Genomic DNA, 72089 nt, shown 5'->3' with positions numbered 1-72089 from the left:
TTAGCCTACCAATTATATTTAGTCATCCTTCCAAGTTTTATAATGACAATTTGAAGTAGCCTTTTTGATATACATGTCAAACAATTTCGTCAAGGCGGTATCATACATGCTTTAGAATTTAGATACTTCGTTTATGGTTGTTTATGACCGAAAAGGTAATCACACTATCAATAATCCTGGAGTCGTATGTTTATATCTTTGTCTAGTAATCACACGTATCTTATTTCTTGATTTTGTTTGATTATAAATTGTTAGTATTGATTGTACTTTGTATTTATATGTGTAAATTTTATAATTTGTGAATTATATATGATAGATTTATATATATACATGATTAGTGTATGGTATAATATGATTCTAATTGCCGTATTATTTTTGTGGTATTGATTGATTTTGTTATTTTTCTAGGGTTTTTAATGTTGTTTCTATAGGGAGTATTGTTTTGAGGTTTAGGGTTACTAGTGCGGAGTGTTATTTTTTTGTTGAGATTTGATTAAATTTGGGAACTAGTTTTATTTCCCTAAGAGTTAAGATGTTTTTGAATTGAATTATTATATTATTTGGGAACTCGTGCCATTGTGGAGTTATTGTTATTAATTTGTGAATGGTTATTTGATCGATGTATAAGATCAAAAGGTTGAAAATTATTATTTTGTTCTTGGTTTGAGGCTCAGCGTTATAGACCTAGTCCTTGGTATGTTGGTAATGAGATAATGATCATGAGTTAAGAATGAGGTACAATCTTTATTTATATTTATTTTTCTATGGTCCCATACAGTGGGAATTGACCAGTATGTGGTCTGGTTTAAGGTGTTTTCTGGTTATTGAGAGTATTCAAGTTTTTATACTTGTTGGTTTTATTCGAATTACCCATGTCCAAGGCTAGGTTTAGAACAACGAGCATGACACACTTATGGGTTACATGAGTTGATTGATCGAGTAGAGTTCGATCTATTATTCGAGGTTGAGTTGTTAAAGGTTATTTTCAGAGTACAATGTGTAATGTAGTTTTGAACTACATTGTTTAATTGATCTAGTAATGTTAATTATTATATTATACTCTATATTCTGATATGTGGTGATTACTCAGCTTTTGCTGACGTGTGTGTTATTTTGTTGTGCTACTTGTGTTTGTGGCCATGTCTTTTTCTTATAGTGGCCCTGCGACGATCTATTTTGGAATTTGTCCTTAATGGTGAACAATCAAGTTTGTCTAAACAGGTATGAAGTGAACGTAGCTAAAGGATCTCAAGTGTTTCGATTAGTCTGTTATAACAAGTTTGTAAAGTTGTATAAATAGCTCACCTAGTTTATTGGGTTGTAATTATTGGGATTTTTGTAAACCTTAACGCTCGACATGTTGTTGAGTGTGGCGGTAATACCTCCGATTTAGGAGTATGCTTCCGCAATTTTATTTAAAGGTTGTTTATTTTTCCTTTAATTCTTATTTATTTTCAGTTAGTAAATCGGGGGTGTTACAAATACTCGAAGAAGTTTCAGATAACACAGCAGCATTTGAGTTTACTCTAATCAAGTTAGCAGCATGAGCCTTCCACACCGATCTGGACACAACAACAGGGGGTAGACATTGACAACCTTGACATAGCACTTATAGTCCTTTACTAAGCAAAGAAAACCCAACACACCAACATCCCTACACTGCCACGAATTCTCAAACACCACAGAATTTCGGTATGACCATGTAACCCAGATTTTTAGATAATTCTCAGATTTTTAGTCCACAAATTCAAATATTAAACCTAGATAACTTAGATAACTCTAGATTTCTAGTCCAAAAATTCAAATTTTAAAACTAATAATTCGTAAATCCGTAATACATGATCAATTTCAAGTCGAGTCAATTTTACCCGGTCTCTCAGAGCAACTCCAACAGTGTAAAATTAGGACTAGCTTGCAATTTATGAAACTAATAAATAATTAGCTTACCCGTTGGGATTGCATTATGAAATTAGCTGGGCAAAGCTATTCGCTTAGCAAATTGTGCCAAACAGAACAAACAACAAAAAGTTGCATCATGTATCTCACGCTAACAAGAAATAATGGCGCGTGAATGTCAGATGCCAAATGGCTTTTCTCAAGTTGCATTTATATATATATTTCCTCCGTTTTTAAATACTTGCTATATTTCTCCATGCGCGGAGTTTTAGGAGAAATTGGATAAAGTAATTAAATATGAAGGTAGTGGGGTTGGTGGAAGAATAAAAAATTGTACGGAGTAAAAAGAAAAAGTAGTTGAGAGAATTAGAGGAGAAAGAACATAAATTAATAAAATATGATTAATGGTGGGTCCATTAGGTAAGATAAACTAATTAAATAGTGTAAAAACTTTCTAAATAAGGAAATAGAGCAAGTATATTTAAAAACGACCGAAAAAGGAAAGTGGAGCAAGTATTTAAAAACGGAGGGAGTATATATATATATATATATATATATATTACATTTTTACAATTAAAATTGAATATATATATGATTAGGGGATTTTGCTCCCACCAATCGGAATGCGCCACGTGGGCCAATCAGGTCCTGCCAAGTGTCCCCCAGTTGGACCTCTCAGGGCTTGCCACGTGGCACACGCTTATTCGTCCACCCTGGACCTATTATGTCATGACACGTGGCATACTCCATGCCTAATGGAGAAGTCGGCCACCTAGGCCCAACTTCCGAGGGAAGCCCAATCAGCCCAAGGTTAACCTAAACCTAGATTGGCGCGTTTCCCGAGGTTATAAATACCTCCCTTAATCCTCATTAAGAGAAAAAAACGCAGATTACACACATTAAACACTCTCACCTAGAGAGACCCAATCACTTTAATTTCCGCATTAATTACTCCTTAATCAAGTACTAACTTGACCGTCGGAGGCGAATCTCCAATCATCCGGAGCATCCGTTTGTTTTGCAGGTACAGGCGGCCGGTTCCAGTCTCGGAATTGTAACTTTCCCGCAGGACATCAAAAAAACCCCGAAACATCTTGGCGCCGTCTGTGGGGAGAGTACTTCTGAGATGGCATCCACGTTTGTACCGGCTCCCGAAGAGAGACGTCCCCTGGACGACCCTCTAGTTCAGTCGGACCACGATACTGAGAATGAATTTGAAGTTGAAGCTCACACAGCTTCAGACGGGACCCTAAGGGCCCGACGTACCCGTCATACCGAAAGGAGGGAACGAGAACATCTTCAAACTGGAAGTGAGCCAGCAGGCGCACCGCCTGTTCGGCAGCAGCCGACTGATGAGTCTGCTCCCATCACAAGGAACGAACTCATGACCTTCATGAGGGACTTCAAGGGAGAAATTCAAGAGTTAATCAACAAGAAGCCGCCTGCTCTGGACAAGGAGCAGTCGGCTAAGAAACCCTCCACTTCACGGAAGAGGAAGCCAGTTCAAGGGCGAGAGGCGACCCCTCATCCTAAATCTAGGAAGTGGGAGCCGCCTGCCCTTGATTTCACAAAATACCGTTTTCCTACTCCAGGAAATAGGAAACCTGTTCGTCATATTCAGGCGAACGGGTCGAGGAAAACATACACAGACGCTCGGCTACTGCTAGAGCAGAAGAAGAGTGACCGATTGTCAGAGTCGGCCTCTACTTCAAACTTCCAAGACAGTCTGCGCAATACCTCGATGAAGCATACTCAATCGTATCATGAGAGTCAGTCAGGCGGCACCTCCCGTCAGTCCGGCTTTCATAGCGACCAGGCGGTACCAAACTTACCGTTTGTACCGCAACAACAGTATTTTTTGCAGCCACCTCCGTTTGGTGGGCATGCAGCAAAAAATGTCCAACCTATGGACTGGCAGCTACGGTTGCTTAGACTTGGCGAACAGCCGTCGGCCTTCTCCAAGGAAATTACTGAAGCCGCTCAGCCGGCCAAAGTGAAAAATGTATTAGTAGGCGCCTATGACGGCACTACTAACCCAGAAGACCATCTGATGGCATTCACCAACCTGATGTACCTTCAAGGGTTGGATGATCCCACTTGGTGCAAGTGTTTCCCAGCGACTCTCAAAGGAATCGCACAATAATGGTTCGGCAACCTGCCGACTGGTTGTGTAAATAACTTCAGGACGCTTGCTTACTTATTCACCTCCAACTTCGCCATGAACATCCCTGCGAAGAAGACGACCCTTGATTTAGGAACGATTCAGCAGGGCGAGAAGGAGGGGCTTCGTTCTTACATCAGGCGGTTTAACCTGATGAGAATACAGATTCAAGGGTTACCGGATGAAGTAGCCTATACTGACTTTTTCAGAGGTCTCAAAGACGGGTCGACCTTCAAATTTGATTTGGTCCGAAAGAGGGTGGCGACTCTTCAAGAGGCCTTGATTGAAGCGGAAGCCTATATACAGGCGACTGATCTTTGTAGTACGGTAAAACAGTCAGACGGGAAAAGGTCCGACAAAAGAGAAGGACGACAGAAACAGTCGTCAAACAAAGATGAGAAGAGAAAAGAGGTCTGGGCGGCTGATTCCTCTAAACAGCCGGCCCAGAAGAAGAAAAAAGAATTCAAACCATACTCCCCTAAGTATGCGTTTAACAAGGATAGCCAATTTATCCTAAAGGAAATCAAGGGACGGATCTCAATTGAGAAGCCGGTCCCCATGAAGGGTTCTGCAAACAACCGGAACCAAGAAAAATTCTGTGATTATCATGAAGATGTTGGTCATCACACCAATGAATGCATCAGTCTCATGCGGTATCTAGATCGCCTGGCTGAGCAAGGTGATCTTGACACTTATGTCAAGAAATCTACGGGGAACAATTCCTCGAAGAAGCAGTCGGCCAAAAAGAATCAACAGGCCGACAGCTCCGATACAGATGATGCAGTCGTCTACACCATTGCAGGCGGCTTCTCAGGAGGCGGCCCCACTATTAGGGGCAACAAAGACAATATCAGACGGCTAGATGTAAATTCCGTTCACCAAGAACGGCCCTCCAAATATTCATTTCCTGAGATTGTCATCACTGAAGAAGATCTAGGAGGGGTAAGAGGGCCGCATGACGACCCTATCGTTATTGAATGTAAAGTGGCCAACCAGAGAGTTGGCCGAACCCTCATAGATACCGGAAGCTCCTCAGATCTCATCAGTAGCAAATGTCTGTCGAAACTAAAATATCAAACTGATTGCATACATCCGGCATCCCACCCTTTAGTAGGGTTTGGAGGAGGAGTCGTACACCCAGTGGGACGAGTGGATTTACCCATCCGCCTGGGCGAAAAAGGGGAAGGACGACACATGGTAGTCCGGTTCCTGGTAGTAGAAGAACTCTCAGCCTACAACATGATTCTGGGACGACCAACCCTGAATAATTCCAAGGTTGTTATAATCCCATCTCTTATGTTGCTCAAGTTTGAGAGGGATAATGGAACAGTCGGGTCCCTAAGGGGAGATCAGAGGATGGCCCGAGAGTGCTATCTCTCGGATGTCAAGCCCACCGTTATGGCCACTGGGTCGAGTGGTGGAAAAATAGACCTTGACAATGTCAAGGAGAGTGCGCCTGTTCAAGAAGCAGGCGGCAAGAAGAGAAAGGCATCACAGACAGGGGCCGCAAGAAAAGACAGAAAATAGCAATCATTGGCTGAAGAGCGGTCGGATGAATTCCGCCCTCAGCCAACTGGTGAGCATACGGACCTGATCTTAGATGACTCGCGTCCTGACAGAACAGTCAAAGTTGGGACGACTGCTCTAAGGGTCCTGGGTGACGACTTTCACAAACTATTGAAAGAATACAAGGACATCTTTGCATTCGAAGTCCATGAAATTCCAGGCATTAGTCCTGATCCGGCGGTACATAAACTGGCCGTGGATCCGAAAAAGAAGCCGGTACGGCAGAAGAAGCGGAACCATGGCGAAGAAAGAAGTCAGGCGGCAGCCGCCGAAGTTAAAAAATTACTTGATGCAGGGTTCATTCGGCAATGTTACTTCCCAGACTGGGTTGCAAATGTGGTGCTTGTTAAAAAGCCGAATGGCACCTGGCGAATGTGTGTAGACTACACAGACTTAAACAAGGCGTGCCCCAAAGACAGTTACCCTCTGCCTAAAATTGATAACCTGGTCGGCTCAACAGCCGGCCATGCTTTGATGAGCTTTATGGACGCTTACTCTAGTTTCCATCAAATTCCTTTATGGAAGAAAGATCAGGAGAAGACGGCCTTCGTCACTGATCAGGGGTTATACTATTACACGGTCATGCCGTTTGGTCTTAAGAATGCCCCGGCCACTTTCCAGCGAATGATAAACACTGTGTTCTTTGATCAGATTGGGAGAAATGTCGAGGCATATATTGATGATATGATTGTCAAGTCTAAACTTCAGAAAGATCATCTGTCGGACCTCCGAGAAACTTTCGCCACACTCAGGCGGCACCATGTCATGCTCAATCCCAAGAAATGTGTCTTTGGAGTTGAGTCTGGGAAATTTCTCGGATTCCTTATCAATCAGAGAGGAATAGAGGCGAACCCTGAGAAGGTGCAGGCAGTCATCGACATGCAGTCGCCTCGTACCATCCGAGAGGTTCAGAAGTTAGCAGGTTGTCTGGCGGCCTTGGGAAGATTTCTAAGCCGATCAGGCGACAAATGCCTATACTTCTTCCAAGCCATTAAGAAGAAGGCAAGGTTTGAATGGGGGTCGGATGCTGAGGCGGCCTTCCAGAAATTGAAAGTTCACTTGCATTCCTTGCCGAGGCTAGTCAGCCCTTTGCCCAAAGAAGTACTCTACATGTACCTGGCCGTCTCTGATCATGCGTTAAGCGCTGTTCTCCTTGCTGAAAGAGACGGCTGTCAGCTCCCGGTCTACTTTGTCAGTCATGTACTGAAAAATGCCGAGTTGAGGTATCCCTTAGTGGAGAAATTTGGTCTTGCACTCTTCATGGCTGTTAAAAAATTGAAGCCCTACTTTTTGGCACATGCAGTCGTCGTGTATACAGACCAACCTATCAAGCGGCCACTGACCATCATGGAGTCGTCAGGCCGAATGATCAAATGGGCCATAGAAATACAGAGTCTCGAAGTTACTTTCGAGCCTAGAAAAGCAGTGAAGGGGCAAGCCTTTGCTGACTTTATTGTTGAGATGACTCGTCCCCCTGATTCTCAAGATCCAGACCAAGTCTGGAAGGTATATGTGGATGGAAGCTCTACATCAAATGGTTGTGGAGCAGGCGTCATATGTCAGTCGCCAGAGGGCGATAGGTACGAGTATGCTCTACGCTTCAGTTTTCAGGCCTCAAACAATGAGGCAGAATATGAAGCTTTACTAGCCGGAATCCGCACGTGCAAGGCGGCAGGGGCAAGAAAAATAGACGCCTGTTCCGATTCACAATTGATAGTGAGTCAGTACAATGGCGAATACGAAGCAACCCATCCGGCCATGATCAAGTATTTACAGGCGGTCCGACAGGCAGTCGGCTCCCTTGAGGATTTCCATCTGACCCAAGTGCCGAGATCAGAAAACAACCAGGCGGATGCACTTTCAAAATTAGCATCATCCGCCTCCTGTGATACTCCTCGAACTGTTTTTTGGGAAGTAATGGAGAGGAGAAGCATTGAGGAAGAACCTATTGGAATCTTAGACAGAAGCTCAACTTGGATGGATCCAATCAGGGCATATCTGACAAATGGTACCCTGCCGGATGATCATCAACAGGCGGCAGCACTGAAAAAACGAGCAACCAGTTTTGAAATAATAAAGGGAGAACTTCACAAAAGGGGGTACCTTCAACCCTTCTTAAAGTGTGTCACTCCAGAAAAGGGGCGAGAGATACTGGACGATCTTCACTCTGGTTACTGTGCTTCCCATATAGGCGGTAGGACGCTTGCTCAGCGGGCAAGGCGGCAGGGCTAATTTTGGCCTACTTTAGAAGCAGATGCAATGGAGATGGTGAAAAAATGTGACAAGTGCCAAAGGTTTGGCAAGCTAATTCACCGTCCGGCTACTAACCTCACTACCATTCATAGCCCACTACCGTTTGCTAAGTGGGGCATGGATATTCTGGGTCCATATACGCCTGCTACAGGCGGAAGGAGGTACATACTTGTTGCAGTCGACTACTTCACTAAATGGGTAGAGGCGGAGGCTGTAAAGGGAATCAAGACGAAGGATGTAATTTCATTCATTTGGAAAAATGTCATCACTCGGTTCGGGGTTCCCATGTCTATGGTTTTTGATAATGGTCCCCAATTTGAGACGCCTGTTCTCAAAAGCTGGTTGGGTGACCAAGGAATTGCACACTACTTTGCATCTGTCGGCCGTCCACAAGCAAACGGCCAGGTAGAAGCCTTTAATAAAATCATCTCAGACGGTCTCAAGAAAAAGATTGAACGATCAGGCGGCCTATGGGCGGATGAATTACCACATGTTCTCTGGGCCATTAGGACGACTGAAAAAGGGGCGACTGGAGAAACTCCATTCCTCCTAACTTATGGTGCGGAAGCTGTTCTTCCAATAGAACACTACGAGCCGACTCTTCGAGTAATGCTATATGACGAAGAGGCAAACTGGGAAGCCATGCGCCTGGCATTAGACTCACTTCCTGAAAAGAGGGGCAATGCTGTCTTGCGCCATGAAATTTACCGCCTGAGAATGACTAGATCATACAACAAAAAAGTACACAGGCGTCCACTCAAAGTGGGGGACTTTGTACTTAGAAAAATGGAAGCAGTTGGTAGGGCTAATGAGTCTGGCAAACTAACTCCCAACTGGGAAGGACCCTACCGAATCTGTGAAGAGGTCAGGGACGGTACCTACCGTCTGGGAACACCAGACGGACAACCATTGCCTCGAACTTGGAATGTAGATAATCTTAAGAAATATTTCTTTTGAATGATGTAAATAGTCAAGGGCTACTTAATTAAAGTTTGATGTTTCATTCAATTTTGTACTAAGAGGGGCACGCCTACTAACAAACAGTCGGCTACTCTCCATACTCAGTTTTCATTTTTACTTAAGAGGGGCATGCCTACTGACAAACAGTCGGCTACTCTCCATGTTTAATTTTTATTCTTACTTAAGAGGGGCATGCCGCTGTACCTCTACAGTCGGCTACTCTCCATTGATTATTTTACTCTATCACCAGAGGGGCATGCCGTCTGGACATATAGTTGGCTACTCTCCATAAGAAAGGGTCGACTGGTTCCAAAACAGACAGCTACTCCACTATACTCAGTTCACCAAGAACTATCAAAGGCTCATGGCTGAAATGATCAGACCAGGCGCCAAGCCAACTGATCCAAATATAAGTTTAATTTGACCTGTCCCAACATTATAGCAGGCGTCCGACGGCATCCATTCGGATGAAATTCGTCGCAGAGAGCAGCTCCCTTTTGGGTGGAACATTGTTCTATAAAATCATTACACGGCACCTATACGACTGTCCCCAAGGGCAACCACGTAGCCGTTTTTGAGACAAGGATAACTCTATCACTAACCAAACCGGTGGTAGCAGTTGACATCTGAGTCGGATGACCCCCTGTATTACTTGGGATAAATTCAGGGGGTACCTCTTGAGTTAATAGCCAACAAACATTGGCGAATCAAAAGGTTCAGCCGGCCTCCGCCGCCTGGTACCTTTACTACTCAAGCAGGAGTGACGGCGACTGAGTAACACCAAAGTTAACTCATAGTCACTCTCTCAAACTTAGTATGGAGCCTAAAAAGTATGAGTCGTCCGCCTGTTTTTAGCAAACAGGGGCTCTCAACCACTACTCCTGCTAGGTTAACAACCTTTGAGTTAATAGCCAAGAAAAACTTGGCGAATCAAGGGGACTATCCGGCCCCCGCCGCCTGGTTTCCCTAACACTCAAACAAAATAGGCAGTGATTGACTAACCGCAAGGTTAACCAGTCGCCCTCCTTAGTACGGAACCTAGAAGGTATGAGGAGTCCGCCTGTTTTTTGGTAAACAGAGGTACTCGACCACTATTCTTACTAGGTTGGCTATACTTAAAGCTGCCGTCTGTAACCCAGCAGGCATAGCTACTTTGGTTGAACGTCCTGTCTAACGCCTGCTTCTATGCAGCCACCAAAGCAGACGACCAGCCATCCCCCAACGAAATAAACTAAGTACCAAACTTAGTGTATTGAATCAAAAGAGGCCAATGCCGAATAATGCTAAACGCTTACCCCTTATGCAATAGTTGACAGTCCACCTGATCAGGGGCTATCTGCATAGTGGGGCAAAGAATCGGCATCTTAACTGACTAATCACGTCAAGCAAGTGTTCGCAGTAACCATCCGGGTCAACCGACCGACTGAACTACTTGGGATAAGAACAGTTGGTATTTTATGAGTTAATAGCCAACAAACATTGGCGAATAAAGGGGAACAACCGGTACCCACCGCTTGATACCTCTAATACTCAGTTACTTGGCGACTAGGTAACAATCATGTTTACTTGGTCACTCCTTAAAAATTTAGTATGAAACTAAAAAGGTGTTCATACAGCACCTGTTCACACTAGATTAAATATGGCGGGGAACAGTCGGCCTAGACGGCCTAAAGTCTCTAGCCTAAAAACATGACAAGTAGGAAACCACTTTCCTACTTGGTTAATTTTACAAATGACAGGACCGCCTGCCTAAAGGGGATCCAGTCTTTAAAATGGTTCGAATACCGATTGGATAAATGGCCGACTGATCGTCTAGCCTGGAAATAGACAACCAGTCGTCCAGGGGCATAGGCGGCGTGACTAACTATCCGTACCTGTCTGCAACTATCGGCCATGTAAAACAGTCGGTATAGTGTACAATTGGATATCAGAATATTCAATACTTAAACAAATTTGAAGCAAAATAAAAATATTCATTAAAAGGAAGCCGGTCATTAAAGACCGGCAAAATATTCAGAGCCCCGGCCCCCTGGCCGGGTAAATACAAACAAACGGCACGCAGGCCGTGGAAAGAAGACATAAAGCTTAAGAAGGGGGCAGATCTTCAATATTAGCAGCTGCCGCCTGGTCAGCACTCTTCTTGCTGGACTCGGCTTCAGCTGCATCCTTCTTTGATGCATTACCCCCAAGCGGCACAAGCGCCACTACCGGCTGCTCCTCCTCCTCCAACGCCTCTTCCTCAGCAGCCGCCAGGATCTCTTGATTATATCTATCAGAACACTGGCGGTACGTTTTTTCCCATGAGGCAAAGTCGGCATTGGGGAAGAGGCGGCCCCAAGTCATGCGCTGGATTTGAGCAGAGTCTTCCATCATCTCCCGGACCAGCTCTTTCTTTTCTTGCTCGGCCTTTTCCGAGAGCTCCTGAGTAAGACTCTTCTCCTGGGTCACCAGGCGTTCCTTTACGCTCGCCAAGGATTTCTCCAAGGTTTCGTATGAGGAAATCTTTTGGCGAAGAGGTCTCAGCTCGGCCTTGAGGTTGTTGATGGTCGCCTCCAGCTCGCTATTCCTCTTCTGGGCCGCCTCTAACTGAGCCCGGATAGCGGCGGTAGCCTGCGCCTGATAATAAAGAATATCAATGGTCAGAACTTCATTTTGGGCAATTTGAAACATTGCCTTATCACAGTCAGAGGCGGCCATAGCTTTTGCAGCCTTTACCTCTTTGTTCTTCCGGTCAAGCGGCTTGCGAAGGCCGTTCACTCGGAGCAGGGCCTAAGTAAAAAGGGGAACAGACGTCAGTTTCCAAACAAAAAAGAAAACAGGCGTCCTGGAATTCAAATACTCAAAAATATGCTAAGTATACCTCAACAAGGACCCCTGCAATCCCGTCTAGGTCAAGGGTGCCGACACCCCTGACCGCCTCCCTTTCAGCTGGAGGAACGACCTTGATTATAGACTTGGCCACCTCGACCAAGTCAGGCTCCTGAGGGCCGGCTGCATCAAGCATAAACAAACGGATTAGACCTAGTAAAGAAGGGAGCAAGTCTAAAATTTACAAGGATAATTTCATACTTCTAGGCGGCCCAGCTGGAGTTTTAGAAGAAGTGGCCGGCTGTTTCTCAGCCGCCGCATGTTTCCTGGCAGAACCAGGAGAGCTCGCAACAGTCGTCCTCCGGGCCTTGGGGTCCGGCTGTTGGGAAGAAGAAGCTCTTGGAGCGCCCGTCTAAAAAAGAAGAAAAGAGTCAGTATATGCATAAACACAACTCCAAAAAGAGGGTGAAAGGTTCGAAGCCCACCAAGGGTGCCCCCTTGTTGGGGGAGTCGGTTGAAGACTGTTGCATGATGGAGGCCCGCAACATGGCCGCCGCAGTCTTGGAGGCGGTAATTTTGCTCATGGCGTCCGCTGCAAAAACAAATAGCAAAGTTAATAAAAGTCATAACAAGAAATGCACGGAACAACAGAGTATTCGACAGGCCGGCTACCTCTTGAGCACCGACTGCTGAGGCCACAGGCGGCCAAAAAGTACTCGTCGTAGAGCCATTTGAAGCTCGGGACGCAGTGCAGGGGTACTTGCTCTCGTACCCCTGAAGTAGAGTTCACCTTCGACTCTACTTTGAAGAGTCCTTTATCTAGGATCTCTTTCTTAGCCTTGGGGGGAACAGGCGGCATGCTGCGGCCGCCTGCAAGAAGGGGCGAATTCCTGTTCCACCTGTTGAAGCGCTTGTTCAGCTCTGTGTCTGAACTCTCAATGATAAGGAAGGTGCTCCGCCAGTCCTTCCACTTGTTTGCTTTACCTCTTGTCATGAGGTAGCCCTTGTGGCTCGTCAATTGATACCAGCCGGTACCGCCTGCCTTAGGGGTCCGGCTGAGGTAGTTCATGTGGGCGAAAGCCTCGAAGTTCGGCTCCACCCCGTGCAGTTCGCACCCGGCCACATAGCCGAGTACGTTGACCCAGGAGTTCGGGGCTAACTGCCATAACCCCAACTCATACCCATCCAAGATCCGCTGAACAGCCGGATGTAGTGGGAAGCGCAGCCCAGCCTTGATGACCGCCTCGTAGCAGCCAAAGCAGGCGCCATCATAACTGGTACCAGCCGGCCAGACGACTGTGTCTTCTGGATCCGGCACGAACACTAAAAAGTCGGGGCCCATTGTGTGGTTTTCGATAAAGCTCCCCACTTTCTCTTGCATGGCCGTGATCCGGCCCCGAGGTACCGTGCAGTAGTAGGGGGTATTTTGCTCTCGGTGAGAGGCGGATGGCTCCGCCCAATCGTCCCCCTTCTCAACTGCGTGAGAAAGCCTCGCCTCTTGTAAGCGACTGTTTTTCTCTTCTGTGTCCAGAGAAGCATGGCCAGAAGAGCTAGACTCGGATTCGTCCTCTGACGAGTCCGAAGAGGACGACTCCTCCCCTCTCCCGGAGGGGCCCGCCTCTTCTCCTTTAAAAGGAGCAGGAGAGAATGTAGAATTGTCAACTGTAAAATGGGAAGGGGTCACTTTGACTCCTCCCTCAGAACTGCCGGCTTTCAAGCCGCTTTGTTTCACTTCCACATCTGGCGCCTGGTCAGATGTTTCACTAATCGGCACCCTGTGGGAGGATCCGTCTGAGTTTGAGATCCTGGCAGTCTTTTTTGTTCTGGCCATCATGCTCTGCATAGACACAGATACAGTCGGACTTTGTATAAAGGGCAAAGATGGGTCCAGAAAAGGGCAGGCGGCACTCCTAGTCCTAGATTCAGCCGTCCCCGGTGACCGGCTGATCACTAACCTAGGTCGTGTCGTGTGCTTCCGTGGTGCCATTTCAAAAAAGAATAAAGTAAAGAGAAAATTAAGAGTAAGAGAACCGACGGTTACCTGAACGAGTGACGATTGATGAAGTTCTGAAAATCCTTTGCAGTCGGCTTGTCAGAGCAGGCGGTAGGCAGAAAGGGTCCAAAATGTCAGAGCAAGTTCAGGGGTCCGAATGTTCTCTCACAAAGTTCTCAAGTGTGAAAATGACCGAAGTCAACACTCCCTTATATAGGCGAAGTGAGAAGGCGAAGGGTCACTTCCGGAATTCAAAATTTGGGCGGGAGAATCTCTCGGCCTTTCGCCGAGTGACACCTGTAGCAGGCCGTCGCCTGTTACAGGGCGACACCTGTCACAGGTAACACGTGACCAGTCACGTGCCACCTGTGAGGGGCAAATGATTAGGGGATTTTGCTCCCACCAATCGGAATGCGCCACATGGGCCAATCAGGTCCTGCCAAGTGTCCCCCAGTTGGACCTCTCAGGGCTTGCCACGTGGCACACGCTTATTCGTCCACCCTGGACCTATTATGTCATGACACGTGGCATACTACATGCCTAATGGAGAAGTCGGCCACCTAGGCCCAACTTCCGAGGGAAGCCCAATCAGCCCAAGGTTAACCTAAACCTAGATTGGCGCGTTTCCCGAGGTTATAAATACCTCCCTTAATCCTCATTAAGAGAAAAAAACGCAGATTACACACATTAAACACTCTCACCTAGAGAGACCCAATCACTTTAATTTCCGCATTAATTACTCCTTAATCAAGTACTAACTTGACCGTCGGAGGCGGATCTCCAATCATCCGGAGCATCCGTTTGTTTTGCAGGTACAGGCGGCCGGTTCCAGTCTCGGAATTGTAACTCTCCCGCAGGACATCAAAAAACCCCGAAACAATATATATTTTTTTTATTGGAAATTAGCTTAACCCTTACAATTGGTCTTGTATGGACCCGGTCTACAATAAATTATTGTAGACCCAAAATTTGACACTTTCAAATAATATAATCACATTCTGGATGATATAATCACTTTTTTAGATGATACAATTATCTTTTTGTGAGTCATATTTTGAATTATATAATCTCATATTAAACTATTTAATGAGATTATATAATTATCTTTAGGATGATAAAATTTAAAAATCATGTTTTAAAATGATGTAATTTACTATTTGATACTTTTTATAACGATAAATTCACTTTTTGAGTTATACATTTACATAACAGCTTCAAAATGATATAATCACCTTTGTAGTAATATAATCAGATCTTGTATGATATAATCACATTCGTATGGTATACAGGAAGGTTGAGTCTACAATAAGTTATTGTAGACCGGGTCTGTTCTAGTATTTGCCTTATGCGATAAATTAACTAGAAGGTAAATTAGCTTTGCAATCCTCCGTAACATGACAACTTGGCATTGGAATTGCTCCAAGTTAAAACTATGCAAAACTGGATTTGAATTTAGGAAGACTGACTAATACGGAGTACAAGAAAGTGAGAAACTATCTCGAAAGTCGAAACCCAATAAAAAAAGTTCACTGATCACACGTCCTGACTGCATAAAATTCGAATTTCCTCCATTTTCTTTGTCTTTCCACCTTCATTTACACCTGTATTTTTCCCCCAAAATCCTCCCTCTCTCTCCTCCGTCTTTTCTTCTCAATTTTTCCTCTAAACCCTAACAATTTCAAAGTAAGTTGTTCATCCAATTTAAATTGCAATGTCTACTGTATAATATTTGTGTTTGAATGTGGTATTATGCATATTTTAGCTAAATTGATAATCGAACTCTGATTATGCTTTACCAGTTTAAATCGAAACTTTGTTATTGTTATTCAATTATTCATTGTTTCTTTACTTTTTTTTCAATGCTAGTTATTTTGAATTTACTTACGTTAATTATTTTATTATTAATTTTATTTAATTTTTTCGTAGGGCAGCTCAAATTTTTTTTCAAATTATAAGTTACTGGATAAACCTAAGAATTATTATTAAATTGTGTGATGTTTTTAGGATTATGAGGAATTTGTTAGAAAAATAAGGTGGTTTTGAACATTGCTCTATTATTGAATGTTAATGTGAAATTATATTTGTTATGACTACTGTGTAAAATTTTGTGAATGTCGGATCATATATGTTTTAGGGGAACTGCTCTCTTCTTTCAATTATTTGTTGAAACTCGGAATTCGAAACCTTGTGTTATAATGGTCAATTTTGCATTGTAATTCATATATCTTTGCTGAATGCCATTTATTACGTTCATTTTGACTTTCTTACATGTGTTCATTTAATGTCTTTGATAATGTGGAGTAATAAAGTTTGCTTGGGGGCGATAAATTTCTCAGCTAATTTTAAATCATATGTACTGATGGAGGACAAACCTAATGGAATGGAAGATGATAATGAGAAAGTGGACGAGGATGTAGATGAGGATGTGGACGAGAAAGTGAACGAGGATGTAGATGAGAAAGTGGACGAGGATGTAGATGAGGATGCCGGGGTTTATGAGAAATCTTCTTCGGGGGAATTCAGTGAGGAGGATGGTGAAGTGGCATTGGAAGGAAGTGGATCACAACCTGAGGTTACCCTAACTTCACTATAAAGATTTGATGAGATGCTGACTATATTTATTATCTCTCATTATAGTATCGATGATCTTTTGCAGGGCCCTCTGACAGAAGCCGATATACAAGATTTGATTGATGAATTACTTGAAGTAGAGAGTAAGGTATCAACTGTATCGATAATGCTAGTGTCCTCAGAGATTTGATTTAACTACTGGCCACCTTAATCGTATATCCTATGATTTTGTGATTCCCATTATTAGGCAGCAGAGGCACAAGAAGCGCTTGAAGAAGAGTCTTTGTTGAATGTTGAGAAGGATGTTAGAGAAGAGTTGGCTGTAAATCTAAAAGGCAAAGATGTCAGTAACTTGCTGTTGTCTTAAAGGTTTTATTACCTATCTTTCACTCGTTAAATGTCTTATTATAGTCCTTTTTTGATATGGTAGTTAGACAAGGCTGTGGCAGAGGAAATGGCAGCATTAAGAGAACAGTGGGAGGAAACGCTTGACGAGCTTGAGACAGAGAGTGCTCACTTACTGGTTTGCACCTATCTTCTTTGCAAGTAAACTAATAGTCTGCGCACATTTAAATTTTTTAAGCTTTAATTGTCTAAGTTATTAATAGATGCTGTAGTTAATTTTGCAAAATTATGGGATTGATTTTTTGATGAATTTGTTGCTACATAAAAGATTTTGAATAATCATTGACTTACTGTATACTTGGCTACTTGCATAACCATATCTAATTTTTAATTTTTTATTTTTTTATAATGATGTAGTATTTCATTGTAATACAAGCAACGTAACGTAATTTACTTATACTCCCCATGAACCACGACCCAAATTGTGTTAAGGTCGTGTAACTCGTTTTATGGTCATGTAACTCGTGTTACATGGTACACTTTTAGATTAATTTGTCAAAATAGGAAGTGAATTGTGCTCTTGTACCCACCCGTGTACCAAAGCGTACCACAACTTAGGTAACACTAGGCAAAGAAAATTTGTTTGCTAGTGACCTGTTTAATGTTATTATTATAGCTTTGTGTTAATGATTATTACCTTAAAAATATCGGTTAAGGTTTCATGATGTCAATAATTTACAAAAGGAAAACATGCTTTCCTCTCTATTCTGTAGATTTGAAATGATGCTGTTGCATTTTGTATTCACCAGACTGCTTTTCGTCATTGGTTTTTTCTATAGGAGCAACTGGATGGTGCTGATATTGATCTACCAAGATTCTATAAATGGATTGAGAGCAATGCTCCAAATTGTTGTCGTACTGAAGCTTGGAAGAAAAGGACTCATTGGGTTGGAACTGAGGTTGGCAGTGATGCTGTAGAATCCATTAAGGATGCCGAAAAGCATCTTCAAACCCTTAGGCCCGTAAAGAGGTATATGCATGTCTATGTCATTCTGAATTCTTACATATCAAGGATGACAATTTTTTCTTGGTAAGTAGCTGATCTATTAATGAATCTCAGTCGACATGGTAAAACTCTGGAGGAGGGTGCTAGTGGATTTCTTGCCAAAAAAATGTGTGCTAATAGTGTTGGTGAGAGTTCGACTGAAAACCCTGGAGTGGAATGGAGCTCTTTTAACAAATTATGCTCAAAAGAACCATCCAAGGAGGATACGGCCTTTGGTAGCAAGCAGTGGGCTTCAGTATACTTTGCAAGTACTCCTCAGCAAGCTGTAGCTATGGGGCTTACATTTTCTGGGGTGGATGAGGTATTTTTTTTTCTACGAATCCCTCATTTCTTATCAACTATAGATTGCTCTACAACTTCAATTATTCAGAATAATATATCTAATGGACTATTCCATCAATTCCTAATGTTTCAAATCTCTTATCTTCCAATTTTCTTTTGTTTTCTCACCTATTCACTATCTAGACTTGAATACCAGTTATTGAATGATTTTTCTTTCCTTAACTCAACATAAATAGGCCATCTATTAGAGCTCTAAGTTTTTGGTGACCTCTTTTTTGTGTTGCATTGTTGATGGCCTGATTGCAATAATTGACATCTCTTATGGAATATAAGGCGAGTATAATATTTTTTTTTTTTTGACATGTATTGAACTGTTAGGCTCTCGAGGAGTGAAAATATGTTCATTAAAAAATTAAATGATAAGAATTCACTGTATATTGGTTGGGGAAAGGGAAGATTAAGTCCCTTTCCTTGGTGAACTTATATGATTGATGGTTATTGGCTTGAAAAGAGCCTGTATTTCATCTGTATTTTCTTTGCTTGGCATTCTACCAGCTTCTGATATATCTGGCTCTGTTAGGTTGAGGAAATTGATGACATTGATGATGATCCAAATGATCCATTTGAAGCTGATGCCGTAGCAAATGAAAAGGAGCTGTATCTCTCACAGGAGCAAAGGAAAAACTACAAAAAGGTTGGCTCAGCTTTTTATATTGCTGTATTTTGCAGCCGATTTAATTATTAGCATACCATATGTCATATAATCTTACAGAGGAAGGTCCGTATTGTTCGCTTTGCTTAAGTTTTGCTGTGCGTAATTACTTAGACTAGTATGGTTATGAAATGTAAGAAGGATATTTTAATCTAATGATGTTTGTGCTTGTGTAAAAAAAATGAAGTTATCATTAGTTCAAGTGTGCAAGCAGAGAAACCAAATTATATTTATTTTGTTTGAAATGATCACAATGGTTTTTACTACAAGGATGTTTTAGGGGGATGACAAGGACTGAAAAGAATCAAGAAACGGCAAATTGAGTAGTGTAATAGTGTTAGTAAAATAAATACGAAGAATATTAAGCAAATACTGTAATTTAGGGATATATGGTGTATTATTTTTGATGTTATGGTATTACCTGTGGTTGGCAGATCAAAGAGGAAGATGATTTGAGTTATGATCAAAAGCATCAGCTTCATTTGAAGCAAAGGAGAAACAGAAAAAGGAAACAGGTGAAGTTGGCTTGCTTCCTTTTTAGAAGTTTGAATACCAGTTTTGTGGTTTGTGTCTGTAAATTGTGTAGGAAAGCTTCACTCTTTTTTTTTTTTTTTTTTTTTTTTTTTTTTTTTTTTTTGAGGTAAATGTCTGTCTTACTTTTGAATTGTTGAGTAAACTGTGGCCTTTTCTGCTAGTCTACTTTTAGTGAGTAAATTGTAGATTATGCTGTTTGTGTGTTATTATGAATTTATTAGTATCCATATTCTTCTAAAAAAACTAATATCATGGTTCATCAGCTATTAGATTCTTTGATGTGACCTGTGGTCTTAATATTTGATTGATAGCTCTTCCTGATGGGTATATTCCGGCAACCCTGGTATAGCTGCTTGCTTTCGTTCCAATAGTGGAGTTTCAAACTTAACCTGCATTTGGGAGCCTGTAGTGCTTGTCTAATACTGTTTTGTCTAGCTGATTTTATTTTTTTAATTTCTTTTTGTAGAACTCCAGCCTTGCTGAAGGCTTATTGAGTGATAATGAGGAGGTCATCTGCCAAGATCGGAAAGCTGCAAAGCTCGATAATTGTGGACTTTCGGCAGATGCTGTAGAGGAAGAAAAAACTTCTATCAGTGATTCTCCTGAGCTTTCAATGGCTAAGTCAGTTGAACCTTCTTGTGGCTCCAAGCGTTCATGTGATGATGAGGCTCTAGACCATGAAGCTAAGAGAAGTCGGACTGGTGTTCTGGAGAGTGATAATGAAGCTCAATTTATTGGTTGCCATGAGGCATTAGAAGATCCCGTTGCTCAAGAAATTGCTGATGAGTTTGGAAAAGTTTGCTGCACTGCCTGTGGTAATGTTACAAAGGAGATCCATGAACATCCTCTTCTGAAAGTAATTGTCTGTGGGAATTGCAAATCTGTCATTGAGGCGAAAACGAAGGTAGGTCCTAGATCTGAATTGCTTTCTTTTTCTTCTTCTTTTTTATTCTTTTTTCGTATGGGAATCCAAGCTGGGCCAGTTGAGTATTTTTTAAAGTTTATTTCATGTATGTGGCCTTATATACGGGTTCATGTGTCCACAGTCCATTATAAAACTTTTTCCGAACCTTTTTTTTGTATCAATGGCTTTTTAAAGACTTTAGATGATAGGTGTTCCTGTTGTCTAGGCAAGAGTCAAGAGTCAAAGGTGTGCCTAGGTAAAGTGAGGTGCACATCTTCATAATTAAAATTATAGTCATTCATTCATTCAATTATATAAAGTTACATTCAAAATTGTTGTATACTCTGTATGTGACTAAGTACTATTGAACTTGTGCACTAACACACCATGACATCATATTGTACAAACACCGCAATAAGATTTATGGTTTAATCTTATGAGAGGTAACATTGCTTAACTTAGAACCCAGGGGCTTGTCTGAGGCAGTGAGGCATCTTTAAGCTTTAGGCCACCTCATCTGGGCCATTGTAGAGCCATGTGGGCAAGCTGTCTGGCCTGTCTCTGCTCCTTAAGCCTGCAGCGTGTACTTTTATGTGTTGTTCTAAATTTAAGGAGAAATGCCTGCCTATTATTTAGCTTTCTTAATGAATTTAGTCTTAAAACTTAATCACTGCCCTTCACAGTTTCTTATTCTCTTAATTCCTCAGATATTTTTAGCCCTTTTTTCTTTTTGGTGGATGAAGGATATGGGAGGCTCTTTCTAACGCTTGATAGCTCTTTATATTGGTAGGATCTCCAGTGCTCGGAGCGCTATTGTGTATGGTGTGGAAGAAGTAATGACTTACTGAGCTGTACATCATGTAAACTTTTATTTTGTTTATCATGTATAAAGAGGAATATCAGAGTAGAATGCTTTCCAGAAGGTACATGGAAATGCTGTTCCTGTTCTCCAGAGCTCCTGCAGCAATTAACTTTGGAACTTGAGAAAGCTGTTGGCTCAAAAGAATCAACAGGTTCTAGCTCTGATAGTGATACAGATAATTCAGATGATGAGATTGACGACTCTATCAGGTATTCAGAGCTGTTACTCTGTTAGTGAGTTTTTGAACATATTTTGACAACCGGAAATTTACGTAATTTCATTGGTTCGTTTAATTAGCTTCTGTTCTCCGTAGCTTATTTAAATAAGTTTTAGCAAATAATTTTTTTTATTTTTTATTTTTAAAATATAGTAAGTTTTTAATTAAAAAAATTAATTCAGCAAAAATGAGTTAAAGTCAGTACAAAAATGAGCTGCAAAATTAAGTTATTTTCAGTAAATAGAAGGCGAGGACAACAGTGCCTTAATCTTCTTGTTGAATGCAAAATGAGTCTTTGTACTAGTTAATCATCTGTCCCAGCAACTACCAAAATTTTACTCTCAGCATATCAAAATAGTTTAGTTTTTGTGAAGCTTAATAAACTTTTTAGGTTTTGAAACTACTAAAGAATGTCTAATGTTGTGTACACATGGGTTCACGTCTTGGTTAATATGGGAGGGGAATTAACGCGTACATGCATATCAGGTTTAGGTGTTTTGAACTATCGGTACATCATTTTTAAGGTGCATCACATACTTTTTTGTTAAGTTGGCAATACTAAATTCCGAATCAAGTAAAAAAGATTATATGCCTATTTTGCAAAAATTACTAGTTATGATTTATGTAGTTTAAAAATATGCACTTTGAGGTTTAAGCAGAGGAATATTCTTCTTGTACTGCTGGGACACTATAGTGGCTTTGGTGCTGCAGAAGCAACATCTTGCAGGTGTTAATGTGTTGCGGCCATCACAATGAATTAACGATTCGAAAAAGATCCACTTAATGATCGTGGTTCAAGTGTTTTAATAAAAATTCCGCAGAATATAATAAATATGCTTTTACAACCTGATCATATTATATTTAGAATGTAATTACTTAATTTTTATAGTGATCATCATATGACTATAATTTATCTTATACGTGGATCCAACTGTATAATTATGCTTCAGGGTTTTAACAATGGTTTATAATGGCTAATATGGTATTTTAGCGGATGTTGTGGACTATTAATAATTATAAAACTCATAAAGAGATTTATTTAACGAAATGTCAAGTTCATATGCTGCTGCAGAACAACCCTTCTGTAATGGAAGTATGGAACAATGCTGTTTCAGAACAACTCCTTGTGTCAAATTCTATGGTGTTTCAGCATTTTTGTTTTCTATTCTAATAAATTTTTTACCTGGCAATCTCAATGCTGTTTTTGTTAATTGTTATTTTAAATGTTGTCTTTAATAAAGTTTTGTACTTTTATACCACTCAGCAAAAACAAGTCTGGGAAAAAGAAAATTCGAAGGATATTGGATGATACTGAGCTAGGAGAGGAGACAAAGAGAAAAATTGCTATGGAAAAGGTACTATTGGCATTGAATATGCACTTTGCATTCTATGTATAATTACTCGTATATGTTGAATAGATAAAAATCTGATTGTGGGAACTTAATTTGGTGCTACATTCTTTTTTATATGTGCCGGATGATTACAGGAACGTCAGGAACGGCTCAATTCTCTCAAAGCACAGTTCTCAGCCAGGCCCATGATGATGAATACTTCTACCTGTAATGATTTACCTGAAGGTGCTAGCTCTGAAGTTCTTGGTGATCCCTCAACTGGTTTTATAGTGAATGTTGTGAGGGAGGAAGGTGAGGGCGCTGTCAGGATTCCTCCAAGCATTTCTGCCAAGTTAAAAACTCACCAGGTATATACTTTATTTGTAGTTTTTTTAAAAAAAATTTTTAAATTTTTTTTTTAAATTATTGCCAAATTTTTATATTCCTAGTTGCTATTTTTTTGTTAGTCCTGCTCGTATAACTCCATTTTTGATATACCTAGTGCTGCATTAAAAAGAACCTTTGATAAGTGTTGCTATGAAGGCTAAATAAAAAATTGTAGGGAGTACCCATAGGGTTTGGTAGATACTGTCATTTGGTATCTCTACTTCGTATTGAAATGCATACAAGGTTGTTTAATGTATTTTTGGGCCGCTATCGTCACAGAAGTGGAGGTTTGTGCCTTTGTGTTGTGCCGTGGAGGAACGCTTGTCTTGAGGTTTGTGCCTTTGTGTTTTTCCATGGAGAAATGTTTACTAATTCCTATCACACTGTATCACATAAAAGTTTATGCACTGATGAGTGTTTAAACTAATGTTGGATGGAGGGAGGCTCCTATAAAAGCTCCAGTTTCAGTGTCTGAGACAGGTGTTGTTCCAATATGGGGAATAAGACCACTTGTCTGTAGAGGCTTTCTAGGTGCTCTTTTACATCCAAACTTGAGAGTAGAGAAAACAAAGGGCAGATGCCCCAAACTTGGGATTTATCTGTCGAGTTTTCCTTCATCAAATTAGTTTTTGGGTTGTTAGAAAATTGAGTTATCTAATTTGAGGTGCTTCTCGATTCTGATTAGGCTTACAGTTCGGTCGGTTTTGCAAGTTATAGTGTTAAGTGATGTGAGGGCTAGGGAGCTTAATTTGAGCTTGTCTGTAATAAAGCTTTAAAAATTTAGATTGCATTACTTTGTAACTTCTCTCCTTCCTACTTATCTACATGGTTATTTTTTCGAAGAATTGCGCTCATTGATCTCTGTTAGCTTGTCCTTTTCCATGTCACTGCTTATAGCATTGAAAGCTAGTCACAGTGTTGCCATTCTGAAACTTAGTTTTTTAATTGCATTATGCTTCTGTAGCATTAATATAAAGCTATTGTTGCAGGTTGCAGGGATTCGTTTTATGTGGGAAAACATCATTCAGTCTATCAGAAATGTGAAAGCTGGGGATAAAGGTCTTGGTTGCATCTTAGCTCATACCATGGGTCTCGGTAAAACGTTCCAGGTAGATTCCTTTTCTCAATTTTACTTCAATTCTTGAGGTGTTCTAGCTTGTAGTTTACTCATCACTTTTTTTTGGGCATTTATTCCTTTTCAAGTGCCTCAATGTTGGTTAATCAATGCCCAATTTAGTGAGTAATTGGCATAACCTGTCTCCATGCTGGTTTGGTCGCTTATTCTTGGACTTTCCTGTTCTCTCAGGTTATAGCCTTCTTATACACTGCTATGCGAAGTGTTGATTTAGGTCTAAAAACAGCATTGGTTGTCACACCAGTGAATGTGCTGCACAATTGGTGGCAGGAGTTTAAAAAGTGGGAGCCTGAAGAATTCAAGCCTCTTCGTGTTTACATGCTGGAAGATAAATCAAGGTTTTTCATTTACTAACTTTCAGTTGCAGTTGGAGTGTTATTTATATTTTTAATCTGCTGTTTATTATTTGCTAGCTGGAAGGTAATCTTAATTTCACCCAAAATGAGTAGTTTTTGACTGTGCACCTTTAATAATTTAAGTCAGTAATACTCCCTTTATTCTTATATATATATAAAAAAAAAGTACTCCCTTTGTATCAATTCACTTGCACCATTTCCCGTTTTGGAATTTCCCAGATTACTTGCTCCATTGTCTTTATCGATAATTTCATCTTTTAAATTGGATACCAAACTAACCCACCCACTTTCCTTACTACTTTTTCCTCTTTATAAAGCTTTATTAATAACCAATACGCAAGTAAATTGAAAATTTTCTTATTTTTTTTTTATTTTTTGTTTCTAACATAGTAACTTAAATTTGTAGCCAACAAGAATGTTTCATCATCAATTTTTTTTAGACTTTTATGGGAATAGACTTGTGATATTATAGAGATGCTGATACGAAGTGAATCACTTTAACATGTTATCAGCTGTGGATTTCATGCATTGCTTTGACAATAAGTGGGGGATCATAAAGATTGTCATGATTTCATGGATATATGGAGCTAAAAATGAGATTAAGAAAGTGGTTTGGCAAATGCTAGTAGCGAGTGATAAAAGCAAATAGAGGAAGAGGATCCATGTAGATGATCATAGGATTCTTGGTTCGTTTTATAGCAGCCCAAAATTTGTGCCTTTTTAAATAAATAAAAACTCACCTTTAGTTAAGATAACCACTCTTAACTAGGTGTTTATTTTCTTGAGGTAGTTGAGAGTAAGTGATTAATTTCCTTTGTGTGGATAAATTTCCACATTTGGAATTGGAAAGGTACACAAAAGAATGTGTGGATGCCTCTTTGAGTGTTACTATTGTAATAGTATTGATTTAGGTGTTTACTTTCGATGGCCACACTTTGATGATGGGCATAAGCTTAATCATTCTCTTTGTATTCCCTACTGATATTTTTGTACAAAATGGGAGAAGTGATAGCGTTTTTTTCTCGCTGTACTTGCATTTGGTGACATTTCTCCAATAAATCCTTTCCTCTGATCCCCACCATCATGACTTTTTTAAATTTTGTCCTTGATTTGCTTGTACTCATTTATGAGTTTCAAGCTACTTATGGCTTTTTATTTTTTATTTTTATATTAGAGGGAAGCCACTGATGGTTATGAGTTCTTAATTCTTTTTAATTTAATTTCCTAAACTTAATTTTTAGAAGAAATCCTTAGGGTATGATTATTAATTTTTCTGATATAATCCTGCATGAGATACATAGAAGATATCCTAGCTTATGGTTATTGTCTATTTTGTGGCATCAAAAACTATTATGTTAATCAACTTTTCAAAGGTTTCGATTGGACACACTGGCGAGGAAAGAGGGATGTTGGAAGATTTTAAGAGAAAGTATAGTGTCATAACGACTAATAGTAAGCTAGGCTCACGGTAAAGAATGATTCTCTAATCTCAATTACCTTCGAGAAAATGAATGTTGCTGTAATGAAGGGTGGTTTTCTAAATCAAAGAGTGGTTCACTTATTTTTGAAAAGGCTGGAAGTTCAAGGGTTTTACACATATAACCAACCCCATCCATATGGAAATAAGGGATTTGGTTATGTTGCTGTTTAAAGTACATATAATTGTAGAATTAGGAATTCATTACAATAGCAGAATGAAATCATAATAAATCAGCCAAGAAGAAATTTTAAATGCTTGTTCTGTCTTGAAAAGTTGTTAGATTTTCTCAGTGGCTTACGGTTAAGGGATACAACAAAATTTTACTTAGAGACAACATGATTTACTAAGATATCTTTTGTAGAAGTTTGTCCATTCCTTCAACCTTTCTGTTACAGCCAATATTGTACAGTTTACTGTTCTTTTTTGGAAAGAGGGACTTATATTAAGCAAATATATCAAAAACATTACTATATTTCATAGGCTGAGAAACTACAATGTCTTTAATTAAATAGTGGTGCTACATCATTTGCTTTGTTTAAAAGGTGAAGAAAAAGATGTTGTATTGCATCCATCTTTATTTATGTATATTCTATCTTAGGCCCTGTTTATTTCACCTTAAAAAAAAAGATATTCTGTATAAATAATTTCATTTCAGTTAATCAGTAAAAATATTTTCAGTTGAGCAAAAATGATTTCATTTGAGTATAAATAATTTCATTTTAGTAAAAATAAGTTCGATTCACTAAAAATAATTTCAGTTCAGTTAAAATAATTTAAGTTTAGCAAAAATAAGGTGAAGTGAACATGGCCTTAGTCAATTGAATTTCAAATGGAGGTTTTAATTGAACAATATTCTCTGTGATCATTTTGGTAACATAGTACACCCTTTCCCTTCTCTCCAAGCTCTTGGTGGGTGCCTGCCTCATTTGATGTAATGATGGTATCGTAGCACCATATGGTGAGGGTAACTAGAAAGTTATGGATGATTTACTTATGCCATTCTATCTTGAAACTTCGGCTAACATTTATGTTGAAAAAAAGCTGTGCTGTTTAGTAGTTTCGGCACAAAACCTGCTGGAAGTGAGCTCATTTTTCTGAACCTGTGTTTAGTTTGCTTTTATGAAATGTTTATGGGCTGCATCAAAGTTCGACGACTCTAAAGCTTTATATGACTGGAACAAGTCATAACCCCCAATACCCGCTTCCCTATAGCAAAAGGGGAAAAAAAAAAGAACAGTGGTTGAATAAAGTTATGCTGATTAACTAGTGGGAGTATGGGACACACTGCATTGTTCTTACTGCTTAAGAGATAAAAACTGACCTTGGTTCAATATTGATTATTTTATGCTCACTATGTCTTTTAATTATACAAGTTCTGATATGTGCAATGGTCAGGGAGCAACAAAGAGCTGAGTTACTAATGAAGTGGAGAAGAAAGGGTGGGGTATTCTTGATTGGCTATTCGTCATTTAGAAACCTATCCCTTGGAAAGAACATGAAAGATCGTCAGTCAGCCAAAGAAATATGCCACGCACTCCAGGTCACTGCCCCTTTTTCATTATCTCTTTCTGCAATAAGGGTTTTTTGTTTTTTTGTTGCTAGTATAAAAATTTGATATTTATGCTAACATCGTAATATCATATGATGTGACATTTTTTTTTCAACTAATAAGAGTATGCTCGCTATTGTTAAATTTAATCAGGTTTTAAACCTCTGGTGTCATCATTTGTGGCTCTATTAAGGCTAGGTATTCTTTGTAAGGTGTACAACAAAACAATGCAATCTAATTTTAAGGCGAATTACTCATGCTTTACCTTATTTACATGGCAGTTGGTTGACAAAATAATTTGTCTCTCCTTAACATCATGCACTAATCAGTTATTATGAATTTATGGTGTTCTTCTGCGTTAATTTTATTTTAATGTTTTGAGTTCTACATAAACATCGTTCCTAGATTTGTTATATCCTCTTGTTTGAAAATTTTCAATCATCTTTCTATTGATGCTGTTATGTGTTGGTTACTTTCCTGTTTTTCCCTTAATTATCTGACTGATTAAATACTTGCTATTTATGGAAATGTAGTTAGAACATGTAGAAACTCATCTAGCCTGTGACAATTTTCTCTTTCTGTCATGCAATATTATTTTGGGCTACTTGTGGCGATATTTACATCAACCATTGTGTCGAAACATGAAATTGAAAATTATTGGCAGGTATATAACATGTAAGACCTTTATCCTTAACATATGGTCTGATCTGATTTGGAGTGTCCTGATGCCTTCATAGATTTGTTATGACCCTGTGCTTCCTGGTATAGTCTCTGATAGTGACAATTAGCCGAAGCAATTATGGACAGTTGGAGACTGGTTATCTGCCATTTATTGCATCACATAAATATATTTTTCTCATGACTTCTCTTTGTCACTGTAATTCACCTTTCCTTTGTCCATTTCAGGTAGGGCCTGACATACTTGTTTGTGATGAAGCTCATATCATCAAGAACACCAAGGCTGAAATCACTCAAGCTTTAAAGCTAGTTAAATGCCAGAGAAGGATTGCTTTGACAGGGTCCCCTCTTCAGAATAATCTTATGGAATATTACTGTGTCAGTGTTCTAGCTTGTACTAATATTCTGTCTGGATGCCTTAGTATCTTTGAATTAATGGTATATATCTTGTGACAGATGGTTGATTTTGTGAGAGAAGGATTTCTTGGAAGCATTCATGAATTTCGCAATCGGTGGGTCTCTGCTGTTCTTGTTTGTTCTTTTTAAATGTTTTTTCATGGTTCTTGCTGACTTACATTGCCTATACAGGTTTCAGAATCCTATAGAGTATGGTCAACATGCAAATTCTACTGCTGAAGATGTGAGAATCATGAATCAGAGGTCACACATACTATATGAACAACTAAAAGGGTTTGTCCAAAGAATGGACATGAGTGTGGTGAAAAAGGACTTGCCTCCTAAGACTGTGTTTGTTGTAGCTGTGAAGGCTTCTTCACTGCAGAAAAAATTATACAAAAGGTTTCTTGATGTTCATGGATTAACTGGTAACAAGGCTTCTTCTGAAGGAATAAGGAAGAATTTTTTTGCTGCTTACCAAACCTTAGCCCAGGTACTCTATTACTTTTTCAACAAAATAAAACAGCCAACTATTGAGTAAAGGTGTTACTACTAAATGATTCCTCATTGTTGGACAAAGAAGAGGACTAAAAAATTTTCTCAGAGGAGGCAACATGGACAGCTAACATTTAAAATTTTAGAATTCAGCCACTTTTCCTGCTGAATAACTTTTTCTCCAATTAGCAATTTGCATTAGTATAAGAATTTTTATAAGTAGTGTACATAAGAGTGTTGTTAGTGTTCTTTGCTCCCGCTCCCCTTAAGAGAAAGATTAATTGCTGTCCTGAAATAATGTGCACGTGCTGAATGTTTTCAAAACGTGACCAACTTGAAGGTATTATATAACTGTGGAATATTTACTTGTGCTAGTGGGCTGGAATATTTATCTTTATGCTTGTTCTCTTAAATTCTCATAACTGCCTTAAAATTGATAGATATGCAATCATCCCTGCATTCTGCAAATGATGAAAGACAGAAGGTATGCAAAACGAGAAGACAATCCAGATGATAACTCTAGTGATGAAAATATGGATGCCAATTTGGTGATTGGAGGTACTTATCTGATACTTTAATTTTTTAAACATTGTCTCATGTATGGCGACCTTCCTTGTAACTCTCAACTGTCTAGCCATTTCTGCAAAGATGTGATCATAATATGTGTTGGTGATGCCCTCTCAACTTTGGATTTAAATAGCTGAATAGCAAACGTAGTTGTGTTGTGTATGGCACATGGTTGTTTATACTTCATAGTTCCTTGTTGGATTGTGAATTGTCTTAAAAAAGTTTTTTTATCCTTATCAAAGTGCACTCGTCAGTCGTCACCTGTTAGGCTGTTAATAGCAGAGATTTTCCCTTGACTAGCTTGCAGAAATATGTTATTCATTTCTCATTCAATGTTTCACAAAAGGTGAACAATTAATTTTATGGGGATTGTCTCCATCCAAATAAATTTAGCTGGTAGATGAGATTGCAGAAGAAGATATTTACACTTGCCCAGATTTATAGGACATTAGAAATGTTTATAGCAGACAATCTGGGAAGGGTCAGTGCAGTTGTCATGCGCCAAATTATAATTAGAGATGTTAGATTCTCATGGTTATTAGATGCATTTATTATTTATCAAAACTCTGGACTTTTAAATCTTACCAAGAAGCAAGTAAAGGTGTAAAGCATTGTCTTTGTTAGCAAGCTATGGCCAATATACTGCTCATAGATTTATGTATTGAAGCTGATTATATTAGATTCTAGCATTGTGGATGTGTTCCTTTAGCAAAGAACTGCAAGCTGAACGCACTGTTTCCTTTATGGGTGAAGCACTTTGGTTTATTTATTGGTTTTGCTATAAACAGCCAAAATTGCGACTTCTCCTTAATAGAAGCTCCATTATTGGCAATGTGTTATCTATATCCTCTCTTCATCACGTGCTTTGTCTTTCTATCTCTCTCTATTTCTCTTCTATTCCTTAGGGTCTGTTCACATTTACTGAACTGAGCTGAACTGAACTGAACTGATTGGAGCTGAACTGAATATTTTATGAGAGAGGGAAATTAGGAGCTGAACTAAACTGAACTGAACTGATTAGAGCTGAACTGAACTGAATTGAACTGAAATTAAGTAAATGTGAACAGGCCCTTAATATCTGTGACACCAAGTATGTATCGGTAATCAGTATATAGAGAACAGGGGAAGTAATTGTTTGTGAATTTATGACAAATTCTCACTTTTGATAAAATAAATAAATAAATAAATCACTGTTATTATAGAAAATTAATCATATTTATAATCTCTCTGTGATTAGACTCATCTGTTTACAATATGATTTATGGAGCCTGCTTCCATAAATATATATATACAGAGAGTAATTGGATTTGGTAAGCATGTCAAAGAATAATCAATTTACAACATTCTGCCAAATTAAGCACGGGCCACTTTTAAATTTATTGCTTCTCTGGAAACCCTATTGCATTACATGTAATCTCTGGCCAGTTATATTGTTGGACTTCATATTTTCATAACCATTCCTATGCTCGTTAGTAAAAATAAATATGCAGGCTGAATCATTTTATAATTCTTTTGACAGTTTGCTGACATTTTTTCCCTTTATCTGGTATACTTGAACTTCTTGACAGAAAAAGGAAAGACAAAAGCTGATAAAGGCTTCCTTCATGAGGTAAGTATTGCTCTTCTGAGTCACCTTTTTTCTTGTAACTTGTTTGGTTCTGTATGGTGATGGGAAGGGAATGGGAAAAGACAAAGGATTACATAAAGGAAAGGGTTGGTCTTTCTGTTTTTTGTTTTACTTAGTAGAGTCACAGAGGAATTTTTTGCTTGGCTAATTAACAAATGATGACGCTTTTTTTTGTGTCCAAATTCCACCAAGGTGTCTAGGAAGTAAAAATGTTGTTTTTTCTTTCCTCCAGAAAATAATACGAAGTGTAACTTAAGGTGAATAAACAATGGATTAATAAGCCAAAGAACACGTTCGTTTGAGAAAGAGGGGGGGGGGGGTCCACTTAATTTTATTTAGATATCTATTTTAAGTCTTTTTCTTTCTTTGCAGGGTTGGTGGAACAATATTCTTAATCAGTATAATTACCAAGAGATTGACTATAGTGGCAAAATGGTTTTGTTGCTGGATATTCTGACCATGTGCACCGAAATTGGTGATAAAGCATTAGTTTTTAGCCAGAGTATAGCAACTCTGGATCTGATCGAATCCTATTTATCAAAATTGCCCCGGCTGGGTAAGAAGGGGAAACATTGGAAACGAGGAAAGGACTGGTATAGGTGTGTATCTACTAAAAGAATTTTCCCTAATTTTGTATAGGTGATTTTATGTTACAATTCCAACTAATTATGTTTAAAAATGAGTTAATTGCTTATGGCTCAGCATTTCTTTGGAATAGTTCACTGTTGCACTTTATTTTCCATTCAGGAAATGTTCTGCTAAAATCTCAGACCCTTTGTTGTGGGTCGTGAGTGATGCTTTTGAAAGTGTTTGGCTGATGTTTTTATGTATAATTTATATCTATCTGACCTGTAAGATGGCCCTTACGGAATCATGCCAAACTTGTCCCTTCTGCCCAAAAGAGCATGCTTTCCAATGACTATCTTCTTTCGCCTCCTTTTTGTGTGGGTGTGCTTTTGCACTTGCTTTCATATGTTTCTTGTGTCTGTCTTAGTTGCCATGTTGAGTTAGCATTTCAGTGGTATTTCTGATGTCCTGTATGCGCCAGGATTGATGGGAAGACAGAAGGTTCTGAAAGACAGAAGCTTGTTGATGCATTTAACAATCCTCAGAATGGAAGAGTGAAATGTACTCTTATATCAACAAGAGCTGGAGCTTTGGGGATCAATCTTTTTGCTGCCAATCGCGTAATCATTATCGATGGTTCCTGGAATCCAACACATGATCTCCAGGCTATATACCGTGCATGGAGGTGATGTTATTTTTATTGCTGCTTCTGACTGATTAATTTCTCTGAAGACTCCTTATCTTATGCTCCGCTCTCCTCCAAACACTCGCAGATATGGCCAGAAAAAGCCTGTATATGCTTATCGGTTGGTGGCACATGGGACTTTGGAAGAAAAGATCTACAAACGCCAGGTATTACTTAAAGATTTTAGCTTCAAGAGATTTCTTGCCTCTCTTTTATGAGTTAAGTCTCCTAAAGAGTGCAAGTTTTGCAGGTGAAAAAGGAGGGTCTTGCTGCAAGGGTGGTTGATAGACAACAAGTCTTGAGGAGCATGTCTAAAGAAGAGATTTCAGATCTCTTTGACTTTGGTGATGATGAGAACCTTGATGTGCTACCTGATTTGGAAGTGAATAATGAGCGTATGAACTACAGAAAGGCTGAGGATTCGTTGAAACTGAATTCATCTGCATGTCCCAGCAGCTGCTCTTCTGATAAGCTAATGGAAAGGCTACTTGATCGGCATCGCCTAAGGTATTCCTCAACACAACTATTCTTCTAATATATAAGGGAAGTTAGTGTATTTTTTAAAAATAACTTTTGTGATTTATAATTATGATACTACATAGTCATGCGGGATCTTGTTTGAATTGTATCAAACTATCAACGCATATTACCATAATATCAAATTTTTATATTTTTCACTTATTGATAATTAATGATATTAATCTTTGAAATTTTGTGTTGGCAAACATAGTCAAAGAAACGTGTCAACTAAAAAGAGCGAAACTTAGTTCATAACCGCTTAAAGTCTACAGTCTACACTGTCTAGATCTGATTAGCTCTCTCCTTGTGCATCATGTATGGATTGAATTCATCTCCAGCCCTCTCCTATTTGTTAAGTCTATTGCATGCTAATTCGCTTTCTTTGTTCAGATGGATAATGAATTTCCATGAGCATGAGACGCTGCTGCAGGAAAATGAAGAGGAAAAGCTTACAAAAGAAGAACAAGATTTAGCGTGGGAAGTATTCAGAAGAAGTATGGAGTGGCGGGGAGTGCAAAGAGCTCCAGTTGACATCGAGTGGCAGGAAGTGAGTAGAGTTCCAGCTGACGTGTCAACATTTGAGCAAAATCAGAGCACCCTCAACACATCATGTAGTTCACAGAAGAAAACCTACGATTCCAACCCTTTGGCTAATATTCCTACAAAGTACAGTATGCAGGTACGGAAATGCACCAATATTTCCCATTTGTATACTCTGAGGTTCCAAGGAACAAAAGTGGGTTGCAGTACTGTTTGTGGGGAATGTGGCCAGCATATAAGTTGGGAAAACCTCAATAGGGATAGCAAGTGAAAAGGTTAGTGGTCAAGGATCTCGTTAGGGCGATAGCCCATTTTGCATATGCTTGATCCTTGTTAGTACTTTTAATTTTTTTTGTATAGTATCTTGCTAGCTATGCCCCTTTAGATGCCATGATGATTCTTTCCCTATACTACACTTTTGACATTGGTAGGCAGCCGTAGGCCTCTAACCCCTGATCCTGCTCCTGCTCCGAATTAGGATCAAATAGTTACAACTTACAATGTACAGCAAACAGCCAATTTTTGGGATCACAATATTCATGATATAAAATCATCATTTTGTTCAAGCTTGAAATTTGTGATTTGTTTTTTCGAATTTTAGTTCATTCTATGTCATGAGTGGGGTATGGTGATGAAAATTGTTATATACTACGGAGTACCTCCACTTTTTATTAGTTAACATGTTTTGACTTTAGCACTATTCACACCCCCCTTTGACCATGTTTTGTGATATAGCCAAGTGGGATCTTGTTAGATTCGTCACAATATATATATTCATAATATCAACTTTTTATAATTTTTGCTTATCGATAATTAAAGATATTAATAATTTAATTTGTGCATTGGCAAACGTGACTAAAGAAATGTGTCAACTAAAAAGAAACGTATTTGGTAAACAGCCATTTATAAGCATAAGATTAATATTATCATATTATGAGACGTTTCTTCTAGGAATTGTTATGCACACGAGTCAGTGCCAACTCTGTAAGCACTAGATTATTATCTAGAGTTCTATAATGCTTCATGCCTTAACATAATAATCGTCAAACATGTGAATTGTGATGCATCTAAGAACATATGTTTCGGGGCAATTGTGCATGTAGGCAATAGGCCTGTAAGGTGCACTTTTTTCATTGTTCTACCTCTTTCTACTTATTACACAAGGTTTTATTTATTTATTTATTGATTTATTTATTTATAATACGCCGTATCTTTATGTTGTGGTTATATGAGAACAAATACGTAAATTTTATAATACGCAATATGTTGTGTTTATATGAGAACAAATATGTTTGAATTTAGTGATTGAGTATTCTTGTACGAGTTAAATCTGTTTGATTAACCTTACTACTATTAATTTAATAAGTTTAGATTAGATAACAAGTTCAGATAATTTAGAACGAAACACATCCTAATTGATCGAAAGTTCGATTAGTCCCCTCAAGGCCTCAAATCTTCTTAGATATGCCCACTTCCAGCAGCACTGTAAGAGTACATATTCTGCTAGTATTTCTATAATCAAACTCACTCATTATATATCCAATCAATTAAGGGTGCATCAGAATAACATAAAATACATGCCCACGTATCTAGAATAAATATATTCGTTCCCTCTTTTTTCTTATCTTCTTTACTCATTTTCAAAACCTTGCAATTCACTCTTTTCATAAGTCTAAAAGCTTGATAAACAAGCTGATGTGCATATTTATCATGCATGTCAAAATCTTAATAATTTAATATTTGCATTACTATACACTTCACCACTACTTAAGGAAGGCTTCAGCCATTTCTCCTCAACACATAACACATTACACATCCTTCTTCAAAAAACACAAGTAATCTTCTCCATTATTCTTCTATTCGTCTTATAACGAAAGCAGTAATGATGGAAAACGGAGGAATCCCAACTCTGCCACCAAGGCGAGGTCAGGTTAAGACCAAGATCATCGGTAAAATTGCTGAAATGGTTAAACCCGAACCCCCTGCACCTTCTATTAGCTACTGTCCTAGGAATGTGCACAACTCCGGGGCGAACTCTGGTCATGGCATCAGGACTCACTAAGATTAGAGTGATGTACAATACATAGTTTTTCGGGCAGTGGTTTCTTCACCTAGTTTTCTGATGTTATGCTTATAATATGAAGTGATGTGTTTTTGTTTGGTTTTTAACTTTCTTAATTTTCAGTGTTTTCTTCTTTCCCTTGTTTGGTTTTGTAATTGTAGTCCTTGTGTTAATGGTGAAGGGTGGTTCTTAAGTAGTTAAGTCTACTAGTTGTATAGACTGAAGTATTCAGTGGGCCCACTCTGCCCTGTGGTTCTGTTATTATGATATAAATATAGTACAGTTTAATTTTGCTTATATATACCCTTTTTTTTTTTTGACAGAGAATAATTTTAATACTTAAACCTGTGTTTAATCTGAAAAAAAATACATATAGATGATATAGTATGTTGTATATTATTGCTATAATAAATGATCAAATGGCAGGCCTAATTTTTACTTGTAAAATTATGGTTAAGGTGTTAACAAGCTGAGCTTTGCACAAGAATTACTTGAGGCTAAGGTAGGTCAAAACTCAGATCGAACAAGCTTAACTTGAGATCTAATCTAGACTAGTTCTTAACATAATTTTATTCCCCCTAATTATAAATAAATAACTCAGTAAAAAAAAATGTATTCTCAAATTGTGGTTTGGGATTAAAATAAATTGAGCAAATTTTAGTGCAAGCAAGGTCAACAGGACAACACCCCTTGTTATTGGGAACCTTAAGATATTATGAAGGATTGATTGTTCAATACTTTTTCCCGTTTCTAAAAGTTCTTTATATTTTGACTTTTTATAAGATAATCACCTTCCAAACAAGAATAACTTTAGAGATAGGGGGAATATATTTGTAAAATGTTTTATCTTGGGTGTAAATAAGTCAAACAGATTCATATTAATTCGGGAAGTTAGCCCCATGACTTAGGGGTTTCTTTAAGTAAATCATACTTCTAGGTGTGGAACAATTGTGTCTATATTTTCTTCAAAGAAAAGATTGCATATGATTGTTTGTTAAAGAATTTGTATGCCAATGGAAGTAGGGGTCCATAATTGTGGAATACTACTGTTGTTCACAATTTTATATATAGAGTAATGGAATTATCAACAAGTTTACTATACATGGTGACATTCTGACATATTGTCTAATTTAGGGTAATTTTTATTAACAAAGTATTAGCTCACTTGGTAAAGTTCTTGCCTTAGATCCTTAAGGTTTGCGTGAGGAAAGAAGTCTAGTCATGGTCTTCCTTATCTATTAAAAAAAAAATTCCTAACATAGAACTTATTCTGTGAGAACCTCTTTTACTTTTTACATACAATTAAATTGCAACAAATTAAAATTTAATCAACTATTCTAGAGTTCTAAACACTATTCTGTAAAACATTGAAGCAGGAATACTATACTTCGTATATCACATGTACATTGAGAAATTCTGAATCAATAAACTATACTGGATCAACAATTGAATGAACTGAAAAACGAAAATGTGGGCAAGTTATAATACAACATTCAATTACACGAATTTTCGGGTAATTCCACACAATTAACCATTTCACAGTTTATGTAAAGAGTTTAGCCTCTGCAACACCCATGGCCCTTCTTGGAAGCTACTTTAGAAAGGATATCAGGGTGACCGAGAGACAAATATGTACACACTCAACTAACTCAATTTTCGTCACACCACTCAAACTGATGTAAATATTCAGGGGCGGAGATAAATCCATCTAACTGGTATTGAAGGAAAATGATTGCTTTTCCAGTTTCCATGAATTGAAGTGCCTTAGCCTTCTTTGAAGGTGATCACCATCTTTCATCGCCGAACCAGTTATCCTTCTCTTTGGGTCCTGTTGGCCCTTCCTCGCCATATAGCTCAGTTGGGAATATATCCAGCAAGTTTTCCATTGAGAATCGTACAAATATGGGAAGATGGTTCATTAGTTTGTCTATCTCAGAACGTGCATCATACATCAATGTTGGCCCCCACTCTCTCATGTACTGAAGCCAACACGGTTCTTCAACGGTGTCTCCAAGATACTCGGCAGCAACAATCTTGTATTTGGTACTCGAGTCCACATAATATTTGCTTTTAGCAACATCATTTCTCACCCCTATCCCAAGCTTAGAAGGCCCTAAGAGATAAGTTCCGGAATGTGCATAACTAGCATGACCACATTTGGATGAATAAACAATCGCCTTGTTTCCATTTATGTACTCCAAATTAGTAGCATCAACCCACTTACCGCCGCTGTGTTCTGAGAAGTATATGCTCCATAGCTCCCCTGTGAAATTGCTCACACGAAGAGTATAATGCTCCCAATCACCTACGTGCTCTCCTACTCTAGCCAGTGGGATATTGGCCAATCCAACTTTAAGGGTTGCAGGCCCGTTGAAGGGGCAAAAGACCCACATTACAATGTCAGTGAATGTACCACCAAAAGCTGGTTTCACATGAACATACAATTCTGCACTCTCTAAGTTCCCACGCTTGACATAATCCCGTTTCACTTCATCCTTTGGCAAATCTATCCAAAATTCTCCATCATTACAGCCATCCTTAGGCAATTGTGTACCTTTTGAATCAATTCTCTCGCCATCACTTTTACCACTCTTGTACAAGAGTGCCCCATTGTCGAAAAACCACTGCACTGATGAGGGCATATAGATCTCATCAGGGTGGAAATACACTGTGGGTCCATAGTGCTTGATAAGGGCATGGATTTGCTCCAAATTAGGCATTGCGTGTAGGGTAGGATCCCGGTTCTTCAGACATGCCGTGGTTACCATATCTTCATTGATTATCCCATACGTACTGCTGAAGAATGTACCTACACAGACACCTCTTCCATACAAACCCCTTTTGCAAGGTCTCGTCTCCCAAATTGTAAAATCGTCATCAAGTATCATTTCACAAGCTTCACAATTTTCTGTCAAATCTAGTCGAACACAACGAATGCTGTCAACCGAAGGCTCAACTGGTGTATCTGTAACCAGAAGACCCAGCGCTCTATAGCCTGTGGGAGCATTAGGCAACCAAATAAAACCATGCTCTGAGCTCCAAACCAACGAATAGTTAAGTGGTCTTTGTAGAGCAGGAAGATCTGATGATTCTTTAATCTCCCTAGCAACCAGGACAAAACCCCACAAAGGATGGTCATTTGATTGGCAATAGTGACCGAGAGAAAAAAATCCATCCGGAATTCCCACAGGCCTATAAAATGTTACACCTTTTGCATTTTTATTTCTACGAGATGGGTAGCAACTCCATACACTTTCAAACTTGGTGATCTTGGCAACCTCCAACTCCCCGAGGCGTATCCTTCCCGTGGCAAAACCTTCACCTAAGACCAATATGTCATCAAGATCATTAGCATCCCAAAAACAATATATGACCAAATCGTGAATCCAGCAAAAAATTGCCATTACAAAATCATGAAACCAGCCAAAAAATGGCGTTTTGTGGGATAAGTTATCAAGTCAGCATCACTTCACACCAAATCTTTTTCTTCTTAACTTGAGGGAAAGGTTAGACAATTAAGCAAACAGAGTTTTACCTCTTCAAAACAATATATATAGCATCCTAAGAACATGAGCAGAAACAAAAACAAAAACAAAAAAAAAACAATCTTTTAACTTCCAAATTTGTTAATTTATACTACGAAACAAACGTACATTAATTTGGCTTATTTGTGTCTAATAATTAACATAGGAAGAAAAACAAACAACTTCTTGAAAGACAAAGATTTCCCTTTCACCTTGAGGAAAAAAAGACAAATTCTTTAATCTTGAAATTGTGGATGACAAGATAAAACAATCATCAATCAAACTGATAAAGGGAGTAATGTACAAACAACAGATTTTACTTTTATGTGAACGTTTGCTAGCTTAATTGGTAAAGTCGTGCAAGTTAGTACCAAAAAATCCCATCTACCTAACTGCATCAACAATTTCAATTAAATAGGAACAAGAAGTAATTAACCCTTTAAATTCATAATCAGTTCAATTTTCTAGCATCCAGCAATTGATCACAAATTACTAAATTACAATTTCTTAACAATTATCCAATTTATGGAGAAAAAAAAAATAGAAATTAGTCCAATTAATGGACCATTAATGATTTATGCTATAAGACTCATCAATTAATGGCAATTTATGAAGTACTTTATGGTATAATACTCATCAATTATCCAGAATAATCTTTATTGGAAAGAAAAACTACTAAAATTAGCTTCTTCATTTTTTTATTTATTTTTTTTATTAATTACAAACTTCGGTTTTGAGTAATTGCCCAAATTCAAGGAGACAGAACACATGCAGCAAAACCCACAAAAAGGTTCAAACATTATCATCAATTTTTATTTTTTTAAAAGTAATACAGTAGCAAATTTTCACTAATTTCATAACCAAATCAAATTAAACAGAACCCCCAAAAAATAAAATATTAAAAAAATGAAAGAAAATCAATAAAGATCAAGTCTTTAATCAAATTCCAGTGATCAAACATTTACACACTCAAAATAATTCCAAAAAAGAAAAAAAAAATAGAATTATAAATTAAGAAACACATACCTTGAGGCCACTGAGGCAGAGGAGCAGGCAAAGAAAAGGGGTCAGGTGATTGTTCAACTTCAAAATAATCTAATCTTGTGTTCCAATGAAAACAATCACACCCAAACATCTTTTTACTTTCCCAATTTGCAAATTTTCAATTTTTTTTTTCCTTATTAATCCTCAATCTTTTTGTAAATTTTCAATCTTTTTTGAAAATTTGCAAGAAATTACACTCTTTTTCTAAGAGAATTGAAAAAAATTACAATCTTTAATAGAAAAATCGCAAAAAATAGACTACCATTGTTGACCCCCTCTGCCCTCCTCAAGTGGGTGGGGAAGGAGAGCTAGAGTCCTAGAGAGAGAGGGGAAAAAAAAAAGAAAAAAGAAAAAAAAACCTACCTAAATTTTCAGATAAAGTTGGAAAATATCTTTATTTATAATAGTGGATTGATATTTGGTTAGGTTTGATTAAAAGAAGAGTGAAACAATTAGTAGAAAAATCAAATTTTATCAAAAAAAAAAAAAAAAAGGCAAGAAAAGAGAAAAGAAAAAGGAAGGTCTTGGTAACTTTGGTTGCTTGAGTTTTGGATAATCTATTTTGCCATTATCAAATTATTTAATTTTTGAAGTGGAGATTACTTTAATTAAGTATCAAGACTATTCAAATAATTTTAAAATACGGAATACTATCAAGAGGGTCCCAGTATATGGTAAGATTGATGTGTTACAATTAATTCGATTTGATTTTTAATAAAGTTTCTTAATCCGGAGGTTAAGAAAGCATATAAAAGTGGTTTAGGGTCTGTTCTCTTTCGTTGAAATTCAATTCAGTTCATTTCAGTTCAGTTCAGCTCAGTTTAGTTCAGTTTAGCTCTTAATTTACGTCTAATGATATTGCTAATGATATAAAGCCAAATTTCATTCTTTTAAACTCTTATTACAACGACGACGACAACAACAACAACAACAACAACAACAATAATAATAATAACAATAATAATAATAATCAATAAGTAATAAATAATAATAATAATAATCATCAATAAATAATAATAATAATAATAATAATAATTGAAATAATAATACTAATAATAATAATCAATAAATAATAATAATAATAATAATAATAATAATAATAACAATAATAATAATCATCAATAAATAATAATAATAATAATCAATAAATAATAATAATAATAATCATCAATAATTAATAATAATAATAATATTATTATTATTAATAATAATATGTACATTTGTATATACACATATGTATAGTAATAAATAATCAATAAATAATCAAAGATCATTAATCCGTAGTTAAAAATCATTAATTAATAAGTTCAGTTCAGTTCAGCTGAGTTCAGTCAATCGGAACATGCCCTTAGTTCTATTTATTACTCGGGTGGATTATTAGTGCTAGTTGAGTCTTATACCACTTTGGGTACATTAATGATAATTTTTGTTATAGTAGGATTAGCTAGGTACGCTACCCTTGAATGCTCAAAAAAGAAAAAAGAAAAAAAAAAAAAAAAGGTACGCTACCCTTGTGTAAATTTATCTATTTATTGTATGTTTTATGATTATTAGGACATTAATTTAGTATACTACTATTACGTTTAAAAAAATATAAAAATAAAAAATAAATTATGACAAATTGTAGATTGCATCAGTTAGATAGCAAATTTTCTTTTACAAGGTAGTTTAGGTATGGTCTTGCGAAAATCCATATTTGTTTGTATGTATAACCTTATTTTCTATGGTTTGTACCTAAAGTAATTCAAATTCATTAAACGAGTAATACTAGTTTATTTTATTTATTATTTTTCTTTTAAAAAAGTAATCTTATTTGTTCATTTGAGTTCCTTCTATTCTTTTGCTTTGATAATTAAAGAATAACCTCATTAAATTAACATTAAAGTAACCCTACTTCCATCTAGGTAATTAAACCTATTTGATCGTTGTCGTAACACCATTACTCAATTAATTATCTCATATGTGATTATGTGATCGAATTAATCACACCATCAGTTGATGATGTGGCTAACTACATATTAGAATTTGTGATGAACATAATATATATATATATATATATATATATATATATATATATATATATATATATATATATATATATATGTGTGTGTGTGTGTGTGTGTGTGTGTGTGTGCTAGCTATTAGGGAGGGGATGATAGAAGCCTGGAATGAGGATGCCCAGATCGAGATCAGGACGGATAGCAAGCTAGCGGTTATGGCCATCAGAGACCCTCTCTCAGCTCCAAAGGATCTGAAAAACCTGATCCAAGATATCCTTTCTTTTAGTCTTACTTTTTCTTATGTATGTTGTTGCTATGTACCGCGGAGTGTAACTGCCAAGGCCCATGACCTAGCTATTAAAGCTAGGAAAGGGGGGGGGGGGTAGGAGACACTCTAGTAGTCGAGTTCTATTTGTTTCCCAGCTGTCAAAAAAATAAATAAATAAAAATTGAGAATGTTTACACAAAAGAAAGATATAGCTAGGAATAAAAAGGTTACGTATTATATTTTATATTAAGAAAACTTGTTGAAAAGTACATACTCTGAATTCAAAGTAACAAGCAACTTGGTTGGAAAAGTAAAGGGTTTATCAGCAATTAAATCGATATTATAAACATATCTTTAAACCCAATTAATATATATTTCGTATTAAGCAGCAAAAAAATATATATTCCGTATTTATAAAAATAATGAAGTACATAACTAAAGTGCATACACTTTCTTTTACCAATAGATCAAAACTATTCTGATTTTTTTTTTTTTTTTTTTTTTTGGTGTTTAAAGAGACACAAGGGCAGGGTGAGCTGAAAATCGATCTTAGAGTCTCCTGAGAGAAACTCTTACTAATTGAGCTACCCCTCACTCTCAACTACCCATTATTTAGGGTCTGTTCTCTTACGTTGAAATTCCATTCAGTTCAGTTTAGTTCAGCTCAGCTCAACTCAGTTCAGTTCAGCTCCTAATTTCCTAGTCTTATAAAATATTCATTTCAATTCAGTTCAACTCAGTTCAGTTTAGTTCAGCTCAATTCAATTCAGTTCAGTCAATGAAAACAGACCTTAATATGCGAGGATAACAAAGTTTCCCGGAATTAAATTGAGAAAATGTAGACACAAGCAGCCTTTGATGTTGGAATAATAGTAGAATATTCTTTTTAAAATTGCATATGCTCTTGTAATTTAACTTAAAAGGCTTTTACAGAACCAAATTAAATCCAGTCATTATCATATTAACTTTTACTAAATTTTTTTGTTAAATTCAATACTTCCTCCGTTCTATTAATATTGCAACAAGGACGGAATTTATGAATCCCAAGCATATTTTATATGTTAAATATCTATAATTGTGTAAGAGTAAAAATTATAAAAAGTTGATATTGTGAAAGCATTTTACGAGATGAATTCAATAAGAACTCACATGACTATATTTTACTTAACGTATAAATCTATATTATAAAGTCAAACAAGAGTGATGAATAGTACAAAAAGTTCATTGTTGCAATATTAATAGAACGGAGGAAGTATGTGTTTTGCAAAGTGATTTATAAAAGTAAGGAACTATGAAGAATAGAAGATTAGCTTGGACGATACATGCTGCTTAAAAATTTATTAAAGTTTGCCTAAAAAATGATAAAAAAAAATTATTAAATTGTATTTGTAGTTTTGAGTTTTGACAACGTTTTTGCTACGGAGTAAATTTTATTGCAAGCTGCTTATATTGTTTGCACTCAGATTTTTATTTAAAAATACACAAAGTAAAGCGGGCACCCAATGTTTCGGCAATCGAGAAGTATTATCGTCATCTTCTTGCGACGATGAAGAATAAGTTTTCTCCTGATGAGAAGTTGGTGGTGCTTACGGCGAATGAGAGGAGCGAGGTCATCCATGGCGGAAGAGAGAGAAAGTTTAATTACTCGAGATTCTCGGATTCTTTTGAAAAATGCCCAATTTATCGAATTGGGGCTTTCTTATGTGATGTATAATTGTTGAAATTGATTGTCCCATATGATTGTATGTTGAATTGTGAGCATTTTGATAACATATGCATGTATTTTGTTTGAGAATTGAGCAAGTTATGTTATACCCATGACCTTGAGACTTGATTACGAGATCTTCAATGCAGGTTATGTCATTGTTATACATATCATCAAACAAATTATACATATTCTCAAACAAGTTATACCCTCTATTGGCTTGATGATATCCTCTATTGGCTTTATTTAGAGCTGTCAAAAGTTCACCCGAACCGAGATGCCGACTCAAACCGGATTATTAACCGACCCATCTGAACCCGAAAAAATGGTGACCCAAACCCGACCTGAAACCAACCCTAGACCCGAGTTGACCCGAGTATGTGAGACCCGAACCCGAACATGAACTGACCTGGAGATGATCCGACCCGAATGTAACCCGTAAATTATTAACCTGAACCGAACCCGACTTGAACCGAAATTGACCCAAACCCGTTTTAACCCGTCAAAACACGAATTTAACCCAACTTGTTACTAACCTGACCTGAATTTAACCCGACCCGTTTCTAACCCGACCCGAATATAACCCAACCTGTTACAAACCCGACCCAAAATCGATCAACCCGACTTGTTATTGACCTGACCCAAATTCAACCCGATTTGTTATTGACCCAACCCGAATTTTACCAGACCTATTACTAACCTGCGACCCAAAAATTCAACCCGATTTGTTACTAATCCAACTCGAAATCAACACGACTTGTTACTGACCCGATTTGAAATCCAATTTGCCTTTAAACGAAAAATTTACCGATTTACAACTTGCACCGATTTCATTAACTCAATTCTACCACGAACATTTATGACAACATATAATAATTATATATGGTTCCAAATGAAATTATATGACACCAAGATGTATCCCCTAAAATCTCAAGGATTTTCAACACCGGGCCTCGAAACCTCCAAAATTTCTCAAAAAGCGTGGATAATTAGCCTTAAATTTTGGAATTTTTTGGTTTTTTTTTCGCCTGTAAATAAAAATTGCCGAAATATTTATCATGGTCCATAATACCCTCCGGGAGTCCAATTAGGTGGGTGGAACCATCCAATTTGCCTTTAAATAGTGAATTTACCAGTTTACAACTTGCACCGATTTCAATTAATAAAGCTTACCAGCATGAACATTTATGACAACATATAATGATCATATATGATTCCAAACGGCATTATATGACCTCGAGATGTATCCCCTAAAATCTCAATGATTTTCGATACTGGTCCTCCGCTCGAAACCTCCAAAATTTCTCAAAAAGTGTGGATATTAGCCTTAAATTTTGGAAATTTTTTGACTTTTTTATGCCTATAAATAAAAATTGCCGAAATGTTTACCATGTTCCCTAATACCCTCCGGAAGTCCAATTAGGTGGGTGAAACCATCCAATTTTCCATTAAATAGCGAATTTACCAGTTTACAACTTGCACCGATTTCATTAACTCAAACAAATCACGAACATTTATGACAACATATAATGATCATTTATAGTTTAAAACAGTATTATATGACCCCGAGATGTATCCCCAAAAATCTCAAATTTTTTCGACACCGGGCCTCAAAACATAAAATATTTCTCAAAACCCTTTAATTTTGGAATTTTTTAACTTTTTTTGCATGAAAATGAAAATTGCCGAAATGTTTACTATGTTCCCTAATGCCCGCCGGTAATCCAATTGGGTGGGTGGAACCACCAATTTGCCTCAAAACGGCCAATTTACCGATTTACAACTTGCACCGATTTCATTAACTCAAGCCTATCACGAACATTTATGACAACAAATAATGATCATAATTGGTTCCAAACGACATTATATGACCCCAAGATATATTCCCTAAAATCTCAAGTCTTTTCGACACCGGGTCTCGAAACCTCCAAAATTTCTAAAAAAACGTGGATATTAGCCTTCAATTTTGAATTTTTTTTTTCGCCCGGAAATAAAAATTGCCGAAATGTTTACCATGGTCCCTAATACCCTCTGGGAGTCCAATTGGGTGGGTGGAACCATCCAATTTGTCTTTAAATGACTAATTTATCGGTTTACAACTTGCACCAATTTCATTAATTCAAGCCTACCACGAACATTTATGACAACTAATAACAATCATATATGGTTTCAAACGACATTATATGACCCCGAGATGTATCTCCTAGAATTTCAAGACTTTTCGACACCTAGTTTTGAAACCTCTAATATTTCTCAAAAAAGTGGATATTAACCTTCAATTCTGGAATTTTTTGACTTTTTTTTTTCGCCCGTAAATAAAAATTGCTGAAATATTTATCATGGTCCCTAATATTTTCCGGGAGTCCAATTGAATGGGTGGAACCATCCAATTTGCCTTTAAAAGATCAATTTATCGGTTTACAACTTGCACTGATTTCATTAACTCAATCCTACCACGAACATTTATGACAACATATAATGATCATATATGGTTCCAAACAGCATTATATGACCCCGTGATGTATCCCCTAAAATCTCAAGGATTTTCGACACCGGATCTCGAAACGTCCAAAATTTCTCAATAAGCGTGGATATTAGCCTTAAATTTTGGAATTTTTTGACTTTTTTTTTCGCCAGTAAATAAAAATAGCCGAAATGTTTACCATGGTCCCCAATATCCTCCGGAAATCCAATTAGTTGGGTGAAACCATCCAATTTGCCTTTAAATAGTGAATTTACCGGTTTACAACTTGCAGCGATTTCATTAAATAAAGCTTACCACGAACATTTATGACAACATATAATGATCTTTTATGGTTTAAAACAGTATTATATGACCCCGAGATGTATCCCCAAACCTAAAAAATTTCTCAAAAAACGTGGATATTAGCCTTCAATTTAGGAATTTTTTTGACTTTTTTTCGCCCGAAATAAAAATTGCCGAAATATTTACCATGGTTCCTAATACCCTCCGGTAGTCCAATTAGGTGGGTGGAACCATCCAATTTGCATTTAAACGACCAATTTACCGGTTTACAACTTGCACTTATTTCATCAACTCAAGCCTAACACGAATATTTATGACAATACATAATGGTTATTTATGGTTTCAAATGTCATTATATGACCTTGATATGTATCTAATAAAATCTCACTTCTTTTCGACACCTGGCCCCGGAACCTTTTAAATTTCTCAAAAAACGTGGATATTCACTACAAGAAAATAACCTTTTCGTAGCGATTATTTTAACCTTTAGTATCGATTGTAATTGCAACAAAAAGCTTTCCCAATGAATGGTCATTCGATACAATATCCCCCGTTGCCTTAGCCTTTAGTAGTGGTTTTCAATATCGCTGGGGTTGGCCTCAATAATCGATACGAAAAACTTGTAGCGATTACAATCGCTATAAATATTTAACTCATTTTCTTCAAAAAAAAAAAAACATGCGTATGATCTTTACAAGATTCGAACATACAACCTCAAACTCTTATATTAAATATTTCACCAATAAGCTATGTCATATTTTATGTATTATTTGTCAAACAATATTTATATATCTAGTGTTAAAAAGGCTTTTCGTATCGATTTTTAGGATTTAGTGGCAATTGTAAATGATACGATTTCTCAAAATTATATAAATGTGTAGGGGTGTCCATAATTCGGATAAAAACCGAAATCCAATCCAATCCAAACCGAATTATCAATTCGGATCGGATCCGAACTTTAAATCGGATCGGATCGGATTGAGATTTTTTGGAAATTCGGATTTTCGGATTGGATCGGATTAACCCTAATTGGATCCAATCCAAACCGAAAACCGAATTGTAAAATTAAGCTTGTATAAATATGGATTTCTGTATATTTTGAAGTTTAACTCAAATACTTAATATTACATAAAATAAATTAGAGAGACTTTGTATTAATTAATTAATGACTTGACGTTGAACTATGTATTTTAATCATGATTTTGAAGACTTTTATTTATAGTAAAGCTTTATTTTTATAATTGTATTAGGCGCTAAAAAAATAATGTATTATAATTCGGATTTTCGGATCGGATCCAAATAACCGAATTGTAATTCGGATTGGATCGGATTGGATCAAGAGAGAAATTCGGATCGGATCGGATTGGAAAATTGAAAACCGAATTATATTTCGGATTGGATCGGATTTGGACTAAATCCAAACCGAAAACCGAACGGACACCCTTATAAATGTGTAAAAATAGTGTGATATGTATTATTATGTTTTCCGTATCGGTTTTACATGGGAAACCATTGCGATTGTAAAATGATACCACTTCCTTAATTATTTCACAAACATAATTGCATATTGTAGCGAATGTACAATCGCTACGAAATAATAGCTACGAAAAGACATTTTTCTTGTAGTGATTAGCCTTCAATTTAGGAATTTTTTGACTTTTTTTCGCCCAAAAATAAAATTGCCGAAATGTTTACCATGGTCCCTAATAACCTATGGGGGTCCAATTGGGTGGGTGGAACCATCCAATTTGCCTTTAAACGACCAATTTACCGGTTTACAACTTGCACCAATTTCATTAACTCAAGTCTATTACGATCATTTATGACAAAATATAATGATCATATATGGTTTCAAAAGACATTATTTGATACCGAGATGTATCCCCTAAAATTTCAAGACTTTTCGATACCGGGCCCCGAGACCTCAAAATTTTCTCAAAAAGCGTGGATATTAGTCTTCAATTTTAGAATTTTTTTTACTTTTTTCGCCCGGAATTAAAAATTGACGAAATGTTTACCATCGTCCCTAATACCCCCCAGGAATCCAATTGGGTTGGTGGAACCATCCAACTTGCCTTTAAACGGCCAATTAATTACCGGTTTATATTTTGCATGGATTTCATTAACTCAAGCCTATTACAAACATTTATGACAACATATAATGATCATATATGGTTCCAACGGCATTATATGTAGGGGTGCTCATAACCGGGTACCCGGGATTTCGGGTACCCGGAAGTGCGGGTACCCGGGAGTGCGGGTAGTTATTAAGGCGGCCCATTACCCGACTCGCTAAAAGCGGGTACCCGTTTATCGGGTACCTGTTTTTACCGGGTACCCTCCTCGGGTACCCGAAATTTTAATATATATGTTTGTTTTTTAAAAAAATAACCTGTTGTGACTTTAAAACATGCTGATTATTAACAAAAAAAAAAAAACACAAACTATATATCCCAGTAAATTGAATATAGTATAAACATTAGCATAATTAAACCAAAATCAAAATCAAAACTTAATTAGGGTTCATGTAATCGAAAAAAGGACCCACCGACATTGGAAAAATAACTCCAAAGTTTACAATCAAAGATTCAGAAAAACTAATCGGTCTACCCAAACCTTCGCCAATAGAAGAAGGATCAACGAAAGTGGCAAACCCAAAACCTCGAGGTGTATTAGTGAGACGATCTATCTTTAACAACAACAATGGAAGAAACTTCACCATATTTGACCGAGGTTCTTCTAAGAGGGACTGACGGATCGGCCTGAGAGGGCACTGACGGAAGTCGCTTGAGAGGGAGGACTGCGGAAGACGCCTGAGAGGGAGGAAGGAGGTCGCCTGAGAGAGGAAGGAGGTCGCCTGAGAGGGAGTGTTTGAGAGTGAAAGAGGAGATAGGAGAGAGAAGAGATCAAGAGAGGTGAGTGTGAAAGTGGAGATGCGGCTACACTTAGAAAGAGTAAGTAACCCTAATTCCCTAAAGGAGTAAAGGGAATTCCAGCCAATAAGAAGAAAAAAAAATCGGGTATTTAACGGGTACCCGAGACAGTCAGAGGTCGGCCCATTACCCGACCCGCAAATCTGATATTTTAGCGGGTTGGGTACCCGACCCGTAAAAAATTGGGAAAAAAATGAAAATTACCCGTCGGGTACTTTGCAGGTCAGCGGGTCGGGTATTTTTGAACACCCCTAATTATATGACCCCAAGATGTATCTCCTAAATATTAATACTTTTCTACACCGGGCCCTGAAACCTCCAAAATTTCTCAAAAAGCATGGATTAGCCTTCAATTTTGAATTTTTTTTTGAATTTTTTCAACCCGGAAATAAAAATTGCCGAAATGTTTACCATGGTCCCTAATACCCTCCGGGAGTCCAATTGGGTGGGTGGAACCATCCAATTTGCCTTTAAACGACCAATTTACCGGTTTACAACTTTCACCGATTTTATTAATTCAAGTCTATCACGAATATTTATAACAACTAATAATGATCATATATGGTTCCAAACGGTATTATATGACCTTGAGATGTATCCTATAGAATTTCAAGACTTTTCGACACCATCCCCGAACCTTCAAATTTTCTCAAAAAGTGTAGATATTAGCCATTATTTTTGGAATTTTTGACTTTTTTCGCTCGAAAATAAAAATTGTCGAAATGTTTACCATGGTCCCTAATACCTTCCGAGAGTCCAATTGGGTGTGTGGAACCATTCAATTTTCTTTTAAACTGCCAATTTACCGGTTTACAACTTGCACCGATTTACCGGTTTACAAAGGCCAATTTAATTAACTTGCACCAAACCCGACTTGAACCGAAATTTACCCAAACTCGTTTTAACCCAAATTTAACCTGACCTGAATTCAACCTAACCCGTTCCTAACCCAACCCGAATTTAACCAAACCTCTGACAAACCTGACCCGAAATCAACTCGACTTGTTATTGACCAAACCCAAATTCAACCCGACTTGTTATTGAATCGACCCGAATTTTACCATACCTATTACTTACCCAACCCAAAAATGCAACTCGATCTATTACTAACCCGACTCGAAATTAACACGACTTGTTATTAACCTTACCTAAATTCAACCCAAATTGTTCCTGACCCGATTTCAAATCACCTTAAATGCAATTTAGACCACCTTATTATTGTTGATCAAAGAATTTTATCTTGGGATACCAAGTCGGTCCATGCCAGCAAAAGAAAGGAGCATCTTCCTCAAATTTAAGAGTTAAATATAGTATATATTTGTTGTATGGTCAAAGGAGATAATTACCTTCCTAAATTATAGACTATAGTTTCCTAGTATATTGCCATATATATTATAGTCAAATTAATATAAATAATTAGTTTGATAAAAAAGATAATTATCTATTTATAGTTAGTTGAACCCGAATACGACCTGACTTGGAAATGACCCGACCTGATTGTAACCTGCAAATTATTCACTTGAACATAATCCGACTTGAATTCGAGAATGACTCGACTTGAAAATGACTCAACCTGATTATAACCCGCAAATTATTGACTTGAACCGAACCCGGCTTGAACCCGAGAATGACCCGATTAGAAAATGACCCAACCTGATTATAATCCGCAAATTATTGACTTGAACTGAACCCGACTCAAACCCGAGAATAACCCGACCTGATTCTAACCGCAAATTATTGACTTGAACCGAACCCGACTCGAACCCGAGAATTACCCTAACCCGTTTAAACCCGTGAAAACCCAAATTAAACCCGACCTGATTGTTCACACGACCCGAATGTAACCCGACCTATTATTAAACCGACCTAAACCAGACCCAAACCCGATAAGAAGTATGACCCGACGTGACCCGACTTAAGCATGTCCTAACCCAAACCCGACCCGCATAAGTTATGGAATTAATCTGAATTGACCCAACACGAGTTGACCCCACCCACTCTTACCCGAACCAAACCCGATTCGTTTACCCGAATTGACAGCTCTAACCATATTATATTTGGTTGGATGATATCTTCTATTGGCTATATGATATCATTTATGATTGTGTCTATAATATCCTTTATCGGCTTGATAATATCCTCAATTGGCTATATGATATCATTGACAAGCATGCTTAACATTGACTTTTAACAACATACTAACCACAACTTGGTCTAGTGGTAAGGTTTGCATCCAACAACCATGAGGTTGTGGTATCAAGCCCTACTAGAGACACTTTGGGGTGGGGATTCCCTTATCTATCCTCTCCACTTCTAAAATGTCTAGCCCGCTAATTCGGGTCAAGAGGACCCGTGAGAGGTTTCGGTCTGGTAGAACCCACCCTTTCTCTTCACCCAAAAAAATAAGAAATATATATATTATAATAATAATGATAAAATGACATTTGACAACATGTGCAATTGTAGTAAATATGGTTGGTCAATTCAATTTGTTGAAATTGAATGGTACATGCATCATGCATGTACTCAAATATTCAAAATCACCCAACTTGGAAGTAGGAGGCCCATTTCCTAAACAAATCAATCTTATGTCATTGAGCAATTACCCCACGCATTTAATTTTATCGTGCAAGATAGTCAAAGAGACATTAACGTCGAAACAAGATGAAACCATATACGTCTAGCAGAGGTAGATAAGATCGATCGGAGTACCATAGTACTTTATTTAAATAAACTCCCAACTATAATTGAGGTCGAATAGTGTTCAATTTTAGCTCTTTTAAAAGGTTGTATGAGTAATCTTTATCAACGCTTTGTTAAAATTCTGAGTCTTTTATAATTGACAATTTTTTATTTTTTTTTACAACGGTTTAAATTAAAAAAAAAAAAAAAAAAACAAAAAGGTATTACAAACTAAGAGCACTATTAGCTCCTCTAATACAACGAGAATACATTAAATTAAAGTACTTCCACATTTGATCTTGTTGGTTTGAAAAATCTGTCATTATCTTTTGAGCATGCGATGAGGAACACACCATTCTTATTATGTATTCCACATTCTCTTGAACTTGGAGAATGCATTGAAGGACGACGAACAAACAAATTCTGGCATACATATTAACGAGTTGAAAAGGACACCGAGTGCCTATATCAATAAGTAAATGGGGTAGGAAAACATAGCGATTAGGGCGTAACAACACACATTGAATCACCCATGCAAGTGATTCGATACCCTTAACTGTGGGGACCATTGATCCTATCTCAAGGAAAAAGAGACCATTGACATACTATAAACCTCCAAAATAACATTTCGGAGGCCCCCAAACATTTCATTTTCGGGAGCAGTGTTAAGATAGGCATTTTTCAAAGTAATAGATTGAAAATCCACTACTAAGCTGAAACAAAGGACATCAAGGGATAACCTTCTGAAACTCTTTCGACTGAGAAAATCGAAAGAGAAAACAACAAACAAACATCATACCCTAACCAATCATATGAACCATACCATACCATAACAATGGCGAATTCCCCACAAAACCAAAACTCGCAAAACCAAAATTCTAAACAGGAGTAGGAACACCCTTTTAAACCCACAATTAAACTTGACAAACCCCAATTAGAACAGAGAGAACCGCATCTCATAGCATCAAACTCATAGCAAAGACCCATAGAAGCAAGGAAAACTAAAATTAAACTGAAAAATCCATCAAATAAGCAAGAAACCAACCAACAATCACCGGCCTCCGATTACCGCCTTCACCGTGAAGGTCAAATTGGACTAACATCACCGGCGGCAAGACAACCAAGAGACAAACTCGAAATTGTGACATAAACAGAAAATGGGCAGAGGAAATTAAAGGAGCGAGAATAAAGCCCAACGCAAGAAAACGAACAAACCCTAACTCTAACTTTACCTTTACCAACTCGATCTTTTCGATCACACGAAGTCGGCGGCGTTAGAGCTAGCCTTCGAATCTTGTTTCGTCAACGAAACTTTAAACCCAATTGAAAACGGCCTTCTTATCCTCGAGTAACCAAATCACAAAGCTACTAGAACTTTAAAACTAAAAACTGAGAAAACCACCTTGAGAACTTCCGGCGAGAAGAGGTTAACACTAAGAAGAGTTTAAAGCCCGGTGGGAGCCTGGTTCCACTTCACCTTCAACGCTGGAACACGAGCAAAGAAAAGCTTAATACATGGAAGAGGAACTCGCCGGAAAACCGGCCGCGGCGCCAAAACTTCCGTGAGTTCTAGGTTTCAGGAGGGTTTTCTTTTTAGAGGAGGGACAACATAACATTTGGGCTTTGCTTCTACTATGATTGTGATTTTTGTATTGTAATATAAATGACATTGTCTTGTACACAAGCTTCAAGCTTTGGTACTAATCAATTTTTTTTAATAAAAAATAATAATTAATAAACTAATTGTTTATGAGTTACTTCGTATTATGTACATATACGTATTTATATTCAAACTCATTTCCAAATGAGTTTTAAAATTATTCAAATTCACTTATTAAACTTTTTTTTTTTCAAACTTCACTTATTAAACCAGTCACACGCTAATATTCAATTTAGGAAACATGACAAATATTTTATATGAATTTTTTTTTGAAACATTTTTTTTTTTTTAATTTAACATTATTAAATACATTTTTTTACTAGGTTTTTTTTTTTCCTTTGACTAGAAACATAATTAGGGGGCGTTTGGTTCACAAACTGGTATGGGGTTGGAATCAGGAATGAAACCATAGTGGTATGGGTTTGGAACCTTGATTCTTAATACCATATGTTTGGTATGATTATAAAATGCAATGTTTTTCTTTTATTTAATGCCTAAATGTATGGGAATGAGCCAAACCCACCTCCCCTAAGGTTTCTAAACCCCCATACCTTGAGGGTTTGAGGTATGGGTTTGAAACTCATAAAATCATAAAACAAACACAAGGTATGGGTTTAAACCATTCTAAACCCATACCTTATACCTTAATGTCAAACACGGGTCTGGGCCGCACCCGCAAACCAAGAGAGATAGTTCACTTCACAAGTCCAAGGAAGTTCCATCCCAAAATCATATGGCAATAGGAGGAGTAGCCCCTTAGCCTTATAAAGTGTTTAACTCTCTCTTCTTCAACCAATGTGTGACACTTACATGTGGTGACACTTGAGAGGTTTATTCTTCAACACTCCCCCTCACATGTAAGGTCCCTTTTAACTTTGTCTCATGTGATTTTTCGGGTTGGAGTGCTTCTTCACTTAATTATGTGAACCAAACACCCCCTTAAACACTTGAAAATTACGGTTCAATAATGAGCACCCCGGGGCATTAGATAAGAGAATAAAAGTGTAAATATTAGAGTAAAATTAACATTAATTACACCGAACGACGCGTGATTTTGTCATGAATTCCTAAATTGATACTATTTCAACCAATATAATTTATCCTTATCTAACGCCCCGGGACGATCGTTAGCAAGATCGTTAATAAAATACTCCGTATTAAAACTGAAAAAAAAAAAACAAAAATAAAATTGGTAGACTTGTCTTGGGTTGTGTAGCTTGGTAGGAATGCGGGTAGGAGGAATATGCCAGCCAATGAATTTATTGGCCACTTCAAAGCCAAATTTTCAACTATATAAAAAAGGTTAAAAGCGAAAAAAGTTCCGATGCCGGGAATCGAACCCGGGTCTCCTGGGTGAAAGCCAGATATCCTAACCGCTGGACGACATCGGATTTGAATGATCATTAATCCTTAAAATTTAATATAACTATTTAATTTTTATATTTATGTATTAAATTGGTTTTTATTTTCACGTCTTGTATTCTCGTTTATTCTTTCGAATGGCCAAAAGGTCGAAAGTCATCAAATCTATAATAAAGAATCTAATCTTATTATAAAATTAACAGTCCACACATCACAACAAAATAATGTGCGTTTTTTTTTTTAATAATAATTTTAGTAATGAACTGCATAATTAGTTGGTCGTTGATAATATTTTTTTTGCTTGAATATTTTATTCTTCAAGTTTTGAGGGGATAGATAAGTGAACTTTAAAAAAATTTATAGATGTAAGTATGTAACTATGTTGTTCTACAGTTCAAGTTTGGTTTTTTATTTTTTATTTTTTTTAGAGGAAAGATAGAGCTTTTTATTTAAAAAATTAAGTCAAGTCCAGTTCTCCATTGGTTAAACAATGGCTTGAAATTAAATTTTTATCTGCTTCTTCATGGTTTTGAGTTATTGATTACTAATATGTCAATTCATATAATTTAATTTGATTGTGTTGTATCAGCTAATTGAAATTAAAATTTTATTCTGCTCCTAACTTGAAGCCTTTACAAATTAATTAAAATATCAAACTCAGCTCCATTTTCATATAGGGGCAAAGACAGGGGGTTTTTGACAAGGGTAGCCCAATAAAGTAATAACTACTAACCTCGGCCCAGTAATTTTTATTTCTAGCTTCGCCTCGCTTTAATTTCACATGCTAATTAGTCTTTTACAATGTCATATATATGTCTTTTCTTCTCCGTCGAATCCAGACATATCTATAGAGAGGGCAAATGGGCAATAGAACATTAGCTTATTATATATGTTGCTTCTTTAGGACACTTCATGCAAACGCACCAAGATATTGTACCTTCTTTAGGAAGTAAATATTTTTTTGGAAAAATTGTCAGGAACTACATGCTTAATAGGGGTATTTGGAAACAACTACCCACTAAAAAATTTTATCAAAAAAACTACCCGCTAAATTTAAAAAGTTTGAGTAGCACTACCCATTTGCATTTTCCGGCGAGAAAGTCCGGCGTGTGGGGCCCACTTTTTCTATTTTTCTTCTGAAAATTTCTAATTGAGAAGTGAGAACAAGTAGGGTGTGCAATTCATAGGTAATTCTTCTGTTTTAATCCATTAATTATGAATTTTGATGTTAGGGTGTAACAATTAGAAAAATTAGGGGTCTTAGAAATTGGGGATAATTTGAAATTGGTTAAATTTGTTGCTTTTAATTCAAATTGGTTATCTTAGGGTTATGAATTAAGGTCCAATTTGTCATTGCATCGTGTCTTTTCAGAGAAAAATTGAAAAAGTGGGCCCATGTGCCGAACATTCTCGTCGGAAAATGCAAATGGGTAGTGCTACTCAAACTTTTTAAATTTAGGGGGTAGTTTTTTTGATAAAATTTTTTAGTGGGTAATTGTTTCCAAATACCTATTAAGCGTGTAATTCTTGACAAATTTTCCTATTTTTTTTATTACTTCAGATTGGTTGGATTATAGTTTTGAGAGAAGACTGACTTAACTTCTTATATCTTTCCTTATTAAAATAAAAAATAATGTCATGTATATGTGACACTTTTTTTTTTATCTTTGAAAAGTTCTCTTAATATAGAACTTCTCTTTATAAAATTAATTTATTACAATGAGATAGTTCAATCAAATTCTTCGACTTGATTATACGTAGTTATATGCAAGTGAATAAAATACCACTAGTAGATATATATTTGAAAATTAATTTCATGATTGAGAGGAAATACCTGTTGGAAATATATTAACTTATTTTAGAATCCGCCATTGCAAAAGTGCTATGGGGATGAGTTTGTACACATCAACTCAAAATAAATAAGGCGAGTTATCTTTCCTAGCTACAATATATGCTACAATATTTCCCCATTGTTGGATATACTATCATCAAAAAAGAAGCCAATCTGATTGAAATTTTCAAATATCCACTAATAAGTATAGGAAAAAAGGAGCATAATCCTTAGCCTCAATCACCTACACAATATTTAATCTCGATCTAAGACATTATAACGTTGCGTCTAGCAAGATTAGCCTCAACATACTCAACTACCCAATGCACATTCATCTTCTTTGTTGCGAAAACAACGAGTTGCCCGTGCATCATCATTTCTTAATGCAACCCCTAAACTCACATATATAAAACCTATTTCACAAGTAAGCATCACAATTGATCTTAACACAAAAATATTTTGTTACAAAAACTAATACGAAATTTCTCATGGGGATTTTTTTAAAAAAAAGGAATCAATGAACAGTAAATTGTAACATCTCTCACCTTTCATTCATATTAGTTTTAGCAACGATTCAAGTTGGCTAGGGGTTATGGCCTTTCTAATGTTGACGAGTTGAACTTGTTTACCTGACGAGATAGGTGTGTTCAACCAAGACCTGTGTGTACCTCGTCCAAAACAAAAATATAATACTAATAAATAAAAGAAAATAAAATAATATTTTCTTGAACTGCATGTATTTTTATAGTATTTTTCCAATGATGTTGTGTAAAAACCACTTGTTTATTAACTATCTATTTCTTTTCATTTCTTTTTCCACTCTGGCTATTACTACATGTGCAACTTAAACACAAAACAGATTGAAAAGAATAAATGGAAAAATAAATGACATTCAACATGATTACAAATTCCATAACTTAAAAATCTCAAAACATAGTAGAAACGTGATGTGTCAATAATGTGAAAATAAATGGTGATTAATATTATTAAACAGAAAAAAAAAAAAAAAACTAAAAGGGAATTTACACAAAGTAATTATATGGGAAAAGTGAAGGGCGGGAAAAAAACCAAACATTTATACAAAAGACGATGAGAGATTAAAATGTCAATGAAGTCAAAACAAATAATGACTAAGCTGAAAAAAATTAGGTACTCCGTAGTACTTAACTATTTACCCAAAAAAACATGAATTTACACAGCAAAAAGTGAAGGAAAAAATAAAAAAATTATACAGAAGAATTCTTAGGGGTGGGGGAGAAAATTAAAGGAGAGTTTAAAAAAAATCATATACACTCTACCTTTATAATAATCACAATTGACGACCATCGATCCGTTCAAAATAAATCATACAATAATGTAGGATTGACTGTTACTCTCATCATCCGATGTGTTGTGATTATTATGATGCACCTTTTTCTTACCACTTTTGATATTTTGTTTATCATTCCCATTGTTAGATCCACAAACAATTGTAAATTCAAAACCATACGCCTTACCAAAGCACCTAAATAATCTCCCGCCTTCTGTTTTTGATCGTCGATGCTTATGTTTGTTCCTTGCACCATCACCGCCTTTTCTTCCTCCGCCGCCACGGTGCAACGACTTTTGCATCTCCATTTTCCATCTCTCAATCTTTGTCACTATTCCGTCCTCACTTTGTTCATCTGCCCATTGCAAAATAGAGCTCCCATCATCATCATTATTAGTAGTTATTATCTCCTTACCACGACCACGACCACGTCCACGGCCACGACCTCTTTGCTTTGGCGGCATGTACAACCCTTTTGTCACAGCCGCCGCCACCACCGACGCTGATGGTCCTACATCAGAGTTACAGATGGATGACCCCCCGCCTATACTTGAACGCAGCCCTTGTCCATGACCCGGGCCTGGTCCCGGGTCATGACCCTTAAAAGGGGACTTAGCAGCACGAGGCTCCTGGTCGGCCATTGCCGCCCAGGAGCGCTCACTCTTTGCACGACGTAAGATGATACTATCTTCTGGATTTGGTTTGTGTGAGATTGTGTAATTCCCCTTGTTGTCCGTGGTCCCAATCCCGGACAATGGCATGCTTCGCCTAGCCCCGTCTAGGACCGAGACAACGACATTAAGGATACCTTGAGGCCGTCCCGAAGGACGACGAATTTGGAGAGCGACTGATCGACGGGTTAGCCCGTTTGGGCTATCTGTTGGGAGTAGGTTCGGCACGGCTACTCGAACGAACCCGACAAGAGTGTCACGTAGCCAAGTTTGGCAGTATATTTCTAACTCAACTGTTGAAGTGTTGGATTCAAGGAACTCTGGTGAGACCCGAAAGATGAACCTATCATTCCATTCGGGGGAGTTATTTCCCTTGTGGTCAACTCGGGTTATTAGTTTTCGGTTCGGGTTAACCCACCCGACAACATAAGTGTTCATTGATCTCGCTACCGTTGCTAGGTCTCGAGCTGAAATAATATTGATTTGTAGTAATTGGATAGATTCTGTCATTGCTTCTTTATTAGATATAATTTGATTTTAACATTCAATTTGAATGATTAAAATGAATGTGACGAAGTTGAATTCTTTGAAAGATTATTGATATTTTTTCCTTACTTTTTCTTTATTTCCCTCTCGTCGTCCTGTTATCAATCTTTTGATTGAAGATCAAAGGACGACGAGATAAGAAATGAAAAGAATTTTTTTAGTGGGGTGTAAAAGAAAGAAAACAAAAAAATCATAGGCAAGAAGATGCAAGACTTTTGTTCTTTGAATTTCATCCTTATTTTTCTCATTATTAGAATTTTTGACTGGATGAAAGTGAAAGAATTTTTTTTTTTATCCCATAATAGGATTCAAATTCTAAAATGGGACAATTTGTACCTAATATCTTACGGATCTTAATTACTTTGGTTAAAAATATGGAATTCAACGTTGTTACATTACGAAGCATATGACAATGCCTATAATTCGACACTTGTAAAAGACTAATAGGTGATATTCCGTTTTAACACATGTTATCATATTGATAATTATAGAAATTATTTTCGTCATATACTATTTACAATAGATTTTTTGCTCTTTATTTATTGTTCTTGCTATTTTTTTTTTATTATTTTTTTTTGCAGTATTATTATTTATTTTTGACAAATTTTCTCTATTAGATTAGCGACGTTATATTTTAAATATTACCCAAAACTCTACCTTAAATCAAATGTAACTTGTACTTAAATAACACAAACGTAAGCAATATGACATGCTTTTAAAAAAAGCAAAACTAGCTTACTTTGCATAAGTTAAAATTTTAGTAAATGGAAGTTTATCCAAACTTGGAAATTATTCTAGTTCTTTTGAGTTTTGACTAACATGAACTTTGCGTCACTAATGCTCCACTCAAAAGATAGTACTAGATATGGGCAGTTATATATTCACTTATTCTAGCTTAGTTCAATTCTATAGTTTAAATACTTATAAAGGTATGTAGCTCATTAAATGTGTACCTAATTAGATATTGTAATCCAAGATTAGTTGTAGGTAGGCAAGAAATATGCATAATTTTGTACCAATTTTCATTAAAGTCTTAAACTACCATGCCAAATCTCCTTAGACTAATATATATACCAAATCTTGTACTTAAGAACCTATTATAACAAAACAAATGATATCCCATGTCTATAATTCTAACAAAATTTACTTTTTATTCATTGATTTTCTTTGTAGTTTTTGTATCATTTGTGAATGGGATCTTAGAAGATCATAAAACCTTGATTTTCCACCGTTGTTCATCTCAAAAGCTCCACGATCCTCATGGGATATATTTGAATGCACGAATGTCACTTTTCGAAAAGCTACGATCTCAATCTTCTCAATCTAAATTTCATAGAACTTTTGTCATGGTTGAGGATCTATCTGAAGCCTCTTTTTCGGGTCAATTTCAATGTCGTCAAGATTTAGATGATCAAGAATGCAACGAGTGCATGAAAACCTTCCAAAATGTTACAAACAGCTTATGTGGTAATACTAGAGTAAGATTTCGTTCATCTATATTTGTCATAATAGTTTTAACATCATTTTTGGTTATCAATTTAATTACTTTGATAATCTATTTAAATTTTATAAATTTAATTACTAAACATATAAGTTATCATAGAGTACCATGCAGAAATATCTACAAATTAATATGCAATTATTATATAGACATATAGTTTTATCCTACCATACATACATACCCTTTGGAAATTGGAATGATTAAAATTAGATTGCCTTTATATATATATATATATATATATATATATATATATATATATATATATATATATATATATATATATATATATATATATATATATATATATATATATAAATAAAGTAACAATGTTTTAATTTACATACAAATTTATGTATGATATTACCTCCGCTTCTTATTGTGTGCAACAAAACTTATTGTGTGCAACAAAAGAATATTTTATATCTCACAAATCATACCCCTTTGCTGCACATAATAAGAAACAGAGGTAGTATAATCTAAATCATTTCAAAGATATAGATTTTTAGCAATTTAAATTATTTTCATGTGTATGAGGCTAATGTTATACTAACATTACTATGAAAATTTCATCCAAAGGTAGTTCCATGGCAGCAAGGATCCAACTCTCAGGGTGCCATGTACAATACGAGGCGGACGGGTATACCGGCATTTTAAGCCTAGATGATGAATTGAATCACAAGAAGTGTGGTGAAAACCAAGCTGTGGTGTCAAGTGGGTATTTTGAGCAAATGAGGAGCAAGGCATTTGAGGTGTTAGAAACCGAGGCGGCCGAAGATGAGGGTAAGAATGGGTTTTACTCCATGAATAACCATGAGGGATTCCATGCCATGGCTCAATGTGAGGCGGGGTTGAATGGATGTGATTGTGCAAAATGTATTGTTGAAGGTGTTGATGTTGTTGAGAAAGAGTGTGTGAATTCAATTTATGGACAAATTTTCTTGGGATTGTGTTACTTGAGCTATGAGTTTAATCCACATGAATTTCATGGGGATGGAGGTAAAATTCATGCAACTTTGCTAGATTTTTTTGTTATTTTAATAAGGCAAAAGCAAATGGGCGCCCCCGAAGCGTTAGATAAAAGAATTAAAGTGCAAATATTAGAGTAAAATTAACATTAATTACACCGAACGACGCGTGATTTTGTCATGAATTCCTAACTTAATACCATTTCAACCAATAAAATTTATCCTTATCTAACGCCCCGGGGCTCTCGTTAGCAAGATCGTTTTAATAAAACAATACGACTGTGCAAAATCTAAGTGAGTCAAACATTATATAGCAGAAGTAATATTGTTCATCATATTGCATTTTTTTAAAAAAAAATTTGTGGCAGGGCAAAATAATGGCCGGAATGGTATTGGGAAAATAGCAGCAATCGCAATCGGAGGAGTGGGCCTTTTGTTCTTTGTGTTTACGTTATTTCGATGCTTAAAGAAGAAAGATGATGGTGAGTATGATATGGTTCACTTACATATTAATATATTCGGTAAACTAATAATTAACAAACTCGCCTACATCATTTTCCTTTTAAAAATACATTTATATCGATCTATCTTAATTACACAATTAGAATAACATCAAATTCATACCTTAAATTAAAATCTAGAGTAGAGTATGGTTATTGTGGATTATGGTTATTAGTTTGGTAAAGTCTTATATTATACTCCGTATGATGATATCCTTCAAAAAGCAAAATTTTATGATCAAATAAACTTCCATCTACATTATTATCCTTTCACAATGCACTGCCAAAACAATAAATATGTACGATAGAAACTAGCAAGATTTTTTTTTTTAAACATAGAAATTAGCAAGCTAATAATAGAGATATGCACACATTTTATCATATCATTTGAAAATTAAATTAACTATGTGTTATTGTTATTTCATGCAGATATATGAAGAACTAATTCATTTCATTGCACAAGGGGAGTGCGAGCTATGCGACTGTTTTGAATTTTTTTATTTTTTTATTTTTTTTTTTAGGTTAAGAAGTTAAGTACCTAAACCAGCAAGGATACGTGCCTTTTTATGACGTTTTCTTTATTATTGTATCACATATTTCATGATGTATATAATAGAGGAATAGATCTTATTATAATAGATTTTAAAGAATGCTTCGCCAATTAGGAGAACAATTGTCTCAAATGAACTTATTCAAGACATATCTAGATATCCTTATTGTAACTTAAATTAATTCTTCGCATTATATGTCCAAAAATTATAGCAAGGACATCTAATTTAGTCATGTAGTTTCTTATTCAAATAATAATAATTATTTGTTTTCTTGACATATGTTTAAATACTTAAAATAAATTATAAAGTAAAAAAGAATTAAGACTTGAAGAAGCTGTAGTTGCAAGATGATGTGTCGAGTGAACTCTATTGAAGTACTGAGACCACTCTCATTCATGGGCAAATAAAAAAATGTCATTATCTCTCTACCCACTTTCTCACTCCTCTTTTCCACTTTTTTTATGGGCATTTTTTTTTCTACAACTTCTCACTAGGGATGGCAATCTAGTCCGGATCCGACCCTACTCCGCCCCGATCCGAGGTAAAATATCCGCTCTGAGTCCGAGAAAAAAGTAATCCGAATTCGACTCCGTTAAAATAATCCGACTCCGAGTCGGAGGAGGGTCGGAGTCGGATCCTACAAAAAATCCGAGAAAAAAATCCGACTCCGACAAATATCCGACTCTGACGGATTATCCGAATCCGACTCCAATAGATAGTGGATTTTTGTGTGGGTCATGGTGGCATTGGGTGTGGGTTGTAAAGGCCCAAATAGCCCAACATCTCAAAGTATATTGAATAATGAAAAAAAAATCGGAGTCGGGTCGGATCGGAGTCAAAGTCGGAGGTCGGATATTGAAGTTGGAGTCGGATGTCGGATTTAACATCCGACTTCCTGTCGGGTCGGAGTCGGATTTAGCATAATCTGCTCCGAGTCCGACCCGTTGCCATCCCTACTTCTCACACATTCATGGGCTAAAGAAAAAACCCACACCACTCTCTCTCCTATTTTTTTCTCTCTCCTAATGCTATGTTTGGATAACTAATTAGAAGGGAAATGGAAGGGAGGGAAATAGGAGGAAGAGGAAGGAAGGGAAAGTGGAGGAAATAATGAGCTCCATTTTCCCTCCAAATCTCTCTAATTTTGAAGGGATGGTCTTTATTAAAGGAGGAGGGAAAATGAATCCCTCCCTCCCCCTCCCCCTCACCCTCCCCTTCTCTCCCCCAACATATTATCCAAACAAGGAAGTTTGTCTCCCTCCCTTTCCCTCCCTTTCCCTTCCCTTCCCTTCCTTTCCTTTCCTTCCATTTTTTGTTATCCAAACATAACCTAAAGTATTACTATCATCACATTATTTATTTTTTTTATCTAATTTTTGCCATTGCTATGGGCATTTGAGGATTTCTCCATAGGCTTTTTTTCTAATGCTCATGAGTGAGAAGCCAAAATTTCATTATTTTCATTAAAATCTCCTCATGGGCAAAAAAAATGCCCATGAGTGAGATTACTCTGAGGTCAATCTTACCTCCTTACAAAAAAAAAAAATGTTACTGCGCAAATGCTTAATTCGCAATGAGCTGACAATATAAAGAAAACATAGAATTTAAAGTATTTACTGGATATTTGGTACGTGGGATTATAGAACGGGAATAGGAATTTATATATGGGCATGGCATGTTCTTTTGTTTGTTTTAACAGAATATGAAATTAAGTTGAACTTCACTTAATTCCCACATTTCAATTACCGCCTTGGGAAAATTGGGGAAGAGAATTAGCCAAATAAAAAAATTATTGACAATAAAGAGAATGAGGACGATCGTTGTAATTGGAAGAGGCCTTCCAAAGGGAGGTTTGATAGGTACTTGTATATACATATTAAGGGGCATTTGAGACATTTCGCATGAAATTTACCCATCTCTCTCCTCCTTTTCTCTCACCCCCACGTGCTGGATTTAAATGTACCACTGGGTGATTAATAGTATCGCTAGATGATCAAATAGTATCACTGAACATTCAGTGGTACTATATATTCATTCAATGGTACTGTATATTCATTTAGTGGTACCAACTACGTATAGAAATAATATCACTACATATTCAATGATATTATATAAGCTTTTAGTGGTACATTTAAAAATTGGTCCCACTTGCCAATCTCTCTCCTCCTTTCTCTCATTCCCATGTGCTTACAATACTTTTTAATATTTTAAGGTTTGATATGTATTTGCAAATACATATCAAACCTTCATTAGTACTTCCTCGTAATTGGAATGTGGGAATGGACCAATAAATTGTCAGTAATGAGAAAGAGGATTTTAGAGGAGAATATTAAGGGTGTGGGCATGTGGCCTTCGCCTAGTTCCTCCATAGGAGACATGATGGACCACTACCAGGTAGGGACTCTCATGCCCAATATCTGGGGGTATATTTGTCATTCAACATATATTGGATAGTAACTTCATTAATAGGAGCAAATTCAAGTTTATCATGTTGAGAAACAAGCCCCGTTTATCAAGGGGCCTTTTAGTACTTTCATCTGAAAAGTTAAGGGCAATACTGACTTTTCCATGGATGACAATCTAACGACGTTAGAAGCCATTAACAAAGCAATTCTCTCTCCTTAATTATTCTATCTCCTAACATAACATTTTCTCTCTCCTTGACTATTCAGAGCATTCATTTCCTCTAAAATCAAAGCACTCATTTCCTGCTAATTTCACTCTCCTCCTTTAATTTCTCTCTTATCCTCTCTCCTGTAATTTCTCTCTCCTCCTATGCCATAGCAGCTCAATTGTTCTACCATACCACTCAACCATTGGAGATGAGCAATTAGTAATGGTAAGTATAATCTAAAAATGGTAAGCTCACTTACATAAAGTATTAATTTTTCATTCCAAGAATGAAGTTCTTAGCTTTCATCTTCCTCAGCTTTAATGGAGAAGGAAACATGCACATACTCTCAAGCATCGATCTTTAATGGAGGACGAAGATAAACCTTACCCTTTAGGGTTAACCATACCCTTATTTTCACCATTTTCTCTTAGGGTTTTTGTTTAATTGGCGGCGCAGCTGCCGGAAATATATATGGTGGTGGAAATGGTGGTTGAGTTGACAAGCTTGTTGACATTGTTGCTATGACCTTCGAGGAGTTATTTTCTCTTTCTTCTGAAAAAGTAACTTCATCAGTTGATGAAGTTGTTCTAAGCGTTAACTATCCGTTACTAAGGGTCCTTCACTGCCAGCTGGATTGGGACCATTAATGTATTATTTAATTGCTTTTCGCAGAAAACTAGGCAAAATAATTACGAGAATGCCATTTGATAAACGTTTGTTGTTTATCAATTTGAGAAACCTGGGCGCGCTCCATTAATAGTTACCACATGAGTTGGCAGTAATAAAAAGTAGTTTCTCTCTCATACTTTTGGAAAAGATACCACCATTGTTTTCAATCTATCATTGCTGCTTTCCTCCATTAACACCACCACCAAAACCAAAGAAAATTACAATTATCATCATCATCATCTTCTTCATCAATTACATGATGGTTTAGATTATTGCACCGCCTTACCACCACCACTATCGGATGTCCAATAACAGTATACAAATCAATAGTAGTAGTATACAATCAACAATAACAATTTATTAATTAACAATAACAGTGCAAACTTAACCTAAACCAAGTTATAAAACGATAACATTTAAATCAAACCCATGAAATTTCCAAAAAAACAGAAAGCGTATAAACCCAGATTCACATATAAATAAAATAACTTTTTAATTATACTAATCAGCCAATAACAGTATACTAATAAAAATAACAGTATACTAATAAAAAATAAGTGTATAACAATTAACAATAACTGTGTAAAATCAATAATAGTTATGACTGCCAAATAATTTCCGTCGTCGATTTCAACCCCAAACATCCAAAACTTAGATGAATAATCATCCTACCTGATTTGTATATTATCTACAAAAGCTTGCAATTCCATGGAAATAGATCAGAGCTTTGCGCTTAATTTCGTTCCACAAGGGAGCTCGACTTTCCCTCGAGATTTTCGATCAATAGCCACCATATTTGGAATCTCCTCCAGATCTCCGCTGGATAACCACTGGCTATAATGCCATTTTTGAGAACTCCATCTAATCCTCTAGTGTTTTTTCATGGAGAAATGGTTTACCCAACTATTTACCCCGATTAAGGTGGATTTCCATATTTAGGTGGAAGTTCTAGCCAAATTCCCTTCTCTAAGCTACCTTCAACTACACCACCGGCGCCGATCGACTGTGTTTTTTACGGGAACAACAGCAACTAAAGGGGGGAAAGTAACTTCTCTCTCCTCCTTTTTTTTTTACCCAACCCTTTTTCATTTTACCCCCAAATTTTATTTTATCTTTTTTTTTAATTTGCAAATATTATTTTTTTATTAGGGTATTGGACAGGGGGCCTATACCTGGTAAGGGGCAATAGTTTCTCCCTCCATAGTATCTTTGTTTTTTAATGTTTTTTTTTTGGAATGTACTTTCCTATTATGGATTTTTTTTTTAATAAAAAAAGGGCGGAGGAGGAAGGGAAATACGTAGGGATGTCAGTAGGGTGGGTCAAGTAGGAGACCCGCCTCAATGAGGTGGGGGTGAATCTCGATTTGGCGGGTGGTGGGGCGGGTGGATTTTAGGGTGTACCCGCCCCACTTCTTATCCGCCCCCTCCTCACCTCATAACTACATCTTTATATTTTTAAAAACAAAATTATATAATTTTATAAAATAATTATGTAAAATAAAATATTAATTACAATACTTCGTAATACACTTATATTATAAACAAAAAAAAAAAGTGTAATATTAAGAATTTTTATTTTATTTTATTGTAATCTATATTAATTATGTAGGATTGTGTATTTAATAGGGGGAGATTAAGTGGGTCTTAAGTGAGAATTAGGTGGTGGCAGATATCCAAGTAGGGGTGGGGCGGGAATAGTTTTGGAATTGTACTCGCTGGGGCGGGAATGAGGACGAATTTTGGACCCACCACGGGGATGGGGATGGAGATGGGGATGAAAATGTTAGGTGGGAATAGGGATGGAGATGAGAATGAAAATGTTAGGTAGGGATGGGGATGGGAAGACCAACATACGCCACGCCCCATTGACATCCCTAGCTATATGCAACGATTTGTTTTTTTGGAAAGTGCAAATTAATACCATTCTAGTGACATCTCATTTAATATTTTTTTATTTTTAAGGATTAGGGTACAAATTAGGTCAAAGTTTGGTTAGATTTATAAGTCATCAGATCATGTGAACTCAAAATAGCCTAATACTAAGAACATAGCCTTTGAAATTCAATCAAATATCTCATACACAATTAATCAAAATAGATCATAGGTAAATAATTGAACTCATAATTTAGGTGATCTTTTTCCTAATGTGGGTGATTTCTATTTTATAATATTTAAAAATGTAGGATTAACGTTCAATTCAACTTATTTAAGTTAATATCATCTTATTTTAGAAATAATCAGATCAAATCATATCAGATTTGAGTAGATCAGATCATATCTTATCTTTTTTATTCGGTTTATATATCGTCGAATATCTTTATTTTCATAATTAAAAAAATTATAAAATTTCATATTTGGCAAGTGCATATTAATAAGTGTAATAATATTTCATTTGATAGTTTTTTTTTTTAATTTATTTTTTTTATTTATTTTTTATCTTATAAATTAATGTGCAATTAGGTCAAATATAGAAATCATATTTGACCAATTCAAATCAAATCACATCATGTGAGTTGAACATAGCCTTAGATTATAATTGATCTGTTACGATTAAGACTACTTACCGCTGAGTCATTTTTTGTTTTTCCTTTCAAAAAACACACCATGAGATGATATAATATTAATGTGTTATCGCTGATGTGTCTTCTACTATAATATTCAATCAAATACGCTTCATACAAATAATCAAAACAAATCATTTATTTTCTTAATTATATATTAATGTGTAATTTAATCACCCTTTGATGCTACCCAAATAAACATGGATGGTAACCATAATCTTGGTTTTTATTTTATTTATTTTTTTCCTTTTTCTTTTTTTCATTATTTTGAAGATGTTGGAATTAGGCTATAATTGATTTGTTAGTATTGTTACAAGTGATACTATTTATTGCCAAGTCAATATTTTATTTACTTACAAAATATTAGAAGATGGCAAGTGCAAGTGATTGTATGCCTTTTATTGTTCTTGATGATGATGGTTAACTATTAATTATTAATTGACTATATCTATATACTTTATTGTTAATAATAGCAGGAACAAATAGATGTGAATCATGCGATATACGAAGTAAGATTATAAAGTATAGTTAAAATCCCACAAAATTACTAAGGCGTACCATTGTCAATGGTACTTGCTATTAATACCACTCCGTACTTTCATATATTTTAGTTAGAAGTAGTAAATGCGGTTGTAACCCCACAAAATTGAACCCTAAGCCTTAGCACAACACTAGAAGACTTGAAAACCCTAACGTCTATAACAATCTTTCAATAACTAGTAAAACCGTGGTGAGTCTGATGACCTATTTCGATACATAAATATAGCCCATTTTCATAGTTACAAAATTAGTAAATAGTAACCATAAGTGTCAAATTAGATCTTCCATCAAATGAGATCTTGTGTAAACCTCTATATAGGTCTATGTACACTTTTAAGTTTTAACCTTGTTTTTGGTGCAAAATTTTTTATTCTTAAAGCCACCAAACCATAAGTTTCAAAACCTCAGACTATAACTTGAGAGTGTCACACAAAATTCATGATCACAAAAATCTACAAAAACCCAACAATTTCTCCATTGTAGCCAAATTCAGCAACTTTTTATTTTTTATTTTTTTATTTTTGTTTTCCATAGATTCTTGGTTGCACTTTCTCTCTCCTTTGTTTATCAGTCGCCAAATTTCGAGTTTTTCGGGACGATCAACAACACTGATATTTGCTACTTTTACTGGGAACTTGGTCCTTTGATTTTCGGTAATCTTTTTGATAATGTATACAGTATACATGCAATGGGGTTAATTACATGATATTTTCCATGTTAATTTGTAAAATTTCCCGTGAAATTAATGTGGGTGAAATTTAACATGTGGGTTGTGTTTTTACTCCCCTGTTCTTGAAAGATTGAATTGTTAATTTTTGTGGGTATGGGTCAATTTGTGGAAACAAGGGCGGTGATGTAGACGAGATTTTAATTTAGGTCACGAGTATCACCCCACGTAGTTTTACCAACTAAACTAGTTGACATCCACTTTGGTTTCGAATTATAGATGGTTCCTTTTGTTTTGTTTTAATGGACGAATGTGACTGAAAATTAGAATTTACCCATTTATGTTTTGTTGATTTGTAACTAATTCTGAGTTTTAAGAACTTTTAATGGTTTGGTGTTGAATAGTTTTTTTTTTTTTTTTGTTGTTTTTGTTTTTTTTTTTTTGTTTTTGTTACATTTACAGGAGATTTTGTTGAAATTAATACTACTCTTTTTGTTGGATACAGGACCAAGAATCAGAGCTCCTTGTCTGGTCCCACTATAATTGGAGTTGGGTGCTCCTTATTTTGGTGTGTGATCACTTTTTATGTTGATTTTCTCAATTATTACTTTGGCTTTGTTTGATAATGATGTTGTGATGGTTGGATATTGGATTACTTGTTTTATTTAGTTAGCTGGTAGCATAACAATCTAATGTTGTAATTGTTGGATAGTGTTTATCGCGGTGCTTGGTATAATAAGTTGTTATCGTGTTTACAACTTAAAGTCGAGTATAAATAGTTGTTACTGTGTTTATAACTTAGAAGTCGATATGTAGAACTAGCCATCTTATTTGTTTGACCAAAAGCTATCCCAAACATCTAATTTTCATGTTAAGTTGAAAAGTCAGCTTTTCAAGCATACATTTTTTGTGGTGGACCATTAGGAAATTGGCAAAAACCATACCAAATACAGTAAGGTAATAAGGTTTAATATCTCATAAAAATGAGACTTGAAGCTCTTTTGTTCCAATATAGGATTATAGGGTTAAAAAAGCCTTGAAATTGTCTTTATTCCCTGGATTTCCAAACAGTTAACAGCTAAGAGGAGTATTTAGTTATGGATGATAGTTATTTTTGATGTGGTTGCATATTAGAGACGTCGAGTTATGTGTCTTTGGAGTAACCAGGTCTTATAGGAGTTTGAGTGTATCTGAGTTGGGTAATAGATATTGAGTTGATATTTTCTGTCCTACGAGACAAATGATGAGTACATGAAAAGGGTATAAGTATATAATAAGAGGGAAGAATGAGATATGAGTTCATTACAATTGAATTCATGAAAAGGGTATAAGTATATAATCTTCTTGCCAGTGTACTTCCTCTTTTATGAGAGTTTTCTTTAACAGGTTTTTGTGTTAATAATGAAAGGATTACTGAGCATTAGTATCAAATGGGAATGTTACTAGCCCTTGTGTGTTCTTGTTGGAGAGAATTTGGTGTTTGATATGTTCAAGTAGTATTTTATTTAACCTTTTACGTTTACATTTGAAATGGGGTCACAACCACCATGTAATGGCTAGGGGTTATGATGAGATGAGACATTTTGCATGGAACTATAGGTTAGATTAGTGACAACTTGATTTAAGCTGAGCTAAACTTAGTCCATGCAACTGCGCTAGAGTTCATTGCACGTTTTGAAAAAGCTTGGCTTATAAAATTATAGAGTAGAAAGTTG

At 36.5% G+C, this 72089-nt stretch overlaps 4 protein-coding genes and 1 non-coding gene across 7 annotated transcripts; 2 read left to right on the top strand and 3 right to left on the bottom strand.

Annotated features, from left to right (window-relative positions):
* The first annotated feature begins 15091 nt into the window (after positions 1-15091).
* Positions 15092-34016, top strand: LOC110701396 (protein CHROMATIN REMODELING 20-like). Of its 3 annotated transcripts, none has more exons than XM_021879051.1 (26): positions 15092-15320; positions 15974-16209; positions 16294-16356; positions 16456-16551; positions 16639-16731; positions 17393-17583; positions 17674-17920; positions 18482-18595; positions 19048-19128; positions 19614-20051; positions 20842-21122; positions 22395-22485; positions 22617-22829; positions 23838-23957; positions 24155-24321; positions 27215-27359; positions 28275-28424; positions 28503-28558; positions 28635-28935; positions 29378-29495; positions 31073-31113; positions 31504-31730; positions 32180-32383; positions 32472-32550; positions 32634-32890; positions 33293-34016. In XM_021879051.1, the coding sequence occupies exons 2-26, from the start codon at positions 15997-15999 to the stop codon at positions 33711-33713; spliced, it is 4407 nt and encodes a 1468-aa protein (XP_021734743.1). In that variant the 5' UTR covers positions 15092-15320; positions 15974-15996; the 3' UTR covers positions 33714-34016. The 3 variants fall into 3 exon arrangements, with proteins under 3 accessions (XP_021734743.1, XP_021734744.1, XP_021734745.1); XM_021879052.1 differs by having other exon boundaries at positions 15947-16209; XM_021879053.1 differs by lacking the exons at positions 15092-15320; positions 15974-16209; positions 16294-16356 and having other exon boundaries at positions 16643-16731.
* Positions 34017-36918: 2902 nt separating this feature from the next.
* On the bottom strand, positions 36919-40538 carry LOC110701395. The gene is made up of 2 exons (XM_021879050.1): positions 40055-40538; positions 36919-38826 (listed from the first exon to the last, which is right to left on the bottom strand). The coding sequence occupies exons 1-2, from the start codon at positions 40161-40163 to the stop codon at positions 37289-37291; spliced, it is 1647 nt and encodes a 548-aa protein (XP_021734742.1). The 5' UTR covers positions 40164-40538; the 3' UTR covers positions 36919-37288.
* A 14868-nt stretch (positions 40539-55406) lies between these two features.
* Positions 55407-55478, bottom strand: TRNAE-UUC. The gene has a single exon. It is a non-coding gene; the product is annotated as a tRNA-Glu (tRNA).
* A 1735-nt stretch (positions 55479-57213) lies between these two features.
* Positions 57214-60588, bottom strand: LOC110701394. Its single transcript, XM_021879049.1, has 2 exons — positions 57826-60588; positions 57214-57693 (listed from the first exon to the last, which is right to left on the bottom strand). Exon 1 carries the CDS (start codon positions 59768-59770, stop codon positions 58625-58627), a length of 1146 nt encoding a protein of 381 aa, XP_021734741.1. The 5' UTR covers positions 59771-60588; the 3' UTR covers positions 57214-57693; positions 57826-58624.
* Positions 60589-60923: 335 nt separating this feature from the next.
* LOC110701393 (cysteine-rich repeat secretory protein 11-like) lies at positions 60924-63235 on the top strand. The gene is made up of 4 exons (XM_021879047.1): positions 60924-61273; positions 61884-62303; positions 62641-62754; positions 63202-63235. The coding sequence occupies exons 1-4, from the start codon at positions 60928-60930 to the stop codon at positions 63207-63209; spliced, it is 888 nt and encodes a 295-aa protein (XP_021734739.1). The 5' UTR covers positions 60924-60927; the 3' UTR covers positions 63210-63235.
* Positions 63236-72089: the final 8854 nt, after the last annotated feature.

Source organism: Chenopodium quinoa, unplaced genomic scaffold (assembly GCF_001683475.1).
Source record: "Chenopodium quinoa cultivar QQ74 unplaced genomic scaffold, ASM168347v1, whole genome shotgun sequence".
In the NCBI taxonomy this organism is placed as follows: Eukaryota; Viridiplantae; Streptophyta; class Magnoliopsida; order Caryophyllales; family Amaranthaceae; genus Chenopodium; species Chenopodium quinoa.
This window is presented reverse-complemented; position numbering and strand designations above follow the sequence as displayed.

Coding starts and splice junctions, on each gene's coding strand:
- LOC110701396 (XM_021879051.1), top strand. CDS start 15,997: ATGGAGGACAAACCTAATGGAATGGAAGATGATAATGAGAAAGTGGAC. Junction 16,210..16,293: donor GAAGTGGATCACAACCTGAG/GTTACCCTAACT, acceptor GATCTTTTGCAG/GGCCCTCTGACAGAAGCCGA. Junction 16,357..16,455: donor TACTTGAAGTAGAGAGTAAG/GTATCAACTGTA, acceptor TCCCATTATTAG/GCAGCAGAGGCACAAGAAGC.
- LOC110701395 (XM_021879050.1), bottom strand. CDS start 40,163: ATGTTTGGGTGTGATTGTTTTCATTGGAACACAAGATTAGATTATTTT. Junction 38,827..40,054: donor TCTGCCTCAGTGGCCTCAAG/GTATGTGTTTCT, acceptor TATTGGTCTTAG/GTGAAGGTTTTGCCACGGGA.
- LOC110701394 (XM_021879049.1), bottom strand. CDS start 59,770: ATGACAGAATCTATCCAATTACTACAAATCAATATTATTTCAGCTCGA.
- LOC110701393 (XM_021879047.1), top strand. CDS start 60,928: ATGTCTATAATTCTAACAAAATTTACTTTTTATTCATTGATTTTCTTT. Junction 61,274..61,883: donor TGTTACAAACAGCTTATGTG/GTAATACTAGAG, acceptor TTTCATCCAAAG/GTAGTTCCATGGCAGCAAGG. Junction 62,304..62,640: donor TGAATTTCATGGGGATGGAG/GTAAAATTCATG, acceptor AATTTGTGGCAG/GGCAAAATAATGGCCGGAAT.